This window comes from Lycium barbarum, chromosome 6 (assembly GCF_019175385.1).
Source record: "Lycium barbarum isolate Lr01 chromosome 6, ASM1917538v2, whole genome shotgun sequence".
Lineage (NCBI taxonomy): Eukaryota > Viridiplantae > Streptophyta > Magnoliopsida > Solanales > Solanaceae > Lycium > Lycium barbarum.
The window spans coordinates 1,286,617-1,358,705 of record NC_083342.1 but is presented as its reverse complement, the minus strand read 5'-3'; the positions used below and the strand labels follow the sequence as shown (position 1 = coordinate 1,358,705).

Sequence of the window (72,089 nt, the reverse complement as noted above, 5' to 3'; positions counted from 1 at the left end):
GACATTAGTGGAGGGATAATTATATTGCAGAAACCCACAGAAACATACTAAAAACAATGCCAAAGCAAGACTCAACTCTAAACTCAACGCTTGAAGCATTATCTTTAAAAACACCACCAACAACCATATGAAAGTACACCACATACTGCTTTGCAGAACACTGATAAAGACCACAAATTAATTCTCATGGTTATTTTGCCCGTAGCTGTCCAATTAAACAACATAATCAGTGTTAACTTACTACTTATTTCTTTCATACTAGTGATGATATTTAAGAAGAGATCTGTAAATTCAAAATTGAACATGATTAGTGAAGATTAATATCGACCCCAACTTGTTTGGTATCGAACATTGTTCTTGTAGGGAGAATAAAATAAATATGAAATCAAACCACTTGCATACACTTGCAATTCCACCTCTTCCAATTTATTCACCTTGCTGAAGTTGAAAATAACGTACATTATCATGGTACAGAAAAGAATTTTTTTCTTTAAACTTGTAAATGAGAAGGTTTAAATTGTACCCAAAAAGAGGACCAAGACTCCAAGAGGCGTGCATTACATGGTCATTTTCCAATATTTCCAGGACATATTATTCCTTGCAAAAATATAAAGATGAACAGGATACTTAGCTTACACAGACTTCCTTAACTTTTCCTTTTTGTTCAATCTATAGGCCAACATACAGGAAATGAGGAAAAGAAAGGAACAGAGAAAAAGGTTCTAAAAAAATATCATCAAGAGCTTTAGATTCCATAACTCACCATGTTTTCAGTAATAGCATTTCTGAGGTAAATTTTAGTAGATCAACAGAAGGTAAACTAATAATGGGTAGAAGGAGAAGATAACAACCTTCTTCAGCACTTGCTGCTCCAATGGAGAAAATGCAATAGCCTGAGAATTGGATCTAGTCTCCTCACAACTTACAAATGTATCACTAAGCTCCCCAGCTACATCACTAGTCAACTTGCTTCTGTGGTTCCCCCCTCTAAAAAAGTTGAAGGACCAAGAAATTAGAACTACCACACATATCATAAAAGATGCAAAAAATAAACAATTAAAGAAGGTACATGGCGGACAGAAAGGGCGGCGACGGAGGACAGGCAGTGGTGGGGATGAGGCGTCGGCGGCGGGGAGGGGTGTGGTGGGGATGGGGCGGCGGGGGAGGGGTGTTGTGGGGGTGGGAGTTTTGGGATAAAATTAGGTTTTGGTATATTTTGGGGTGAGAATTGCACGATTGATGTTGGGGGAGTACATTAAATTTTTCAAATTTACTTTTTTGACCGCGTGCGGTCGAAATAATTAAGTCATATTTGACCAAATTTTACTTAATTTTCGACCGCATGCAGTCGAAATATGCTCTTTTTTTTAATTAATTATTTTATTTATGTAATTAAATTTTTTAAAATGTTTTTTTCATTTATTATTTGTACAAAAATAAGTTTCAACCTCATGCGGTCGAAATTTTATTTTCCGTTTAAATATCGACCACGTGAGGTCGAAATCCAAAAAAAATAAAAAAATAAATTCTGAAAATTTCGACCTCATGTGGTCGATTTTTTTCCGATCAAAAAGTGAGGTCGAAATTATTTGGTCAAAAAACCCTATTTTTTAGTAGTGTATATTCAGAGGAAAATAGCGATGGTTGAATGATATTATAGTCCTAAAAGAAACAAAAGTGATATTAGGAGATAATTCTCATGAGTGATCATTTAGGGAATTAACCTGTTAATTCTCATCCCTAATACAAATAGTAAGGAAAATCATATGAAAAGAAAAGAAATTTTCCTAGTTAACTTAAGGTTAATTTGTCATTCGACTCCAAGGCCTTCCAGAAGAATCTGTCTTAAAAAAAAAAAATTACAACAATATGTGTATATAATGTACTTCCTCTTTGTTGACTCTCCCATTTCTTTTGCATGCAGATCATGCAAAGTAAATTTTACGAAACTCTGTTATTTCTATTTTGGTGCCTTTCTTATTCTACTTATAAACTTTCAAATTTATTTTGTTATTCTCCTCCCTTGAACTTGATATTTTTTAATTTATCATTTAGTGTTCGATATTCGTGTTTGAGAATTCCAATTAATTTAAATTCACTTAAAATCCTTTAAAGGAAAGCAACTGCCTACAAGCGGTTAATTTAAATCACTTAAAATCCTTTAAAGGAAAGCAACTCCCTACAAGCGAACTACATTAACATTAGTGGGTGCCCAAGTACCCATTATTTAGAGAAAAAACATCATTCAACCCTTGAATTAATTTTAAAAAAATTAATCGCTATGTTTTGAATTAATTTTTAAAAAATTACATTAAAACAAGGTTATGTCATATCTCTCGATTCTACTGAGAACTGATCTAAGCCCAATCACTTAGGCATGAGTTAGAATCTAAATAGAACTAAGCTATATATTTAGGAAACTACACCTATTTGCAATTGTTCTTATACAAAAATTGGAGTTAATTTCTTAAATAGTCACTCATGTTTTGAGAATTCCCTCCTAATATCACTTTTGTTTCTTTTAGGACTATAATATAATTCAGTTATCATTATTTTCCTCAGAATATACTAAACACCACAAAAGCCTTTTTCTCTCGTAGTTGTCATGGCCATGTCATATTAAACTTTTATTTTTTTGATAATAAATTTATTTAACTCATCAAACCAATTTAACTCAATCCAACACATGCCTTATGTATGATTTTAGACCCGATTAAAAATATCCGAAGAAGCTTAACTTTTTCCCAATTGAAAAAGATCCAAACAAGTTAATGGCTCATTAAACAACACCTTAATGTCTACTAAATCATACTGTTTAGCGAATTTAATATTCATTTTGATCATGCCATGAATCGTTTGAACATTTTGAAGTACAACAAAATCAACGAAAACTTATGAGCGTAGAATTTATTATCAGTATTCACATTGTTAAAGAGTGCCTGACGAATAATCAGAAATACATTTTCCAAATGTTGATTATTGCCACACATATAAGGATTGATTGGGCAATATCCAATGTTTATGTACTCTTGATATTTTGGATAAGATATCGTCACGAATGTGGATACTAATTCTCAATTTAACAAACTTATTTTTATTTATAACAGGACCCTTTAATAATCAAAACAATTTTAATATTCTAAATTCTAAAATGATGAAAGAAAAAGAAGCAAGATAGTGTCTAGTTTTGTCATCGCTCTTGACATCTTGATTACATAGACGAACTTTTGATGTACATGTTCAGTTCATAAATTGAGCCAATGAAGAATGAAGGAATCAATTAATTATTTCAAAAATTAAGGCTAGACTAGTATGATAAAGTTACAATGTTAAAGAATTGTTAAAGCCATGACATGGGTTGGATTGAGTTAAATGGGTGTAATGAGTTAAAAATATTTATTATTAAAAAAATAAAATTCTAATGTAACATGGCATGCTAACTAGGAGAGAGAAAGACTTTTGTGTTGTGTAGTATATTCAGAGAAAAATAGCGATAGTTGAATGATATTATAGTCCTAAAAGAAACAAAAGTAATATTAGGAGACAATTCTCATGAGTGATCATTTAGGGAATTAACTTGTTAATTCTCATCCCTAATACAAATAGTAAGGAAAATCATATGAAAAGAAAAGAAATTTTCCTAGTTAACTTAAGGTTAATTTGTCTAGCATTCGACTCCAAGGCCTTCCAGAAGAATCTGTCTTAAAAAAAAAAAATTACAACAATATGTGTATATAATGTACTTCCTCTTTGTTGACTCTCCCATTTCTTTTGCATGCAGATCATGCGAAGTAAATTTTACGAAACTCTGTTATTTCTATTTTGGTGCCTTTCTTATTCTACTTATAAACTTTCAAATTTATTTTGTTATTCTCCTCCCTTGAACTTGATATTTTTTAATTTATCATTTAGTGTTCGATATTCGTGTTTGAGAATTCCAATTAATTTAAATTCACTTAAAATCCTTTAAAGGAAAGCAACTCCCTCCAAGCGAACTACATTAACATTAGTGTGTGCCCAAGTACCCATTATTTAGAGAAAAGACATCATTCAACCCTTGAACTTGACACGAAAACTCACTTTAACAATTAAACTTAAGTTGTATTTATATACCCCTTTAATAACTTTTATTTCAATTATTTTCCACCTCTAATGCTGATGTGGCAAAAAAGAAAAAAGAAAAAGAAATTTAGGCAAGTAAATGACATAAAAAATTGGGTCCACTAATATATATATTATTATTATACAATAAATTAATAAAATAAAATAAAAATGGGCCTTTTCTCTTTTTTCTAACCCCCCGGTCCTCTTCCCCACCACTGCCACCTCCACCACCACCACCTCCACCACGGCTACCACCATGGAAGTATATTATTAACCAGTCAATTTCTTCATTGTTTAAAAACAATGAAGAAATTTTTTTCTTTACTGAAGGGCAGTTCGTGCAATTTCTTTAGTGAAGTTGTTATTCGACTGAGTTTTCTCAATCCAAGCTTACTTAGAAGTACATAAAAGACAATAATTCATTGAATGGAAATTATAAAAAATTTCGTGAACTGCTTTGACTTTAGAATTAAGTACATCGTTAGCTAAAAAGGAGAAAAAATGTGGAAGCTCAGTCTAAATGTCAATCAATCATGTTGCGTGATAAAAAATGAGTTTCTTATAAGAGCACGTACTATGGTGTGGAAGTACTCCCTGCAAATATTTTGCAACGTGACACAAGGCCATGTTAGAAGGGCTATAGTGGGGTTGTAGATATTATACTTGTTGCTCAAAGCAAAGACATTCTTCAACAACTGGGCAGTCGTGGTTTTGAGTGATAAGGATAAGGAGGAAAATGAAAATGACAAATATGGGATTTTTCAGTTGGGTTGATTTAAGGAGGCAGTGGCTTGGTGGTGGTGGAGGTCGTGGTGGGGAGCGGGGGGATTCAGTTGGGCTGATTTAGGTGTGGTGGGGGAAGAGGAGCGGGAGGTGGTGGTGGAGGTGGCAGTCGTGTGGCGCGGGGGGAGGGGGGAGGGGGGAGGGAGGAATAGTGGGGTGGGGGAAGAGGAGCGGGTGAAGAAGAAAGAGAAAAGGGAGAAGTGGAAGAAGTAAGAGAGAGAAAAAATGATCAAAGAAAAATAATTTTCTTTTGGGCGATGGCGGAGGCGGCGGCGGCAGCGGTGGCGGCAGCGGCGATAAGGAGAAAGAAGAAGAAAGAGAAAATGGTGAAGAAGAAAGAGAAAGAGAAAAAATAATAAAAGAAAAACAAAAAATGAAGTGTTGCTAATTTTTTACATGGCAATGACGTGGCAACGATGTGGTAATGACGTGACGCGAGTGTAATACACCTCACCTTGTGAGAGTGCTATTATTTTTTTAGGGTGAAAAATAATTGAAATGAAAGTTGTTAAGGGGGTATATAAATACAATTTAAGTTTAGTTGCTAAATTGAGTTTTCGTGTCAAGTTCAAGGGTTAAATGATATTTTTTCTCCATTATTTATGACCAAATACGTTGTATACCATATATGAATCCAGTAAAATCAGACATTTGGATTCATTAATGAGAAAATTACATCCTATGTCAATTAGGGTAGCAATGCTATCAGAATTGACCCAGCTTGCTAAATCTTTCAAAAAATGACCTACTCCCTCCTCCTCCCTGTGTGTCTCTCTCTCTCTCTTTGCACTCACTCCCACCTTCATCACTGTCACTGCTCCACCATGACCCCTCCCTCACTGCTTCGCTCCTCTTTTGTCTTCCCCATTTCCCCGGTCACGTTTCTTCTGTACTCTTTGTGTTTCAGGTCTAATTTCGGCGAAGTAAGCTATCTCCGGCCAAACAACGCCCAACGATCTGACCGGATTCACGGTGTAATGTTACAAATCTAACCGGATTCTCTTTTTAACGCCGTCACCGGTGACGTTTTGTTTTTATTTAAATGTTAATTGTATTGTTACAGATCTGACCAGATTCGCATTTTTCTGGCGACCTCCATGAACGCCGGCGAGTGCCCTTGTGTTTTTATATATTTATACATGTTTACTGGTTTTGCCCCATCTCCGATAAATATTTACGGTGGTGGTGGAGTAGCCTGCGGTGGAGCGCACGTGACGGCGATGGGTTCATCGGAGGTGGTTGAGGTTGGCGATGGAGAAATCGGGGGGGGGGGGGGGGGGGAGTGGTAGGTGTAGTGGGTGTATGATATTGTATAATAGTATATATGGGTGCATATGGTGGTATATGGGTGTATATGGTGTTTATGTATATAGGTTTATGGGTGTATATGGGTTATAATATTATATATGTGTGTATATGGGTTATAATATTGTTTATGGGTATGAATTATAATGTTGTATATGGGTGTATATGAGTATATATGGGTTAAAGCTTTACAATGTAAGTTTCGGGCTATTTTTTTTACAATATAAGTGACCGAATTGTATATTTATGAAATTTCTCCTTTATTAATCATCCAATTATCTCATGAACTATAGTAGATATCTTACATATTAAAGGTAATTGAACAGTCATGATTTTAAACTTTTGTGTCCGCTACTGCTCTCTATTTGAATTTTTTCGATAAACAATTCATTCCACCACAAGCCTAAATGGTGAACTCGATTTGTTAAAGAAAAATTAGAGATATGAGTAGGTTAACATGATTTGTTGGAAGAATATGAAGAGGACAACATATAGGACACAGCAATTCTTGTTTTGTCGAAATGGTAAATAAAACCATAAGACTAGAAAATTATTCATGCATAACCTTTTATGATAGTTTGAAGTTTATGATAGTTTGAGCACCATTTTTGAAGTAAAATTATCAACAAAAAAAAAAAAGCATGACATATTAAATGGAGAATACGTATTATATTTCCTCTTCGAAGAAAAAAAATCAAAGAATTCATTTTTACTTGTTTCATACAGCTTTTTTCTATTTGTTATACAAAACTACTCCCTCTGTTCACTTTTACTTGTCCACTTTGGACTTTTCACGCTGTTTAAGAAATAATAAATGAAGTGCATAATTTACCAATGTACCCATATTAATTAGTGCATATTTTTATTGGATTTGAAACATGATTTGAAGTGAGTAATTAATACTATGGCTAAAATAAGAAAAACTAAATTGTCTTATCTTGATATGCTAAAAGTGACAAGTAAAAGTGAAAATCTATTTTTAGAATACTAGACAAGTAAAAGTGAACGAGGGAGTATATAATAAAGGAAAAAACAAGCTGATCCGGTTGTTCCTTCACCAAATATGAGGTAATTCTAAATTTAAACTTCAGCTCTAATATTCATGCAAATGTCAGCACATTCATCTTGAAAGAATTAGAAGACCTAAAGAGTTTACATTTTGCCGTGTCATTAATTATAGTGTGTTCAATATTGTTCATTTTTATTTGTCAAAGAACTTATTTGATCGCTTGGGTTACTCGAGAGAAGACTTTTCCAGATTCCACTTTTTTCTTTTCTGGCTCTGATTTTGTATAACCTCAATTATGAACATTTTAAATTTGAAAAAAGAAAGATATATCTCATTTAAATTTCACACTGAGCTTTTCATGTCCTGCCCCAAAGTCCCAAACTGTAGGTTAAGAAGTTAAAATAGTAACTTCTTACACATTTAGAAGAAACGAAAAAATAAATCAAATTTATAAAACTATGGCCCTCAATCGAACTATATATAGCTCCATAAAAACAAGAAAAAATCACATCAAAAGATAAATTTGATTAGTTAAATGAGTTGTTTAACAAATGTTAAAAATTAGAGAACTGCATAAAACTGTCAAAATCTTAGACTGCCATAAAATAAAGAAGAGTGTACTATGACATGTTAGAATATTACTCCTAACATTTTCCCACAACTTTCTAAAGTAGGTTTTGTCAGTAATTACTACACTAAACTAAACAAAGTGGTCGAAGGATTAAATATTCTACTCTTTAATTATTCTATTATTTCTGGATTCATTTATTTAATTTCAACTATGAGACAAAAAATAAAAGAAGTCAACTATTAGCAGGCATAAGGTAGAATTTCATGAGTTTCGATGCATAGAGCACCGTAGTTTCTGAAGAATGGATACGCTGTTTTAAGACGAATCTCGTACTTTGCCTTGTCGACTAAAATAAGACTTATTTAATTCTTATAAAATCTTCATGCACGCCTTTTAATTTGTCTCGTATTAATTTTTTTTTTTTTTTTACTTATCTAACTTTAGTGAATTAACTTTAATTTTGAGCCGTGGGTTTATCGGAAACAACTTCTCTATTTCACAAAGGTAGAGGTAAAGTCAGCGTACATCATATTTTTCCCAAATCCCACTCGTGGGATTACGCTAAGCATGTTATTATTGTTGTAACGAATTAAGAAAGAATTAATGTTTTTTAAATTTTACCATAATCGTCAAGTAATTTTTCTCAAACTAATAGAAGTACTTATAATCATTTTAAGAAGCTCATTAATAAAGAGAATTTAATGAAATAAACACTTAGTTAATGTATATCTTAAATGGAGTATAAAATGCAAACTGAACAAGTAAAAGGAAACACAGAGTGTATTAACTCTGCATATTAAAAAGTTAATTTATAACAAAATATTTTATGTTTTAGGTTTCTAAAACATCACACGTTACATTATTAATGTGAAATTTACCTTTGTTGTTTCAATCAGTGCAGGCTTAATCAAGTCAGATAGCATTTAATTAATGAGAGATAGTTTAGATGAATTGGAGGGAGTAATTAATCAACTGATCGAAAGCATATTTTGCAAGTGCTAATGGACCTTGTCGTGCAGCTCAATCTCTTTTGGAAATTGGAAACTAAAAGATAGGATCAATTTTCAGAACATCAAACTCATTAATTAGCACAGATTTCAGTCACTGACATAAGTAATTTGGTTATTAATGTGGTGGCATCGGATCCCAGATCATTAATGCCCTAGTCTAAAATATTCGAACCTATCCTTTTTTATTGTATTGGGATCATGTCGTCGATTACTTCCTCCGATTCAAAATAATTGAGGTTTTAGATTTGGACATATGGATTAAGAAATTCACTTGCTCCTAAAAATTAAAAGTATTGACGAAAATACCCTTAATTAAGAGGGGATTTGAAACAATAACAAGCACTAAATTTGTTTATTGAATTAAGAATGTGTCAAGAGTAAATTTGAAAAAAAAAAAAAACCGTCTTGATAGACTAAAACCTCAATTACTTTAGATCAACTTTTAGAGGCTAAATCCTCAATTATTTTAGACTGAAGAGAGTAATTAAGAAGGGATATAGTGAGACCACAGATTAATCTGGCGCCTAAACAACTTAAGCAGGCGAATTTGACATAAATTTAAGGATTTTCCACTCGAATTTTTTACAGCTCCTAAAAAATATAGGTGAAATATCACCTATTTTTAGGACCATAAGGAGGTTTATATGAAATCAAGTTCGTCCTGATACATGCAAGTAATTGTACACTCTAACAAACACCTGAGAGTAGTCATGCAAGTAGATAGTCCATTTGTAGTCTACAAGTGTATACTAACCTTGAGAAAAAGATACATGGATAGTAGTATAAAAGATTATTTTTTATAGTAGTTCATATTTATCTCTTTTATACTCTGAATTTATCTTATTCTTTTGTGTCTGCCGATTTCCATTTGTTCAATTGCGACGTACCACCTTCAAGAAGGTACAATAGCAACGTCTCTTCTAGACATGGTGTGTATGATTTATTAACTATTGCACTCTTGGGAATTATGACTTTCCTTACCTGTCAAGCAACAAAATAAGAAGTCAACTTGGAGGACTCTTATGAAGCTTTTAAGTGCCGCGTTTGAGCTTTGTGAGTAGTCTGGTGCACGAAGCATCTCACATTCATTCAGGGTTTGTAGAAGGATTAAAGCGAAGGGATGTAATGTAGACAGTCTATCTTAACACAAGCAGCAGTGATTGACCTATAAGTCCCACGAAAACAACTTTCTCGTTGCCCCAAAGTTTCACTTCGAATTTAGGCTTTGTGATAATTAATAAAAGCTTTATAGGATTGAAATCGATGACTTGAGCTTCTAAACTTCATTCTTCAGTGGGTTCTCAGTACTTAACGTACTGGTTATCTTTGGAAAAGGCTAAATAGGCCTTCGCCTTTGCACCTTTATATATAATAAAATATAAGAAAAGTATATTGAATTAGTCAGATCTATAGCAACTCAGTGAATAGATTTTTAACATCATATACTCTTCACAGCAAACTTGATATAATAACCTACTATAACCAGTTAAATCGCAATGATAGTGCAAAAGTCTTTTACACCATCAATGTATATAATTTAATTCTTTGGTTCAAAATCAACCAATTTGCTCTTATCATGCCTACTGATTGGAGCCTGGTAATCAAAGATATAGGTGGAGAGTCTCCATTTAAATCAAATAAAGAAGCTAAAGCTTATGGAGTGATTAGATTTCATGTCATGTTACCAGCAATAGTAAGATATTTGCACAATCTGTAATTTTGAACTACTAATATCTACATAATACTCTGCAGAATAAAGTCACTAACTTGAGCTTCTCAAAGAATAGTGACGAAAATTGTCATATATAAATTCAAGAAACACCCCCGTATACCCACAATTACAATGGACTACCCCAAAACTTACCAAAAGAGAACACATGAATTTCTCCTTATACACCCATAATAGTCAAAAGATTTAATTCTAACCCTCCCCAATTCCTCTTGAAGCCAATTTACTGGCTATTCATCTTTTGTTTTTACCCCTGATTTCTTGCCAAAATCTTCTTTATTAATGTACATTTTACTAGAAATATACCCCCTTCCATTATCCATATAGCCCAAAGCTATCCCAAAACCCGAAAGATTGAAATAGGATAAAAGAACAAAAGAGCAGGAAGAAAAGGCGTGTCTTAGGATCACCTAGGCTGTTGTCGTGCTGGAAATGATTGCACTGGCCTTAGATGTGGTGGAGGTCGAGGAGCAGGACTACCGAGGTACATTGTCTGTGATCGGCTAACCATGTCAACCATGGACGGTGTCTGGTAAGCCTGAATCAAGCTCGTACTATCAGTTGAATCGCCACGAGCTGTTGCCCTCTGCCATGAGTGTGAACTTAGTCCTGACAAAACATAAGCTCTACCCGATGTTTCATAAACTCGACGATTTGCCATCCTCTCTTGCATTTCTGTCAGCTCAGCATCCAATGCAAGACATAGCCTGTCTCCAGCTTGAGCTGACACGGTTTCCGATAACTTTATCCGGCAACGCTCGAGAATGGACACTGCAGCCCCTAAATCACCGTTTTCAGCTGCAGCTCTTGCTTCTGCCATCGCTTCCGCTGATCGAAGCCGGTTACGCTGCTTGTCAACTTCCATTGACACAACAAGTTGTCCAATTGTGTCGGGCCTCTCAATTTTGACATCACGAACATCATCCAAGGTTACTAAATCTTTCGATAAAGGGTCTCTATATGTACACTTAAATTTTACGAGTGTCATATCGTTGCTTGACCTATTATCAGCAGGAATATCTATCATGACCAAGAAATCTCTTTCTTCATCTGCATATAAGTCTCCAACTTCAATATTACCACATCTGTTATCAGACGTTAAACTAGAATTATAACTTCCGGCTTTTATCGAACTGAGATGTAAAACAGGATGAACGCATTCAACTTCCACACGCAACTCCTGGACCACCACGCTTAGGAGGCCGCCAATGCACTGAGCAAAAGCATCTTGAATAACATTTTCAGCTTCTATGAAAGAAAAGGTTCCGCCTGAAGATTCTGAGATTGAGTGCATTGAGACTGCATCATGGTCAGCACCGAAACCAAACGCATGCACCGGAATATGGAGACCTGAAGCTGCATTAATACGCTGCATGCAAACAGGAAGTAATGACCGGTAATTAATCTGTGTAGCGGCCACGCTAGGACTGTTAACGGTATACGTGTCTTGTCCATCAGACAACAATATTATGCTGCTAACGGGATTTTTCCACTTCCGCTCAGTCATGATCTTGGCACTCTTCTTTAGGGCCTCAGCGATGTTTGTCCCACCATTGGAACTGAGTGAATTCACAGCTTGTAGTGCTTCTTGCTTACCAGTATCACTCATCCTACGAAGAGGAAAGAGACGACGAGCAGTTGAAGAGAAGGCAATGACAGAAAGCCTGTCAGCAGGGCCTAGGTTTTGAATCACGAACCCCATTGCTCTCTTTAGCAAAGCAAGCTTTGTACCAGCCATGCTGCCGCTAACATCAAGAACAGTCACAAGGTCAACCGGAGCTCGGGAACTCTGACCAGCGTGCGGGGCTTTGAGATGCACCAAAACAGCAAAGTTTTTGTGAGATGCTGATTTTGAAACCGCAGAGATTTCCGGCCATGTTTTCACTTCTATTGCCCCTACGGAATGATGATTACCAACATCGGTTGATGAGTTTTTCTGGCTGCGGAAGGATTGGTGATCGACAACTTCATCATCATCAAAAACACCTGGTTCCGCAGTATGGAAAAGTGTAGAAATGTTGCGATTGGTGTCCAATCGAGCAGGAGGGATCCGTCTTACAACTGTCATCCAGGCATCATCTTGAGACAAATGTACATGTCCGTTTCGAGACCTTGGGTGTGATATATTATCAGTAAGAGGACTCTGAAAGGGTATTTCTTTCCATTTTGCTCTGCAAACTGGGCAAATTTGGTTTCCGTGCTTTACATTCGAAGTGATACAGTTGAAATGGAATGAATGTGAGCATTCTGCTGTAAAAATTGCATGACCTTGGCCTGCTTTCATGCTCATCAAACATATTGCACAAGTACTCTGCAATGCAGAAAATAAGTTGAGTATTAAAACCCATGACTATTCTGAAAGAACAATCTAACATGAACATATCTTAAAATACTTCGAGCAAACGGATGTCTGAAAGCCCTTCCAATAGCAAACAATTGTTCAATACAATCATTAATACAATTCCAGTAGTACAAAAAAGTAGCTTTCACATTCAAGTTTAAAGAGTCCAAGTTTGGTTCATCAGATTTTGTCACTAATTTCTTTATACCAAGGGATTAAATTACAAAAAGTTAACATCTTTGGATTTATTGCTGACAGGTAAATTCAATTTATTTGCAATTCTCAGTAGTCCAACAGCTTTTAAATTCTAGATTATGTTTTGCACATATCGAACCCCAGGAACTGTTGGATCGCCATGAATTGGATAATTGAAATCTTTTTTTATTCTAGGTTCAAACCCCAGTGAAGGCAAAACTACTACTGTAGTTGATTTCTTCTTATATGTTCAAGCCTCAGTGGACAAAGTTAGTAGGTATCCATGGAACTAGTCGAGGTGAGTGCAAGCTGGCTCGGACTATACTATTCGAGAGAGTAGTGTTCAGCTCACCTGCCACCTCCCCACCAGTTACGTATACTGGGAAAAAAAAACTCATTTTTAATGACATCAAAGGAAAAATAGTTACTTGGTAGGCCTATCTGCAGAAGGCTACAGTTACATTGCCATCATACAGCTAAGATTAGTGTCATTGTAAAGTGTGGCCCCTGTTTGTCTGCATGTCAACTACATTATCAAGACTGCCGCATAAAAAGATGAAACTGATGATGCCTACACCAATTACTTTCACAACTAATGGCTATTTAAGAATATTATTACATGTGCAGACTGGTCTACCATTTCAATAAAGTCAATGTTTTGAATAGTCAAATATCAAAGCACAGTGGTGGCCATATATTAAACTTTTGAAAAGTAGGTGCAAACCACAGAAACAGCTAAATACAGTGTTAAAATAATCAAGATTCAAGAACCCCACGTATCAAAAGAAATAGAAATCATTGTTTCAGCCATTATTAAAATAAAAATCCATTCTTTTTTTGTTTTTTCAACTCTGAAATTGCTTTCTTGAAAGTACTTAATGGCAAGAAAGCTCTCAATCAATGGTGCCATGAAAAGGGGCGATAAGGAAATGACCAAATGAGTAAATGTCATGTGTGTAAAAATAGTGTATTTGCTGACCAAGCAAAGCACTTTACACCTCCAAGAAGAGTAAGTTAAAAAAGAAATTAGTCTCTTGTTTCCTTTTTACAATGAAACCAGTGGACCACTATATAGGGGTCCACCCTTTCACAGATACCTATCTAACTTTATCCCCACCCAACATGGAGAATCTCAAAAACTACATTAGAATACAAGAGCATCACCATCTTTACACTAACACAACTTTCTATATAGCAATAAGAACCACTTGAAAGGCAGGAAACAGGTCTTTCACATCTATGTCCCATTCCAGAATTTTTAGTTTACAGAGTTTTGGACCACAATGTTTTCTGCTTACTTAAGTTTTGAATAGATTATTTTTACGTACTAAATGAATTTTTAACACAAATATAAAGTTTAAACTAAAGTTAACGTATTCTGCTGAACACGTAACTACCACTGTAGCTCCATCTCATACCCATCTTATAACTTATTCTAAATTAATAGAAAAGCAAAAGAAAGCCAAAACAACTTAAATGATCTCAAAAAAGACAAATAAGAAACTTAAATGAGTTGAAAACCAGCTCCATTGAAGATTATTTCAGTTGAAAATTAGCTGGGGGAAGAGGAAAAAGATGGTATCTTTACTCTAGTTTCAATTGACACTTGGTCATTGTTATCAACTTTTACACTCAACCAAACATCAAGAAAATAATTCTAAAAGATATTCTAGTGATCTTGTAACTACTATTGTGACTCCACCCTTTGACCCCAGGCTCATAGATGGCTTATAACTTATCCTCAATTAGTGGAAAAAGCAAAAGAAAACCAAAACCACTTAAATGATCTCATTAAAACAAATAAGAAACTTAAAGAGTTGAAAATTAGCTGGGAAAGGAAAAAGATGCATCTTATCTCTAGTTTCAGTTTACACTTGGTTATTGTTATCAACTGTTAATCCTAAAATATATCATCAGAATACTTTTAACACTCAACCAAACATCAAGAAAATAATCTAAAAATATAATTTCCTAAGAAAAAAAAAATCTAGATAAAACATCTTTCTCCACATGAAAGCATTCAATTTTCACTATTCACAATATACTAATGGAGATTCTTGTAAGATGAATGAACCAGATACTAGCCCCAGCCCAAAAACAAAAACAAAGACAAAAACAGTGAAAAACATCAAATATAAACAAGAAATTACTAACCCAGTTTATTTTTCTATAAGTATAATCCAAATAAACAAAAACCAACAATAAAAATTGAATCTTTTTTAAATTTTTTTTTTGTTAAACTTGGCAGATTTGGAGCTAAAAATCCAAATAAAAACAGTTAAAAACATCAAATATAAACAAGAAACTATTAACCCAGTTTAGTTTTCATTAAGAGTAATCCAAATAAATAAAAAATATATAAAAACTTTGGAAAATAATTTCTTAAGAAAAAATATTTCCTACATAGTAAAACATCTTTCTCCCCATGAAAGCACTAAATTTTCGCTATTCAGAATATACCAAAAAAATAGTGAAAAACATCAAATATAAACAGGAAATCATTAACCCACTTTAATTTTCACTAACACTAATCCAAAACACAAAAATTACCAATAAAGTTTAAATCTTTTTTTCTAACCTTAGAAGATTTGGAGGTATGCTATTTAGGCAATCTCAAACCAAAAGAAGATGGAGTAGTTGTAGTAGGCATGTCCACGTGGCAGTGAAAATTCCCACGTGCACTCGTGAGAAATAAAAGAATGACATATTTTTATATTTATTACTGTCCATTTTACCCTCAGAGATAAATAAAAGAATGACATATTTCTATATTTATTACTGTCCATTTTACCCTCAGAGATAATTTATAGTACCTGCAGAAATATCCGTTTCAACGATCATATTTCTTTCTTAAACTCTGTGTATAGTCAAATCGGTACCGAGCGAGCAATAGAGACTCTGGTTAGATGAACCAGATAAACAAAAACAAAAACAAAAAAACAGTTGAAGAACATCACTAACACCATTTATTTTTCCATAAGAGTAATCCAAACAACCAAAAAAAAATAAAAAATGAATCATTTCTTTTTTTTAACTAACCTTAGAAGATTTGTAGCTATGTAGTTTAGGCAATCTCAAACCAGATGAAGATGGAGTTGGTGTAGTAGGCATATCCACGTGGCAGTCGGAGTGCCTACGTGGACTCGTCGGAGACAACGAAACAACATCGGAAAACCTTTCTCCGGCCACCGTGGCCGGCGAATCTTCAAGTGTTTTTGGTACATATAAACACATATTTAAACCCAATGCTAACTTTGCTTTTCTCCATTTACTTCCCATATTTTTTTATTTTTTGAAGAAGAAAAAGAATATAACCCAAGATTGTAATGAGAAGAATTAATCAAGATTCATATAGACATATTAGAGAAAAGAAATGATGGAGAATAGAGTGATTTTTGGTTCTTGTTTTTTGGTGTTCTTGATTGCAGTGTTATTATCTTTTACAATTTGGACAAAATAGATTTTTATATGTAACATTTGTTACGTATACGTATTATGGTGGTGGACCCCACTTAAACCACGCCCCCACACCCCACACCCCCACACCCCACGCCTACTCTTCATTTTTACACATGCTTGATGCATTCTCTATTTTGACCTTTATTTTTGTTGTAATTTTAAATAAAGAAAAAGTCCAAATTTACAACTTTGTGAAATGCTTCCGTCAAACATTGGAATTAAATTATGTTTTTATCATTATAAGATTGATTTAATCTAAGTATATCCTTCATAGCATGATATCTTTACAAAAATTCACATATTTAATCCCAATGCAACAACAAACAAATTCAATGTAATTTCATAAGTGTGTCTGAAAAGATAGTGTGTACGCAGGTCTTATACCCAATGCAAGCTTTGCTTTTCTACATTTACTCCCAAAAAAAAAAAAAAAAAAACAAGATTGTTGTAAGAACAATTAATCTAGCTGTTTACCCCGAATTTGGTAAATCAATTGAATTTGTACGTGGGTATAGGATATGTGTTTAAATCTCGATATATTTGATGGATACAAGATTCGTATGGTTAAGATGTGAAGAAAACGATGATGCTTGGAGGACCACTGTGGATTTATACATCTACTAACATATAAGTATTATTTGTTTGAACAAGTAATAGAGATGAACACAATGATTCCGGACCAAAATCTAATATTGAGAGAGAGATTTGTGTATATCTTCTAGTACAAAAATGTTGTTGATCCGAGGGAGCCAGTCCTTACAAAGGAGGGGGTGTGCTCTATTTATAGTGTGACTTCCATGGGTCTCATATGATGTGAGCTAATAAAATAATAGCAATAAGGACAACTCTGCACGGATTTGGTGGGATTAGACTGACGGCGCCGTCTGACACACGCATGGTGGGTAGTTGACCAGGACAGGACGTTACTGGCGCTTGACCCGCGTGCAACGGCCACCCGGACCAACGGCTACTCGGACCAACGGCCACTCGGACCAACAGCACACGGACCAACGGCTACTCGGACCAACAGCCGCGAATGCTCGGGTCACCGGGCTTGGTCGTTCCAATGACGAAGAAGGCAGATCAGTCGGCCCCCTTACTCCACCGGTTTGCCTCGCATCCGGTTTTTACCGTATACACTAGCTAGACATATTAGAAAAAAAATTGAAGTTTGTGAATTAGAAATGGGGTCTTTTGTGTTTGGTTTTATGGTTCTTGTTGGTGTTCTTGATTGTAACGTTATCTTTTGAACACGGTATCCAATAGCTTTTAACAATTTGGACAAAACAGTTTTTATATGTAAATATTTGTTACGTATATGTATTATGGTGGCCCCTCTTTAACACCCCACCCCCTTTGATTTTTACACATGCTTGAAGTATTCTCAAATCTAAATTTTGACCTTTTTTTAGATTTTAATTTATAAATCAAGAAAAGGTCCAAATTTACAACTTTGGGAAATGCTCCAAATGTATCATCCGTTAAAAATTGGAATTAAATATATGTTTATCATTATAAGATTGATTCAAATATGTCATTGACAAATTTTTCTGACACATAAGTTTCTTTTTAAGAGAGAAATAGTCAAATTTGCTCTTGAATTATGTAAGATGATCCAAATTTGTCTTCGAGCAACCGAATAAATGATTCCAGATTAGGATGGGTTCGGGAGCAATATGCCTGAAATCTTGCTTATATTATCGGGTAAAGATGAAAAAAAATCTTAATGATATATCCTGCTATAACATATAAATAGATTTTATGATATAATTACACTAATGGTGTATATCACTTAAGGTCAATATAGTAAGATGATGCATTATTGCTATAGTAAGATGATGCATTATTGCTATTGGTTGAAACACTATCTTAATGATTCTATTTTACCTCTATCTCCTCAAAAATTCTATTTTTGGCTGTGAGTGCACTTATCCATGATGAATGGGTTAGTGAATAGTGAGAATATTGTTGAGGACAAAAGAAGGGTAAAATTGGATTTTAGAGTATGATGAGACCTTGGGATTGGTGGTTTTGGGAGTGGGTCAAAGTTTTGTTTTGACCTTTGCCTTTGTTGAGATGTTTTTCGACTTTGTAGTAATTGTCATGGGTTTGATAAACTCCACTACTTTATGTCTTCAATATTTTATAGTAGTTGCCCTTAGTCTTAGGGTATAATTTCGGAATTTTGGCATTACACTACAGTTCATCAAACTTCATAATAAAAATAATAGTTTAATCTTTATTATAAATCTTTCCAAATAGTTTAATCTTTATTATAAATCTTTCCTTTACAATTGTAATGTTAGGATAAGTTTGTACGTACCTCGATTAATTTACGGGGTATAAATTACCTCCCAACTAGTTTACGGGGTACATGGTACCTCACACCAACACCAAAAATCGAATAATTTTGTCTACCAAGGCTTGAATAAATGAGAAAAAAATCACCTAAATTTTTGCTTTTAGACTTGAGACCTCATGATTATCAATTCAATTCATTGATCACTAGGTCACACCTTTGAACGCTCTTATAACTTTTAATCAGTACGCAGTGGATAATCATTATATAACAAAACAACATAGCCAATGAAATCCCGCAAGTGGAGTTTAGGGATGGTAAATTGTATGCAGACCCTGCCCCTACCTTGTTGAGGTAGAGAGGTTATTTCCGAAAGATTCTTGACTCAAGTATCACATATCAAAGTAGTTAGAAAAAGATAATACAAAATTAAAGAGGGCATAGCCAATAATATGAAAAGCATTGAAGACACGAATAACAACTGCCAAATAATGCTATAATCGAAGCACAAAAACTAAATGTAATAGCATGAATTGAAAGACAAGAAACTTCTAGAATAATGCTACTACTACAGTTATGAAAGGAAGAATAGCTAGACTGCTCCAAACTAACAATTTATATTAATTATAAATATAATTAATATCATTGAGTATACACTGACAACAACTACGACCTGGGACGGATTAAAACTACCAAGATCTCAAAGACTTCTAAACAGTCATTTATATCAAAGGTCGTTGGTTATAGATCAGAATCAAAGTTGGTTTTAAATGCTTGGCTACAATTCAAAATCAAAAATTGCATTTTAGTTGCACATCAAATCGAAGTGTATAGGAAGATTAATAATAATGGCAACCATAATTATAAAGTGAGATCCAATTATTCATTTTTATCTTTATTTTGGCAAATCCCATAACCCACCAATGATATTTGTTTTTTTAGCATTGTCAAATATGTGAGTAAGCAAATACGGCTATCCATTAAGTAAATGAAAATGATGGTTTTTCGCAGTTTAATGTCGATTTTGATTTGACGTTATAATGGTAGAAAGATACAATATCGTGTAATGACAAGAGACTTCTTTTTTATAATATCAACTTATAGCCTGTTTAGCCAAGCTTCTAAAAATAACTTATTTTCAAAAATATTTTTTTTAAAAGTACTTTTCAAAAAATTACTTTTGACTAAAAGCAGTTTGACATTGGCCAATTAATTTAAAAAGTACTTTTGAGCAGCAATTAGTGTTTGGCCAAGTTTTTAAAAAGTGCTTCTATGTGTATTTTTCTCAAAAGTGCTTTTGGGCAAAAGCTATTTTTTTTAGCTTCTGAAAACTGCTTCTGCTACTCTCCAAAAGCACTTATTTTCTCCCAAAAATTTGGCCAAACACCTCACTTTTTTAAAAATAAGCATTTATTGAAAAGATAAATACTTTTGAGGAAAAAATAAGTTTGGCTAAACAGGCTATTAGACGAATTCTTATTTGAGAAATTACGTACCTTGATAAAACTTCTTAAATTTGTTTAAGAAAGTTTCAATCTTTTCAACTTTTGCAATATTACAAAGAAAGACAAAACAAAAAGAAATCTATAAAGGGGATTAAAACACTAGAATGGTAGCTTTGGTTTCATCTTCAATATTTGGTGCACCAATTAAAGATGTAAAAGGTAAAAGTTAACCAAGAAGTTTATACATGTTGGTTGAGACTTTATTAATTAAGAGATTGCAAAAAGGAGATTGAACAACCTCGAACTCAACTAATTATAATAGGGAAAACTCTATTTGAAGCAATAGATATTGGTTTGATTCAACCCACATATATAAATTAGGTGAGATTTCACATTATTTGGTTTTTAAAACTTTCCGACCCTAGCTATATTACGAGATATTGTGATTTTTTTCCCATCTTGATATTAGATCAGGCCCCCCTCCATTTTTGTGGCCAAATGCAATATAAGCAATAAGATAAATTTGCTATAGCCCTGGGTATGAATTTTTTTTGATAGGGAGAACTTAACCCCCAAATGGACTCTATGCGGCGCGACTCCGATTATAGTCGGGCTCCAACACGGATGAGAAACCAAAGAAATAAGATACATTTTCAACCATAGCTTATATCGGAATAGTCACTGCTACTCATGCATTCAAAGGCTAAACTTGTATTTAAGTCGTATATTTTTGAACCATTGACTTATATTATGTTGCGTATAGGATAAGCAATCATCAGGCGTTTATACCAAACCAACTCAATTACTATGCTTATGTGATTTAATGTTTGAAAATATGCACTAATATAATTAATGTTTAATGCATATGCGGCCCCCTAAACTTGTCTCTTTTTTTCCATTTTGGCACCTCAACTAAGTATTGTTCCTTTGAACCCTTGAGATCGTCCTCAAGTGTGATCAAAACTCGTAAATCTAATTTTTATTTGAAGCAGAAACTAAATTGAGGAAATGAAGTTGGAGCAATATTTTAGACATGTGGTAAGTTATTCTTTAGGTCATGGAAGTGTCGGTTTCTGCTCTTCCATTGTTGCTTAATTAAAACCTACTCTTTTTTTCCCTCTCAATTGCTGCTAATTTTAGCTAAAATATGGTTAATTAAATTAGAATATATATTATCATGTTGTTATATTAAAGATGGAATGCTGTGTAAGTTGGATTGTGTTTGATAGACACACTTGAGGGCGAGTTTAGGAGTTCAATGGAAACAACACTTAGTTGAGGTGCTAAAATGAAAAGAAAAAAAAAAGACAAGCTTATGGGACCGCATATGCATTAAGCCTATAATTAATCATGGGTAAATAATAGAAGTCATGTGTGTATAAAAACATGTTATCCATCTATTCATTTATGTAAACACCCGATACGGATAAGCTCTTACTTGTAATTACACCAAAGCTAGATTTTGATTTGGCCCTTACAATTTTTGTTAAACTCCAAACTACTATTCAAATAGCAAGTTATTTAAGCTAAAAACGAAAGGTTAATAAATAAAAAATTAAGAGAGAGAGAGAGAGATATACAGACAGAGCTATACATCCACCATCTTTAATTTTTTGTCTTTGTATCTTTTTTGTTTCATTTTATCCCCTTATCTAAGGTCAATTTTTATCCCAAAAGAAAGACATAGTTTTCGTTGAAAATGACAATATATATTATTAGTACTAAGTTGAATGATGTCTTTTTCAGTTTGGAAATTGCAATCTTTGGAATGAATGGAAGGCATAATTCTACTTTATTTTTTATTTTTCCACTCAATGTCCGATATTAGTTTTGAAGCTTCTACTAATTTAAATTTGCATTGTATAACGCTTATTAAAGAAAAATTGCTCTTTATCATTTTTTCTATCTACACAATTCGAACCCAAAATCCCCTATTATTAAGGGAAGAAAAATCTTATGCATTCCATCACAATCCTCAACATGGGGAGGAATTAGACATAGTTACTTCCACTATCTTATGGCTAAGGGCTAAGGCAAAAAGAGCATCACTAAATTCATGTTTGTTTAATGATTTAGAACCATTGAGAAATTGACTAATTTTTATTTAGCTAAAGGGATTATCTTAAAGTCACTTTCAGAAATACTTCAACCAATATATATAATGTCTTTCTCAATAATAATATGTGCTAAGTTTCTAGTTTGACCTCTAATGGTGCATGACAGCTGGTAATACATCATTTGATGGAAACTATAATGAGTAAATTCACTTTGATCCCTCAATTTTATGTGGTTCCTAATCAAATAACTCATATATATACAACTCGGACCCTGTACAGTATCATTTATTACATGTGGATTAAACATAAATTTTATTATAAAAATTATAATTAACCTATTATATTAGGTCAGATGACACGTGTAAAAATACTAATCGTTACAGTATTACTGTATAAAATTAGAATTCGGGAATATATATATATATATATTGCCACGCGAAACATGCGAAAGAAATTAAAACTCTACTAAAACTGAGATGAATTGTCAAGAAGAGTTAATTCCTTGGGTGGTCACCTAAATTTAGAGAGTTTCCTACAAAAGTCACTTTTGTTTCATTTAGGACAATAAAGTCATTCAAGTATCACTATTTTCCTCAAAAAATACTAAACACCTCAAAAGCCTCCTTCTCTCCTAGTTGACATGCCACGTCATTAGGGCCCCATATTTTTTAATAATAGACTTATTTAACTTATCAAACTCATTTAATCAAATTCATATTTTATATCTAATCAAATATGACTCGGTTAAAAAGTTGCAAAGGAACAATGTAATCTAAATGAATTAGAATTAAAAGAGAGATTTTTTTTTAAAAATCTATAGATAAGTATTAAAATATTAAAAAAAATTGTTTAGAGCTTTAGTTTAATATATTGCTAGGTGTTAACATGATTAACATGACAAGTTGGAATATCTATATCATAATATGAAATAAATTAAGAATATATTATATTTCATATAAGAGTAATAATATAATATTTCAAAATAAAAAATAAGAGTTATAATATAATATTTTAAAATAAGTATTATAGTAATGAAAATCTATATCTTTTGCATGAGAAATAAAAATACATCGATGGTATGAAAATGAAAAGGCCAAAAATTGCACACTACATATATAAAAATAGATAGCTAAAAATAAAGAGAGAAATTTACACTAAATTTATTTTTTAAATATTCGATTTAATTAGATTTTTTTAATGTTAAACGAATATGAATGTAATTTTTGTGTTATCTGTGTAATTATATTTTAATGTGGAAAGAATATGTTGTTTAATGGGGAAAAAAATATGTTATTTAAAAAAAAATTGAATTTGAATAGAAATATTAAATTAATTACTTGAACTTTAATTTAAATTGAAAGATAATATATTTGAATTGAGATTAAAAAGAATTTACATTTGCAAAAATGGCTTAATAAAAAGTATGGTTTGATTATTTTGCCACTTCTTAACCATGTGAGATTTAATTGGGTATAAAATATGAATTTGATTAAATGAGTTTAATGAGTTAAATATGTCAATTATTAAAATACAAAAATGAGGCTTTAGTGACATGACATGCCAATTAGAAGAGAATGGGGCATTTGAGGTGTTTAAGTACTTTTTGAGGAATATAGTGATATTTGAGTGACCTTATTATTTTAAATGAAACAAAAGTGACTTTTATAGGAAATTTCCTAAACTTGGATGACATCGAAGGAATTAACTCTTGTCAAGAACATAAAGGAGATAGGACGGGCAGTAGGTCAGATCTAGTATGGATCTTTATCGAATAAGGTGTTTTAAGACTCAAAAAAACTGAAAGTTTCAAAATCAACAAGTAAAACTTCATAATATTGTCTTGAAGTTTCACTTATAAATTTTAAAATTATCTTCAAGTTTCAATTGTAAATTTTAAAACAACGTGGTAATGACTATTTCTCAAACTCTTTAACAATTGCCAAACTACTCCTAGTCAAGTACCATTCAAATTGTGAAACAAAAGGGACAAAAAGAATTAGCTAAGTCACAAGCTAGCTAAGAGATGGGAATATCAAGGCAAAAATATGCAATAAGTAAAAAAGGGAACAGCAGAATGCTTGAAACAAGAAACTTGTGAGGCTATTAAATGCCAAAACAATTCTTGTTTAATTTGTAGGGGTCACAGCAATAGGGTAGAGGTCAATATCTCATAAGTGAGGCCACAGGTTTTCTGCTTTTAATTAGAACTTTCACCAACTTGTATCTATGAGCCCGTTTGGATTGACTTATAAGTTGCTTATAAGTTGTTTTCAGTTTTTTTGAGTGTTTGACTGGCCAGCTTAAAGCCATTTTGTGCTTAAAATAAGCTCAAAAAAATAATTGGGTCCATTTGACTTAGCTTATCTAAAACAGCTTATAAGCTGAAAACAACTTATAAGCCAAAAAATAAATAAGTTGAAGTAGTCTAATTTATTTTGACTTTGTGGGGGACTACTATAGTTCATAAATCAAGGACAACTTTTTGCTTGCAATAAATACAATGTTAATTCATATACCAAGTGGGTCTTTATGTTTTATAGTAGTAGTAGATTCTTGATCAATGTCTCATACCTATGTCGGCGTCACTCACACATTGTAGCCCATAATATTATATCGTACGGGAAAAAACTTACCCGTACTTAACGTTTACATCAGACCAATACATCTTTACCACGGTTAAGTGATAAATGAGGTAAAAAATATAGTATTATCTACCATAGTTAGGTGATGAAGTATGCAAAAGATACATGTCATATTATTACCTATCGTATCCTAGTGGATCACCAAATGTGGTAGTGGTGTGGTAGGTATCCTTTTGCCCTTAACCAGAGTTAATGAAGCCGTTTTTAGCAGAGAGCGGTTTTACCTTCTAGTTGCTTATCAGAAAGTTCCAAAATCAGTTATATTATGCTAGTTGAAAATGAGATTTGATTATTTTAATTAAGAATTTAAGTTATACAGATTAACAAAGTAAAGTTATTTTGTATTCTCAGTACATTTAACAGATTATAACCATTTTATGTTCCTTGCTACAAGTTAGCATAACGTGATAGTATACAAATTATTTATATAAGTCTACTAAAAGTAGTTAGAGACATCAATTAATTAGAACTTGTTTGCCAACAAAAGCAAACTATAATTAAACTATGCTTTAATGTTTTGATTTTGTCCCATAAAGCCTTGCATAAAAGTGGAGGCTTTATCCCACTAACGCATTTGAATACGTCATTTTTTATTAAGTAATTTAAAAGTCTCTCGATTAAGTATTAAATTTAGTAGCATATCTCAAAACAAATACTCCAATTTATGAAAGAACCAATTCTCTTTTGTCACCATAACAACCACAAATATGGAAAAAAAACATATTGTCTTTGTAAATTATAGTAGTGGAACCTTCAAAACGTTAACATTGATTTATTCCTCTTTTATTCAATTTTTTTTTTTACTATGATTGATTCAAATTAGAATCTTCTTATACCTCAAATTTGACAAAATTAATTGTCGTATACTTGTCAACATGGTGACAATTTGTTTTACAAACTATGGAAAAACTCATATTTCACATAGTTTATTTGGGGATGATACAGTTTATTGAGATAGTTTATTTGGGGATGATACAATTTATTGAGATTATCCTCTCGCTATGCTTTCTTACTTTATCGCTACGACTATTTGGGAATTGATACACTCTGAGATTAATTCTGCCAGGTAGGAAACTATGCACCTTCGATTTTAATTCAATATAACAATAATAATGATCTCATAAATATTTATATTTTTCAGTATTGTGACTTAAAAAAAAATTTAAAAAAAAACTCAAATTTTGAGAAATAAAAACATAAGTTTCAAGTTAGGTAGGGACTCTACACCAAACTTTTTCAAAAGTGAACTTGAAGATGTTACTATTCAAAAGACAAGAGTGACAGCCTTTTTTGTGACCTAAAAATTGAACTTTCCTTATAAGTTTTCAAGTTCCAATGCAACCATACCTATAGTAGTTATTATGGTAGAAAAGAAATTGGCATCTTTAATATTCAACCAAAGAATTCAACTATGAATCTATGAGGAAGAGGAAAAGAGTAATACACACAGGCTGTCATACATTTGCACTATAAGTGGGCAAAATTATTGGTGAATGTTGAACCATGACGTTGGATGTATATAAAGATTGGCTCCATTCCCATTATTGAATGAAAAAAAAAATGGATAATTTTCAAATTCTGTTAAGTTTCGCTGAGATTATATATTAAGGTTGAGTTTAAATGAAGAAATATGATAAGTGAGAATTTATACTGCCGATTCTAACTTGTGTGAAATTGAAGCTAGCGTGGTTATTGTTTGAGATTATATATACTAATAATGTTGATGATCAGAGCTGAATTTGAGCTGCTAACGAAATGTATGTCAGGGAAAAAGGAAGGGGGGTGATCCACTTGCTGACCAAGAGTTATAGTGTGTCGTCGAATGATTAACCTGTTATAACAAGTAAAAATGATGTAAGTGTACAATTTTTTTTTACTGTCAGTATATATAAATTAAATTCAATAATTTATAAAGCACTAAAGAAGCAAGTCAAGTACGACACGGACTTAAGAATAACAACAAAACAATTACAAATGAATCTCCTTAAACGTAAGGATAACCTGCATGCACATTCAGTATACTAAAGTTTGAGCATTTGACCAATATAATTACATCATGGTTACCTCATTATACAAGTCAAAAGAAAATTAAAATTTGGAGCAAAAAGTGAATGAGGTGGTACCCCATAAATATTTATTCTTGAAAGAGCTCATTTGGAAGTAGACAGAAATTGCTGATTGTGGATCACAACTGCCACCACTAAAATTATATGACTTCACTGTGACAATATTTGTTCTTTTTTCTTTTTTTTATTCAATGTTTGGTGGTTTTTTTTATCAATTCACCACTTCAAAATTGAATTTTTTATTTTCTAATTTAAGTAATATAATAATTAAAAAAATGTAAGTAGACGAGGGGCTGATGTAGCCAAGTCAATGATGATGAAAGAAAAGCAGGTACAAGGTCGGTTTGTATTTTTAGTAGGCGGTTCGAAGATATTTCATTGAATTTTTTAAAAAAATATTTGAAGTAAAAGATGAAAAATATATTGTTAGATATTAAATTCTATATAATAATCATATCTTATATTTGTAAACGTTCAAGAATTAAGGCTCCATTTGGGGAATTTCCAGTGTGCCGAGATTAAGAAAGCTTAATAAATTTATGTTCAACAAGTGGAATAGTCGTACAAAATTTAGTAGACTCAGTTGAAAACTTGGGATTCTAATAAGATATATTCTTTTTTCTTACACTCCTTCCGTCCCAATTTATGTTATGTAGTTTGACTTGCCACAGAATTTAAAAAATAAAGAAATTTATAAAAAATGATCATATATTGTCTGATAAGAATTTTTTTTAATGTAATAATCATATCTTAGATTTGTAAACGTTCAAGAATTAAGGCTCCACTTGGGGAGTTACCAGTATATACCGAATTTGAGAACCGTTAATAATAAATTTATATTCAACAAGTGGAATCGTCGTACAAAATTTAGTAGACTCAGTTGAAAACTTGGAATTCTAATACTAAGAATCTAAGATATAGGAATATTCTTTTTTCTTATTTTTTTTTTTAAAAGAAGTACAACTCGTAGGATCATGCAAGGAAAATACGGTGGTCAAAAGTTCTTTTTCTTTGTCCGACAAAAAACCTTACAAGTAGGGAAACTTCTTAAACTCAAATTCTAGTTAAAATCGTTGAAAAGTACTTGTACAAGAACTACAAGGTTACAAAGGTTGATCTAATATCACCATAGACTCAGCATTTGTACTACTACTATAAAATAAGAAAGTGATATCAAGTCTTGGTGGACAAAGTTAATACATGTACATGTGCGAGATAGTAGATATCCCGTGAATTAGTCAGAGACACAAGCAAACTGATTCGGACACTACGATTATCTCGCTCTTGCATATATGAAAGAAGGGAGAACAATATTTCTCTGTATTGCATGATCACATTAGTGACATATTTTTTATGCATAAACGTTTATTCAAATAGTGATCGTTACCCTTCTACCACGAAGGAATTAACGATTTATAATAAAACCAAGCAGCCTGTTACTAACAATAAACATGGTGAAATAAACTTAGATTAGCAATGTACTATTTTAGGTTGTCAACGCATCACATCTTAGTTATTAAGGAGCATCAAAGGGTTTGTAAAGATTTTGGATCCACCAATCCATTCCTTTTGACTCTAATACTCAGATTCTTTCGCATTGTACCTTCATGTACATTAGACAAAAAAAAAATGCATACATAGGAGTACATATTTAAGCTTATAAATAAACAAATAAATAAATACAAGTGTTTCACTCTAACAGTTTAAATAAGATGGACCTCACTTCAACAATAATCATCGTCAAAACATTATGACGTCTTTTCGAGGTTTATAATTGGGGAGGGGGGTGGGGGGTGGGGGGGGGGGGGAATTCAGTCATCTTTTAATATTTGTAATTGAGAAATAACCATTGTCTTAGAGTTTTTCAATTTCTATAAGGGAAACTTCAGGATAATAACCTGGAGTTTCATTTGTAAAATCTGAAATTCTAATACAATTGCTATTAAAAAACGAGACAAAAAAATGACTAGTAAATGCTACTTACTACTGCTTTCTAATGCTCATCAACCATTAAAAAGTTTCAACAAATTAGAATTGATATTGTGGTTCATAACTTAAAGTGCACATTAGTTGATCAAAAAGTCTACTCCATTCAAGAATTGTTTGTTTAGGGGCAAAATACGTAGTTTCTAATAAGTAATAGGACATTTTTAGCAAAAAGGAATACCAACTCAAGTTACTAGAACCTTAAGGAGTTGGCATCTTTTCACTTATAAACTTGAAAAATACCTAGAGCAAATGAAAGCTCATGCGTCAAACTTCAAGATAGTACAATGTATATAACAGTTTGGTCAAATTGAACTCTTTTTTGAATTTGCGGCAAATTGCAATTTGTTTTTTTAATGATATCTTGAAAAATATGTTTTCACATGTAGAGATAATTTTGGTCAAATCGTTGTTAAAGCCGGCACTTATATATGCTGACATTTTAGAATAATATCCAAAGTAATGTCAGTCCAAACAACATATTCAAATCATTCTGCTTCAAGCAGTTGACCTTATTTTTTAATTTAAATTTCGTTATTTTCAATATCTATATGTTTAGATTAAACACAACGTCTTGCCACGATGAAAGTCATTTTCTACAAAAATTGTTTTCCATATAAATATTCTCCTATAACATGCTCTCAAGTGTTTAATTGGTGAATGAAAACTAATTCCTTAATAATATTAACAAATCGTATAATATTTTGATGAAAATTTGTCTATAAAAGATTCATAATATGTCCAAGTGTTGGTTGTGGAGCAAATGATATATGAAATTAAAAGCCAAGATAATTGTAGGAAAAATGACTTCAGTCCTTTCTTTCCCTTTTGATGAATAGTATTTCCTGATAACCATACACCATAAAATAAATGTCTCATGGAAAACATTAACTTTCAAAAACTGACTTCTGTCATACCAGCTCAAAAATTGACCTATACAGTTAGTGGAATTTGAGGAAAGAATATCACTGAGGCGGGATCATATTATTTCCTCAAGTATTTAACACAAAAAAGTGAGAGAGAGAAGAAAATGAGCTATTCGCTGTACTGAAACTAAGATGACTAGATTACTTCATTGAAAAAATTATAGAGAACTGTTTTCATGGTCGTAAACGTCTTCGTCTGTTAGTTTCTGCACAAGTGACACTGGAACCAAGCAAAAATCTCTTCTTTGTACATCAATTTCTTCCACCCTGCTATTCTGTTTACTTCATTCATAAATAATTCGCAAGGGCAATGACTTATGAATTATATCAGAAGATTAAACCAATTTTACCTGTGAGCGAAAAAGGGAACTATTGTTGCTTCCCGTGTTACACAAGTCCTGCAGACACGTGAGTAAATCATGGAATGCACTCCGAAAAAACAAGAAACAAGAAAAACGCCTTTTTTACTTCAATGCAGCGAAACTGGTTCGAACCTGAATCTGATCTTTAAGAGCCTTGATAGAGTTATAAGTCTCACGGAGGACTGAAGCTGTGCCAACCTGCAATAGAATAACCTCTTTTTGAGCATTGGCTATACAATGTAATTAGAGAAAATGGTGAAGCTGGTCAGTCACGAAAAACTTTAAGTATGCGCTTCACACAACTAAGGATAGTTGCGTGAGGCACCATTGTCTCACAAAAAAGTAGACCCATGTCTTACACTTTTGGGCCCACATTTTTGTGAGACAAAAAGTTGCCTCATACAACTAGTGTCAGTTGTCTGACGCACAATAAAATATACTGCCAGTCATCAAAAATATATAAACGTTGAATGTTGCTTCGGCAATTAATTACATTGCCATGAGGAGAAACTAGCTTTTGCAGAGCTGCAATCTTGTCCCTTATGCTTTTCTTTTTCCTCACAGGCACCTGCAACACAAGCAAGAACAACACCCTTCAGGAACTACTTACTTAATTTGAGCTGGCTGCTGATAATGCCTCTTATCATCACGAATAATACAAGAAAAAGAAGGAACTGTATTAGTGAACTGTAGATTTTCTTTTGATAGACACGACTCAAAAGTGTACATTATTAAAAAATAAATTTACATGAGACCGCCAAAGTGGGGATACTTCCTCCATTTGATTGCCCAAAAATATACTTCCGTGCAAGCTACTTGCGAAAAAAGATATCCTAGTTTGTCTTAGTTTCCTCTTACCTGCGAGATGTTCTTTCTCCTTAGGTGAACATAAATCTCTGATTCACAAACAATGGACGAAACAGTCCGAAAATGTGAGCAAAAGGGCATATCCAATCATGAATCTAGATGAGAAGTATCTAAGAGTTAGTTCTGTAACCAATAATTGACTGGCACTATCAATCCACTAAAACAATATTTAAAAGGCAGCGTATCACTAGTCCCAATGTTCTGTATGGTGTAACTGAATAATGCAAGGCTTGAAAAATATACTCAAAAATGTAAGAAACAACTGATACCTCGGAAGCAATACAAATTGCTGCATCCGGAGTTAGGGGTATAGTTAATGATACCTTCTCTCGTCTTTTGATACTTTAGCACCAAAACATACAGGTCCCAAAGGATAACTTTTTCTGGTTCAAGTTCAGCAAACTACTTGAATAAGTAGGGAATGAAGGCAATTTTTGAGTTAATTGATCAATTTTTCTTCTCAAGTGGTATTTGTCTGAATGACCCCTATTATTTGCCAATAAATGAAGGAGCCGAAAGATATGGCCAAGGTTTTGTGTGTCCCACAATGGATGAACTGAAACTAGTTTACTTAAAGAGGAGGTTCCAACATTTAAAATAATATTAGAAGAATATAGAAGGTCTTGGATATAAGATATAGTTAATGTTATGTCAAGAGCGTAGGACAAATGACAAACGTCAACTTTCGATTGCAGTCCCTAGGTGCCTTTATTTGGTGGTAGTGTAATTAGGAGAAGTGGATAGCTATTAACGCAAGAAGAGAATGGTAAAGAAAGTTGACAATAAAAGATGAATAATTACAATATGGTTCTATTTTATTAATGTTAAGAAAGCCGATAATGGAAACTCGACCTCATATCTATTGGACTTGATATTGATATTGGTCTCACCAAAAGACACAAGCAAGTTGAAATTTCATCAATATATACTTACAAAAGAAAAAGAAGTGGCCAAGTTCATTTATAAACATCCTTGTTAGTTTTGATGATATTTTTCACACGAGCTTCTTTGTCCTACTGTCACTCTTTGCCACATAAAAGAGTACTATAAGATGGGTGTTGAGAAGTAAAATTTTGGGGAAAATGACTGAAATCCAGAATGAGTTGAAAAATAGGTAAAGGTGACGGTCAATCTTCTATTGGATCCATTATGGATGACTCTCCTATGTAGATCAATCTTACAGCTCTTGGTGAGAAAGATTGAAGGTGGAAGATGGCAAAATGCACAATGTGCTATACAATATCTTTTTGATGACAAAAAAAGTTGGGTTGATCAGCCAAAGAGGATAGCCTTAACCGGATGTGTCTGATAACAGGTAAAGCCTGAAGGCTGTTCCCGTCCCTGTCGGGGGGGTGCCAACCATCCCTCCTTTCTACTCCTTTTTTTTATAAAGAGAAAAAAGGAAAGTGATTGATACTCTGATCGGTTATTGCATTCATGTACGTTGATTATGATTTTCATTCTATAAATGCTGAAAAGATTTTGTATGTGCATTAATTATGATTTCTCTTCCAATAAATGCTGGAAACTATACAAAATCTTTCCAGCATTTATAGAAAGAAAAATCATAATTAGCGTACATGAATGCAATGATGATGTTGTGATACTATAGAAAACCAAATGGGTAGGAACTAAGGCTAATGTTGTATGGGGTGGAATGTGTGGGCATACTAGGAGAGATAGGATTAGAAATGAAGATATTTGAGACAAGGTGGGAGAGGCCCCGGTGAATGATAAGATGCGGGAAGCGAGGCTGAGATGGTTCGGACATGTGCAGCAGAGAGCCACAGATGCCCGGTGCGGAGGTGTGAGACATTGGCTATGGACAGTTTCAAGAAAGGCAGAGGTGGGCCGAAGAAATATTGGGGAGAGGTGATCAGACAGGACATGCTGAAGGTCCAGCTTACCGAGAACGTGACCTTAGATAGGAGGCTATAGAGGACACGGATTCGTTCATACTAGTAGTTGTATTGTTACTTTTATGGTTTCTTGTCCTTCGATTTCGATTTCTGCTACTTTCTGTTGTTTCTTGTATCTCGATTATCATGTTGATTTGTAAAAGCTACTGCCTTTTTTCATACTGTCTATCATGCTTCTATTGTATTTTGCCATGACATTTTAAACTGCTTTGAGTTGCTTGTTCTTGTCCGGAGGGTCTACCGGAAACAACCTCTCTACCTCCCAAGGTAGAGGTAAGGTCTGCGTACACTTTACCCTCCCTAGACCCCACTTTGTGGGATTACACTGCGTATGTTGTTGTGACGTACATGAATGCAATAATTGATTAGAGTATTATCAATCACTTCTTTTTCTCTCTTAAAATCTGCTTCAAGAAGGTGGGGAGGCCAAAAAATGTCATCCATATTATGCAAGAAGGCTCACATTGTTTGCTTATTATTCTCTTGCATTTTAAAATCCGCCTAACTCACCATTATGCATCTTTTAGACCCTTCACCTTCGAAGTGAATTCGAACACTGACACAAGGATTTTCATTCCTTTTCCCTAACCAGTAGGGCGGAACTACCTTAATACTTCATAAAGTACGTTTCCTTTATCAGGGTGCTTATAACGTTAAATCTTGCTTAAAATGGCTATATATAAAAGGGATTGATACTATTACTCGAGTTGGTCCGCTTATATTGGAGGTTAAAACTGCCACCGGAGCTTAGTTTGTTTGCTTGGAAGTGCTTAAACTAATACTCTGCCTACCTTATTTGGGTTATCTAAAAGGGGAATTAATATGACATTGCCATTTATGTGACTATCTTTTCTGGAACGTTAATACATCCTCTACCAAGTTGCATGCAGCAATACTCTAGCTTAGGATTTGATTTTTTTACTAGAAAATGGATAAAACATGCCCCTTACATGGAAAACATCAAACTTAGTCATCACAAGTTATATATTGTACCAGGATCTTGTGTTTTCAGGAGGAACACAAACCAGACCACTTGGCTTTTTTCTGTCTATTTAGGAGAATTTACTTACTCTTAGGACTAGAAACTCATAGAATCTGGGGAACCCAGAGTAAAAAAAATGGTAGAAGCAGAGGCAGCAGGATGATGATACTAATGAGCAAGGCAAAGTTACGGAAGCAAAGAAAAGCTTTAGAACCGCAATGGCAGAGGAAACTAAAGCATTAGCATAGTGGGCAACAAAGCCAAAGACCCAAATTCTGATTCAGCTAAAATCCTACTCTGGAACTGGAAGATAGTTGGTCAATAGTAAAATACCATTAATTTTTTTTTCTACCTTCGAAGTGGTCTTGAAAGAAGGTTCAGTTAGTTCACATGCTCGCAAGACTAGATTTTTTAGGTGACCGGTCTGGGTAAGATTGGCATGTATGAAGAACATAAATTGTAAGTACTTAATACGCATAACAGATGGTTACTGGTGATAATGATTCAGCATACTTCCTACGTTAAGGGTCTTTCTATTTTTAGCCAACTAGACTTCTTGGTTGAGCATGAGGCTCCCATAATGGAGGCCTCAGGTTCGAAACCCCATGCCTACGAAAGTAGAGGATTTGCCTTCTGGGTCAAGCTCGTTGCACGGGGCTTGCATAGTGTGGGTTATCTCTCCTGTGTGGTTTGCGGACTATTACACAGGAGCGGGATTTACCCTGTGCGCACTCGAAGGGTAGCAGCTGCGGATTCCCTTGTCATTAAAAAAAATAGTTGTACTTTGGGTTTAGGCCCATGTTCATAAGACCTTGTAAATACTAATTGTCGTGTAATTTTTCTAAGTTCATATGAATGAAGATGGGAAAACCCTTGTGAGGTTGTAGGGTATCTAGTTCTACTCGTAGACTCATAGTTCTTCAAATTAAGGTATATTTAGTGGTAATTTCTTTCTTGTTTAGCTTTAATGATTTAAGTTGTTTATTGGAATTCAAGACTCCAAAAAAGAAGCTCAAGCTATTGCTACAAATTAATAGGATGAAAAGCCAAATTCTCTAAAGTGAAAAATCAGCTCCAGAAAGGTTCAGGATCACGAGATAGTACACTTGCACATTTCAAAACTTAATTCTCCAAGGGTAGATGAAATCATGCTTTGGTAGTGTCAAGGTACAACAAATTAAGCATGCCTAGACACAATCATAGCGAGAAAATGATCAAAATGGTCCTTAATGTATGAAGGTTGAATTGTTTTGGTCCTTGATATATTCACTTGATTGAAATAGTCCTTGATGTTTCGAGAAAATGATCAAAATGGTCTTTAATGTATGAGGGTTGGATTGTTTTGGTCCTTGATATATTCACTTGATTGAAATAGTCCTTGATGTATGCAAAATGTGGATGGTTTTGGTCCTAAATCCTAAATATAATGCCGTAACATTATTCAAATGTTATAAACAATCTGTTTTACCAAGGATTATCTCTGATCATTCCCCTATATCATTGAAATGTGGAGAATGGGATTTCTCAAAATCATATTTTAAATTTGAGAATTGGTGGATGGAGGTTGCAGGTTTCAAGGAAAGGGTGGAGGAATGGTGGACATCTTGAGAAGAATCAGGTAGACCAGATTATATTCTGGCCTGTAAACTGAGGTTCCTGAAATCAAAACTGAAGGAGTGGAGTGCTTTAAATGGGGGGAATTTGAAGGTCAAGAAAGCAGATATCCTATACAAAATCAACTCTATAGATTCCATACAGGAGCAAAGAACCTTAACAGAAGATGAACTACTTTTGAAAGCAAGTTTACAAATGGAGTATCATGAAGTGGCAAAAAATGAGGAAATCTCATGGAGACAAAGATCTCGAATTCTATGGCTGAAGCAAGGGGATAAGAACACTAAGTTCTTTCAGAGGATGGCTAATTGCCATAAGAGGTACAACCACATTGACAGTTTAGAAGTGGAGGGAGATACCATCACTGATCCACAAATAATTAAGGGGGAAATTGTGGATTTCTATCGGAGACTTTACACTGAGACAGAATACTGGAGACCTAGCTTCAATCTACGAGGAGAGTTCAGAGTTACTGAAGAGGAAAATGTTTGGCTACAGAGAGACTTTGAAGAACAAGAGGTGCTCGACTGTCTGAAATCATGTGCAGCTGACAAGGCTCCAGGTCCAGATGGCTTTTCTATGGGATTTTTCCATTGCTGCTGGGAGATTGTGAAAGAGGATCTGATGAACACTGTTAGGAATTTCCATAGAAGTGAATTCTTTGAAAAGAGCTTTAATGCAACTTATATTGCATTAATCCCCAAGAAGAATGGTGCCAAGAGACTAAAAGACTTCAGACCCATTAGCCTGATTGGGAGTGTGTATAAAATCATCTCTAAGTTGCTCACAGAGAGGCTTAAGAGAGTGATCAACAAGTTGGTAAATGGACACCAAATGGCTTTCATAAGAGGTAGACAAATTATGGATGCAGCTTTGTTAGCAAATGAATGTGTTGATTCTAAACTTAAAGGACAGAAAGCAGGCATATTATGCAAACTTGATATTGAGAAGGCATATGACCATGTTAATTGGAACTATCTACTTAAAGTTCTAAAAGACATGGGTTTTGGGGTGAAGTGGATTAAATGGATTTCTTTCTGCATAAAGACAGTAAAATTTTCAGTTTTGGTGAATGGTTCACCAGAAGGCTTTTTTGCCTCAGAAAGAGGTTTGAGGCAGGGTGACCCTCTTTCACCTTCCCTCTTTCTCATTGCCATGGAGGGTGTAAATCAGATGTTTCAAGTAGCAAAGGAAAGGAGTTTTGTGAAGGGGTTCAGAGCTGCAGTTGGGGGGAACAATGGCACTGAGATCACACATTTACTATATGCAGATGATTCACTGGTTTTTTGTGATGCAGATATCAACCAGGTGGAATATTTGAGGTCTATTTTGGTGATTTTTGAAGCAGTATCAGGGCTACATGTTAACTGGAATAAGAGTATGTTGTTTCCAGTCAATAAAGTGGAAAATATTCAACTGCTAGCAGAAATTCTAGGGTGTGAGGTGGGAGCCTTACCCACCATTTACCTAGGACTCTCCTTGGGTGCAAAAAGTAAAGCTCTGGAAATTTGGAATGGTGTTTTGGAAAGGTGTGAAAAGAGGCTTGCTAGTTGGAAGGGGCAGTATTTATCATTGGGCGGCAGAGTCATTTTAGTCAACAGTGTACTGGATGCCCTCTCCACATATGTCATGTCTCTGTTTCCTATCCCATCTAATGTTCTGAAAAGAATAGACTCATTGAGGAGAAAATTCATTTGGCAAGGCAACAAAGAAAGGAAAGCAATCCATTTGGTTAAATGGGACTGCCTCATCACCAGTAAGAAGGATGGAGGACTTGGCATTAGGGATCTCAAAATCCATAATCAAAGCTTACTTATGAAGTGGTTGTGGAGATATAACATGGAGGTCAATGCATTATGGAGGAGGTTTGTGCATGATAAATATGGCCAAGAAGAAGAGTGGTGCTCTAAGTCAGTTAATAGTCCCTTTGGAGTGGGTGTTTGGAAAGCTATTAGATCATTGTGGCCATCTCTGGCCGAAAATATCAGTATAAAAGTGGGCAATGGAAGGAAAATTCTCTTGTGGCATGACAACTGGCTTGGGCATGGATCCTTAAAAGATTTGTTTCCTAGTTCTATAATATTGTTACTCTACCGGAGGTAAAACTTGAATCAGCTAAAGGAGTACATGGATGGAATATTACTTTCAGAAGATTACTACATGACTGGGAATTGGAAAGAGCTGTGGAATTATTCAAGACCTTGGAACAATTTCAAGGTTTTAAAGAATCTGAGGATTCTTTGTACTGGAAACATGGCAATAATGGTGTTTTTACTGTCAAATTAGCATACAATTATCAGCTCAGGCAATATACACAATCTGATCAGTGGCCATGGAAATCCATTTGGAAGACTAAGGCACCGTATAAGGTTTCATGTTTCTCTTGGCTGGTAGCAAGAGAAGCATGTCTCACCCAGGAAAACTTAAGGAGAAGGGGTTTTCATCTATGTACTAGATGTGTTCTGTGTGATGCAGCCAGAGAAAGTAACTCACATTTATTTATACATTGTCCTTTCACTATACAATTGTGGCAATTTTTCCTGAACATGGTAGGACTAAGTTGGACTATGCCGGCGAACAGCTGTGAGTTATTGAAGTGCTGGAACTATAATGGGGGAGCAGTAAGACAAAAGAGTTGGTGGAAACTTGTCCCAGCAGTTATTTGGTGGATAATTTGGAAGGAGAGGAACAATAGAGTTTTTGAAGACAAATGTAATTCTGTGCAGAAAATTAAGATGAATTGTGTCATTTTGTTTCACTTTTGGTATAAAGAAAACTATGTAGAAGAGGCTGAATCACTAGTTGATATGATAGGTTCCTTGTGAAGCAGTAGTCTGCAGCATGGTGGGGTTTTTTTTTTTTTTTTTTTTTTAATTTTGTATGGCTGCACTGTCATGGTGCAGGTTTAATATATATATATATATATATAAATATACATGTTACCAGTCTCAAAAAAAAACATTATTCAAATGTTTGACACAAAAAATTCATCAAATGTAAGTGAAAAATAAATAACATGCAATGTGAAAGCAAATAACTTAAAATTGAAAATATAACCTAAATTCAAAATCCAAAAGAAAAAATTCAACATAATACTCATATGTCAAATTCTAACATTACATAAGTAAGTTTCTAACGTAACTTAAGTAAATAATTCAAAAGAAAGGAAAAATATAAGTTTATAACCCCATTCACAATGAAATTCTACTTTAATAACGTCACCCGTTATATGTCAAGTTTGTTAATAACTCATTCTTTTCAATATTAAGAGGTGTAGTTTCAAATATTAGAATAATAACACGGTTATGCTAAATGAATAAAATAAAAAAATACGAGCAATTACATGGAATCACAAGAAGTAAAGGTTGGGAATGAAAAGAAAGAAAATGACAAAATAAATAATATAAAAAGAATAATACATTTTAAAAATAAAAATAAAATAAAAAGTAAAAATAAAAAAAATTAAAATTTTTTCACTTACATTTGATGTATTTTTGTGTCAAACATTTGAATAATGTTACGGCATTATATTTAGGATTTAGGACCAAAACCATCCACATTTTGCATACATCAAGGACTATTTCAATCAAGTAAATATATCAAGGACCAAAACAATCCAACCCTCATACATTAAGGACCATTTTGATCATTTTCTCCAATCATAGCATCAGAAACATGGTATAATGCGAGAAATAAACATTCATGTGAAATCTAAACCATAATGCAAGAAATAAACATTCATGTGAAACCTAAACCAAGGAACGGATAATATTCCGATAATAAATTCAGACAGATAGATAGTTGGAGCCTATACAGCTGTCTTACTCATGAACCCTAAAAAATATAGAGCAGGGAGGAGAAGGGAGTTGCGTACCCAGATATTTTCCCAAAGCTTCCCCTCCAAAGGTTAAATTTGGTTAGACCTCTGTTACTGCCCTCTGAAAGCTTTCTTTTCCATTCTGCTTTTTCCATATTTCTAAAAAGGAAGTTTCTACACTTACCGATACAAAAGCTGACCCACAAATACACAAGAAATCCACTTTCACTATCAATACTTCAGTCATCATCGGACAGACAAACAACGCCACTTACATTAGTAGCTGTCTCTGAAGAGATAGAACCTCCCTGTACACTGCCCATTGAATGAAAATCAGATAGATCTAATGAACCAAAGTTGCAGCCAATATCTGGTGAAGGTGGCATAAAACTAGGCCTGTGTGAATGAGATCGATTCTCCATTGCTTGAAGCAATTCCCGTGCTGAGAGAGATGGATTCTGTATAGCAGAGCCTGCTCCACGTCCATGGTCCAATGACATATTCCCAGAATTAGAAAGATTTACAGGTACTTGTTGCACTATGGGTAGTTGTACTTGATTTTGTAATGTTGATTGTAGAGATGCAAGCTGCGGAAGTGAAGGTGATGATGCAGTTACATAAACGGGTCGTGGATGACCTGGCATGCCATTTGGAAGGATTGATGAACTGCTAACAGGGATCGATGTGGGTCCCTTGAAACGTTGAAGATGAGGGGCTGGAGCACGAACTTCACCACCTAATCGATGATTACCCCTGGAAGGGGTAATTGCGCTAATGAAAGGCGGCCTGGTTACAGTTCCCGCAGAAAATGTTGTTGAACGAATAACAGCAGCAGGTTGGCTAGATAAAGATGAAACAGCAACAGATGCAGATCTTGATGTAGTCTCCCCTGAATGTACTGAACGATTAGTAACGGGTGACGTTGAGACAGATGTCTGCTGGGCCCCCCCAGGCTGGCGAGCGGAGGACGAAGCACCAATTGTGGAAGATCTTAAACTCTGCTGCTGCCGTACCTGATGTAGATGTTGCATATAACCAGGAGGCGCAACTGGAACAAAACAAAATTTCATTGCTTAAAGAAAAGATAGATACTAAAATCAAGTTTATCATGTCATGCTGATTGCTGAAAATTATACATGTGATGCACAATCCTTATAACCAAGTACACTGGTATACTATAAGCAAATTAGCAATCTCAGGCATAAAACAACACAACTTTAAGAAGATAGCAAAGTTTTGGGTTGTAGTTTGAGATAGATGAGGCCTCTGCAAGATATAGAATTCGGTTCAAGACATTAAGCCTGACAGGTAGAGATCATGGTTCAGTCTAGGGGTGGCAAACTTAGCCCATGAAGACCTGACCCCCCCCCCCCCCCCCCCCCACACACACACACACACACTCCCACACCAACCAAAACAACCCACCCATTTATTAGGTCAGCCTAGTTTAGCCCAACCCATTTCAGTCCATCAAAAAAAATTGGACTGATATGTAGGCCAAATTGACCCATGAGGAATCTTGTCAAAATATTTTCAAAAAGACATTTTTTATTTGATATGTTATATATAGCCATATATAAAAAAAATAGTTTTATTAGGTACTAAAAAAATTATAAAAGAACCAAAGAAATTAAAACTTAGTAAGAATTGGACGGGTTGGGTTAAGACCCACTTTTTCCCCATTTCAACCCAAGTAACTTTTGTGCGGGTTATTAACTCATCCCATTTTGACCCGCCCAAATTCAGCCCAACACGCCCATTTGACACCCTTAGTTCAGTCCAAGAATGGGACTTAATCAAAAGATTTAGCTGCTGGATATGTTGAAAAATATGTGTTACCTTTAGGGGCCACTAGAAATGTTGAAGTCAACAACACAGTTGCCCCATGTCATAATTAATGTGGGTAAACAGGAAATATCAACTAATGTTTAGGAACACATAACCAAAAATACTTAAATACCTTGTTGTAAACCTGAAAACCCAGGAAAGTTGGCATCCATGCATGTAAATCTGAAGGAATCAGCCAGAGCTTTATTCATGAGAATCTTGTGCTGATTCATATCAAGCTCCTTCTTCTTCAAAACATATGCTGCCTCAGCCTCCAGAAGCTTTACTTCATATTTCTGACGAATTGGTGCTATAACCTCCTCTATCTCCTTCTTGCACTCGGATTTCAAATGCAATTTCTGTTCAAAGAGAGGAAAACAAGTTAACAAAATGATGCGTGGAGTCCTGAGTGTACATATAATCATGAAGGATATTGGACACGAACCATATCCTCAAGGCCCTTTGTCACTCGTTCTTTTTCTTTATGTATTCTTTCCCATTCTATATGAAGAGGGTCAGCTTGGAAAGGAAAGGCTAAATTTCGAGTGGCAATCTGATGGGCAGGACGCACTGGCATGTTGCTAGATCCCTGAATAAAGGCAAAATTAGCTTGACTGGGAAGTTCAGCAGAACCCTGAACCACTGGAAACACAGTTTGAGTTTTCCGAGAACATGCACGCGGATCCGGAATGGATTGAGGATGCACTCTACTGACTTCTGGTAAGATAGATTGATTGTTGGTAACCCTTATGTCTGCCAAAACAGATGCACAAGGCTCCAGATTTTCCCCAGCTGGAGAAACAGCTTGATGTAAAGGTTCTGCTGGGGAAGATCCAGAGATTGGAATAGAGTTTCTTTCATCATGGGTTTGAGGTCCACACTCCCTGTGAGTATGGTGAGTGGCAATAGGAACACCATCACCTACTGTGAGCTGTTTCTCAAAACTGCCAGCTAAAATTGCTTCAGTTTGTGTTCCAATCTGGTTTTCACTAAGTGGCATATTGTTATCGCGTGTTCCATGATCTCCTGAAGACCGGGAACATTCATCTAAGTTTACCTGATCCAGTGGAAGTGAAAAACTATCAATACTAAATCAGTCTGGGTATATCCATAACTCAATAACAACAACATACCAAGTGTGATCCCACAAGTGGGGTCTGGGGAGGGTGGGGAGGGTGGAGTGTATGCAGACCTTACCCCTATCTTTGTGAGGTAGAGAGGTAGTTTCCGATAGACCTCGGCTGAAGAAAAGCGTTTTTGAAAACAAGTTTGACAAAAACAAGGGTATAAAATAAAGTTGTGATGAAAACATCGAAGAAAAGAAAAGTATTGAAAGATCCTTCATCAAAAAAAAAAAAAAGTATTGACAGATATAGTAAAGATAACCAAAGAAAAAGAAACAACAGTAGTAATAAATTGAAGAATACGATGACGATAGAATACTATTAATAATACTGATAAGAACAAGAGGGAGCAATTAAGGTGCTCTAAACTAGAACCCTCTCTCCCACAGAAAAGAGAGAAATCGCTCGACTGCCTACTAACCTTCTATCCTAATACTCGACCTACATGCTCTTCTATTTAGGGTCATGTCCTCGATGAACTGGAGATGTGCTTGCACAACAGGTACACGATTGTTGGCAGATATAAGTGAAAGGCGCCTGAGATAACACTAACTTACTTAACTGTTATGGAATATCCTCTATTTCAGACATTTTAACTTGCCCAGAGAAACCCTTAAACTACTTGTGTCCAGATTTAGAACCTAAACAGACACCAGAATGAGCCAACACATGCATCATATAAACGTGCAAAACAAAAGCAAACATACTGGAGTTTGCGCCAAAGAACTAGCATCATCTGAAGAAGGGACTGCTGCTACACCAGGCAAGTCTGGTGGCAATTCCTTTGGAGTTCTTTGATTTCCGTCAATGGAGTTAACTTCGTCTCTCTGGTTTCCAACAGAACTATTTTCCAGCATATTATTTTCTGTAACCAATTCTTTAATAGTGTTATTTACTTCAGAAGTTTTATCAGGTCCAACAGCTTCATTAGGGGCAACTTCAGATATTTCCAAACAGTCTCTACTTCTCTTGGCCAATGCAACTTCACCAGTATGTTCTTTGGGAGGCAGAGGAACCTTGCATGCAATTTCCTCTTCACTGCCACCTGAATTACCTGCTTCATAGGACTGCTTAACCGCAGAAACTGCTGCTCTCCCCATGGATGTGATCTCAGCTTGCTCTTCTGAAACTGAAGCTGCTAAAACATTAGTAGTTTGAACAGGAAGAACATGGCACACGTCTGGAGAAGATGCAGGTGCATCAGATGCTTCCATGTCACCCTGCAACCCTGATACAGCATTTCCTGGACCATGTAACTCAACATAAAGTCCGCACACAGGGATAACAGTCTTAGGAATACTGTCAGAGACATTTAAATTTTCCGCATTCCTCATGGCAGAGTATTTAGCCTCAAGCTCTTTCAGTTGCTGGTCCTTTAGGCATGTGTGCTCTTCAATTTTCTTTGCAAACGAAGTTTCTAATGCTTTTTGTCTATCATTTGTTGCTGCAGTCTCACCATGTATAGCATGGAGAACAGCTATCTCCAGTCTGCGCTCCTCCTCTAGCACTTCTTTTTTCTTCTCCCAGATTTTATGGAACTCCTCAATTTTCTCCTGTTCCTCTTGTTCCAGCATGGATATTCGTTTGCCATGTCCACGCTGAACCTCCTTAATGACCTTATCCCTTTGACTATCCCTAAGTTTTTTTGTAGGAGTCACACTGCCTTCTCCACCTAACTCTTTATCTTGTAACCTGTCTATGATATCAGTTTTCACAGCTTGTGATATGCTTCCCTTATATGGTTCTTCTCCAACAGATTTGACTGGCGATATAGAATATCTTGAAGAGCTCGAAGCATTACCATTTTGATCCAATTTCCGCAAAAACTTCTTCTTTAAGGAGCGCATCTTCAGATATACATTGTTTGCCTCTTCTTTAGTGCATCTGAACTGTAACTGCTGTTTTACGAGCAAGAATATATCATCTTTGTCAATCTTTTCCTTTAAGATTGAAGCTGCGGTCCAAGACTGAAAAATTACAGTAAATTAACATCAATGAGAACAGAACTATAGTAAAATTCACTAAATGAACATGTAAATTTAAGGCTACTTAGAGATATCTTAGGCTGCAAAGAGAGTCATGAACTGAGACAAATTCTTTTCCTCAAGCTCTCATGGACATGAACTACTTTACCATTAAAAAAAATTGAGCATGTTAAAACTTGTGACTTTCACAAGTGAACGGTAATTTCTCTCTTTTCTTTTTCGTGAGAAAAGTTATGCCAGTATAAAAGCCCATTGTCGTGCAAAATAATACTTACTTTGTCCCAATTTAGGTGGCGGTGTTTGGCTAGGCACAGAGTTTAAGAAAGAAAGATTTTTTTAAACTTGTCGTCTAAAATAAGCCATAGATATTTGTGTGGCTATAAATCATCTCACTAGCAGTGAAATGAGAAGTTTAAAGTTACATTGTTTCTAAATAAGGAAGTATGACATTCTTTACGTGACAAACTAAAAAAGAAAGTATTGAAATTAATCAATACCTACAGTTACTTGCATATACAACAACTACTCCTCAGTCCTAAACAAATTCGGTCGGGTATATGAATCCTCAATGACTATGTTTCCCATTTAAACTCATCTCAGGTCAAAAAGCAACAATTTTACTACAACTAAGTCCCAAACAAGTTGGGTCGGCAAACAAATTGACAAATAGATCAGTTTGAATGTTTTCTTTCAAGTTAGAAATTCTGTTGTAGCTAGATGAATAATAAAAAATAGGCGAAATATGTTAGTGTACTAATGGATAACATCATAACATTTCAGGTATTGTTTGAATACATTTGAACTTTTAGAAGTAAGGTATAGAACAGGATGATACAAATCTTACCAAACATTTCGTACGTTCCAAAATAGCAAGTGTGAAGAGCAACCATTTATCAACATGAAGTGAAAATTTATTATAAATGACTGACAAATTGATCAGTTTGAATGTTTCCCATCAAGTTATAAACTTTTGGTTGAGCTAGAGATATAAAAAAGGAAAAGCAGATAAATTAGTGATAGAGCCGAAACTTGACGTCTTTGTTTAAAGTATTTCTTGAACTTATATTTTTTAAAGTAGTGACTAGTGAATTCTACAAATATTATTACTTGGAAATCATAAAAATTCTCTTCAAATGTTCCAAAATGAATATTGTGTCAAAAATATTGGGACAGGAAAAGTTACAAATTATCAACACAAAGCAAAAAGTTATACATACAATTAAACATTTTAATCACTTTTATGGTTTCCATATATTAGATATTTTAGTTTAAGCAGATGAATGGACACACCATCATTAATTTAAAATGAGGTATATTAATATAACGAAACAAGCTAGAAAGAGAAAAGGCAGTTAAAGATCATCTGATCGTGACTTCAGAAACCCTTCAAGTAACAATTCTGCAGCCGAAAATTTAACAGTTGTCTCAACTTACATTTGTTACATATTTTCCAGTGTAATGTGGTCATAACTCAAACACAAGGATGCATGAATGTTGATAACAAATAAAAAAAATTGAATACACATTAAGGGCCGATATGATATTCAACATTGAAAGGATAAAATTATGATTTACATTACTAGTACTCCCTCCGGTCCAATATTCTGTGACGGATTGGGCCCAAAGCTTAAGAAAAAAAAGAAAGATATTTGAAACTTGTGCTTAAAAACAAACCATAGACATTTGTGTAGGTAAAAATCATCCCATTAAGCGTAAAATGCTAAGTTGCTCGGACTCTCCAAAAATGTTGCTGCGGCCGTGTCGGATCCTCCAAAATGCACTACTTTTGGAGAAAACACGCACCCATGGGCATTTTTAAAGAGTCCGAGAAACATAGGTAAAATGAGAAGTTTAAAGTTAAAATGTTGCTAAATATAAAAAGTGTCATTCTTTTCAGCACAGACTAAAAAGTAAAGTGTTTCACATAATATAGAAAGGGAGTGTTACTGAAACATAAAAAGCACAGGCAAAGAGAAATTGGAAGTGGATGAGAAAAAGATACTAACCAGAGATATTTGGAAAGCCTGTAAAATAGTTTCAGGTTCCCTATTAACATGATGATTCTCCATAATATATTCCAGAAACTTTTCCGCTGTATGTTTGATAACTTCCTGCATTTAGATTTTAGAGCCATATAAACACAAAGTAAAAGACTGGGAGGTCATAACTAGGGTTGCCAATCCCTTGGTTATGAAAAAGGAGTACTTAGAAGTTCGAAGTTAAGTATGGCAAACTTGCCAGAATAGCTTTTATCATTTTCCTTTACAAACTACACCAACATAACAAGTTTTTCTGATGAGGTTTCATACCACCCCCTCCTCCCACCCAATTCTATAGATTTAAAAAAAAAAAAACAAAGAATGGGAAAGAGAAATGTGACAAACTATAGACGACATGAGGTTCCTCATGGCAGATTAGGAAGGGCAAGATAAGTTTCTTAAGAATGAGTTGTAAGCCAACACAAAAGGCTTTTCAGAAGCATAATCAAGGAACCTAAAGATCATAGGAGGGGTAAAGGGCAGAAATACAACATTAAAGGATCACCAAACTATTGTATAAGATTCATTTTCAGGTTAGGATGGTGCTGGCGCATTTTTAGACAGGACAGCCAAATAGAAATAACTTTCATTAAATAATAGAAGAATATTTGAGCTAATGGCAAACTAAGGGATGATAACCTTCATTCATGAAAAATATATACTGATTTAGGTAAGATAACCTCATCGACAGTTATTGAAGGAAGTTTTCAAACTGCAGCGCACTCAATTTTTTGGTCAACACACTATTACTCACTTAACCGGAAGCTGAAATAATTTAGTCTTTTTTATGTGAAATAATTTTTTCAGCTGCTAAGTCACACTATGAAAGTGTGGGAAAGGGTGGTGGAAATGAGGGTGAGGAGAGGTGTGTCTATTTCAGAGAACCAGTTTGGATTCATGCCGGGACGCTCGGAAGCCATTCATATTGTAAGGAGATTGGTGGAGTAGTATAGGGAGCGGAAGAGGGACTTGCACATGGTATTCATTGACCTAGAAAAGGCCTACGACAAAGTGCCACGAGAGGTCCTATGGAGATGCTTGGAGGCTAAAGGTGTACCTGTGGTGTACATTAGAGCGATAAAGGACATGTATGATGGAGCTAAGACCAGGGTAAGGACGGCAGGAAGAGACTCGGAGCACTTTCCTGTATGATGGGGTTGCATCAGGGATCAGCTCTTAGCTCGTTTCTATTCGCCCTAGTGATGCATGAATTGACGCGACAAAGACAAGGTGAGGTGCCTTGGTGTATGTTGTTCGCGGATGCATAGTCCTGATTGACGAGACTCGCAACAGAGTTAACGATAAGCTGGAGGGCTGGAGACAGACGTTGGAGTCTAAAGGATTTAGATTGAGTAGGACCAAGACAGAATACTTGGAGTGCAAGTTCAGTGGCCTACCGCGTGAGGCTGACGAGGAAGTGAGGCTTGGTACCCAGGCCATTCAAAAGAAAGGAAGTTTCAAGTATCTTGAGTCTATTATACAGGGAGATGGGGATATCGACGACGATGTTTCACATCGTATTGGTGCAGGGTGGATGAAATGGAGGCTCGCCTCCGGAGTGCTGTGTGATAAGAAAGTGCCACCAAAACTTAAAGGCAAGTTCTACAAAGTGGTGGTTAGACCGACCTCACTGTACGGGACGGAGTGTTGGCCAGTCAAGAAATGTCACGTTCAGAAGATGAAAGTCGCAGAAATGTGAATGCTGCGGTGGATGTGTGGGCACACTAGGAGGGATAGAATTAGGAATGAAGATATCTGAAACAACGTGGGAGTGGCATCGGTGGAAGACAAGATGCGGGAAGTGAGGCTGAGATGGTTTGGGCATGTAAAGAGGAGAGACACAAATGCCCCCGTGCGGAGGTGTGAGAGGTTGGCTATGGACGGTTTCAGGAGAGGCAAAGGGAGGCCGAAGAAGTATGGGGAGAGGTGATTAGACAGGATATGGCACAGTTTCAGCTCACCGAGGACATGACCTTAGATAGGAGGTTATGGAGGACTCAGATTAGGATAGAAGGCTAGGTGGCTAATCCTTTCACCATAGTAGTTGTAGTTTTACTCATTTGTTTATTGCCATTTGATTTTTGCATTGGATTGCTGCTTATATTTGTTGGGTTGTTGTACTTTGGTTATCTTAGTTATCTATAGTAGTTAATGCTCCTTTCTTTCCGAACTGTTCTACCATGACTTTCTCGCTTTTGTTATTCCTTGCTTTCTTATTGTTTTCGATATGTTTGGTCCTATCTAACCTTTTACCTTGTTTTTCCTCTCTTGTTCTCCTCTCTTGAGCCGAGGATCTTTCGGAAACAGCCGTCCTACCTTTCAAGGTGGGGGTTAGGTCTGGGTACACTCTACCATCCCCAGACCCCACATGGTGGGATTATACTGGGCTTGTGTTGTTATGTGAAATAATTTCAAGAAGTGGATGATACAGAGCTTTAAGGAAAGAGTTACAACAGCAAACACGATCTTTCCAGTACGTTTCTCCTAAATGTTCTATTACTCAGACAATTTGGTTAAACCACTAACAAGGCTCTAGTAAACACCCAAGGTAAGTTAACCAGGACCTGAACACCCTCGCTACATTTCCCAGAGTACACGCATTTTACACCACTTTTTACACATGATATTAGCATGATAAAAATGAAAAACAAAAAATTATAAGACATGTAATGTAAAAGTCAATACCGAAACTTTTATCACTCCAAAAAGTTTTGCTATCTCAGCTTTCAGATGGATATGGAGGCTTTTCTGCTCACTGCACAGCATTCTTCTTTCTTCAGGCTCAACCAGGTCTGCTTCATTCAACTGACTAGATTTAGATCTAGAACCATGCTCCCCATCAATATCATCATCTTTACAAGCATCTGAACCTAACAAAGACATATTAGCAGAGGTGCTGCATCTAGGAACAGCTAAATATACGGTGCAACAAACATATAATAATAGGAGGATAGCCTATTGGAGATGGTTGACTCTAGAGATACATCCCTTTGACCAACGTTTCTTTAAAAAAGGAAAAGTGAAGCACACAATTTACTGAATACAATCGTTCTGAACTTTTCACATTTTGCATAAACAATGATAATCATAAATGCATTGAGTTTTCATATTAGTCAAATTGCAAGCTTCGGCATTCAATATTAATCTAACTCTCCAATGAAGCTCCATTAAAGTATAATTTCAGCAGGGCCATCGAAAGATAAATTACAGTCACAATTAATTTTAAGCCATCAGCTAACCAACGATAAAGAGAATTAATTCGCAGCACGATTTAATATTTGATTACTTTAGTTATTTGTACTAAGAGAGGAGGAGAGAAGCAAAGAGAAAACAAGAATTAATAGCAGAAGAAAAGAACTTGCATGCAAAGGAAAAAAGAGTCAGTTATTTCACCAAAAAGAAGAAAGAAGTAAATAAAAAGGTATAAATATTACTAGTATTTAGTAGAATATTTCTAATATTGGAGCGTGCTAACGGGTCAACTAGCCCATCTTACTTCAAGTTTGAGAATATGTGGTTGCAACATGAATTTACTGGGAAAGACCTGCCAGACGAAAATATGGAAGAAACAATGTGATGATTCATACACAGTACCATTTCTCTCTTTATCAAAAAGAGAATACCGTTTTCTCCATATATAACATTGCATACAACTAGTTTACAGGAAGATGTAATATTTTAGAAGTAGAAACAAGCTAAGAAGAACAATTTCAACAGTTTGACATGGTTATGGGATAGTTTATGCTACTATAGTACAGCAACTGATTACTGAAGAAGTGGATCACGTGCTATGTCTCTTACTACAATAAAAAAAGGAGAAGGAAAACAGAAATAAGAAAATGAAAACTTCAAGAGAACAATTGGCATACCTGATGCAGTACCTCCTTTCTTTTGTTTTTTGAATGATAACCTGAAAGTTCTGCCATCCATTCTTTTCCTTTTTAAATCACCAGGTGCAGTGATATTCTTCTTGCTAGTGCTAACACTTTCAGATTCCATTGTCAGCTTCTTCATAATCTTCTCTCGTTTCTCCTCCTTTGTACTAGAAGAATTGAATTCGCTGCCTAAGGACCTTGATGAAGTAGAGCACCTTTCAGACCTTCTTAAAGGGCTCGGAGTATTCTGCTGTTGAAGTCCCCCAGATTTCCTCTTGGCAGGAGACATGGAGGATGGCGTTCGCTTCTCAAGGCGCTCAGACTTCCTTTTACTTGCAGAGCTTATATCAATTTGTTTCGATGAGGTTTCCCTAACTGAGGATCTTGTGGATCTATCTGTCTTTCCCAAGTCACGACTTGATGATCCTTTACTAACCAGTTTGTTCTTTGAGTTATTACTGCCGTTATCCTTATTTTTGCTCCCAGATCCAGCATCCTTAGCCATCTTCAGCTGTGATAAATAAACCTCGAATTGCCTCAGACGATTCTAACTATTCCAAGTACTCAAGAATGCAATAATCAGATGCCAAAAAACAAAAGAAAAAAAAGAAGAAAAAAAAAAAAGGACAATGTTCCCTGACAAGTGACAACAATAGAAGCTTAAAATAGAAGGGTGCCAGATTAAAGTGCCTGTTTTAACAGAATCCAGTATATGGAAATTATCCTGGAAACCATTTCGTTGACTTGGAAGCAGTTTACCAGTTTACCCTCCCACCAACCCCGACCCAAAATTCAGCTACATGTCCTAGCCAGGGGCGGAGCCAGTGTATTCGAACCCCCTCGGCGAAAAATTACAGTGTATTTTTAAAGTTAAAATTATTTTATTATGTATATATAATAGATGTTGAACCCCCTGACTTCTTTGTATATTTACCTTTTAGAATTTTTGAACCCATGAAAATCCTGGCTCCGCCACTGGTCCTAGCCCTCAAAACAATTACAGCTAGTTATTTCCTACATGCAAATTGGTGTTGCAACAAATACTATCTTGACCCAAATTTCAAAAGAATCCCTCACGTATCAATATTCAACATCAAGGCTTGCTTATCCCTAAAGCCTAATTGCCTGCATGTAATCTCTGAAAGGATTTACTAAAAAATAACAACAGAACACATAATAAGTTTAGGGTACAGCATCTCTCTTTTTCTTTTTCTTTTTCTTTTTTCTTGTCTCTCTTTTTCTTTTTCTTTTTTTTTTTAAAAAACTAACATAGCTCACTGTTGAAAATGTTTAAGAAATTTTTCAAGTACGAACTTACTATCAAAAATCAATGCTTGTATATCAGTTTTGAAAAGAACTGGAACAAAACCAAAAAAAAAAAAAAAGGACCTTTCAGAGTGCATAATTTAAGTTCAAATTCAACAATCCAATTCATTCAAATGCTAATAAAATCAACCAAAATAGTGCAAAACATGCCACATTCAAATCCAAAAAAACTCAAGTAACAACCTAGAATATTGTGAAAAGAAAACATTTTACACAACACATGCGGTCAGTAACACCAACATTGCTGTTAAACTTAGTAAACATCACATGAACAAAAAAAAATTGTCCAACAACCTAAGATTTACAGTAATATACAAAAAAAAAAAAACTTACTTTAAAACCCCCAAATCACTGTAATGTACTAAGAACTTGTTCACTGCTATGAAATAGCAGAAATGTTTTCCCTAATGAAAGTAGGGAAAAGAAAACAAGTCCCACAAGCGGGTATTCCCCATTAATTGTCTCCTCCCCACCCTCGAACGCACCTCATTTTCAACCCCACCCCCACGCCCACCAGCTCCACTCCACCACCCACCACATTTCCCACCCCCACACCCGCCCCACCTCACCCCCAACCAGGGGCGGATCTACTAAGGCCTGTGGGGATGCCACGCCACCCGCAAGCTTCGGCGAAAATGCCGTGTATGTATGTATACATACATATCAAATTGTATAAATTGATACACTGCCACCCAGTCTAACAAAGGGCTTGATAGTGCCAGTGGCAACAGGCAATTGTTGCCTCCCTGGTGACCAGGGTTCGAGCCTTGGTAACAGTATTTAATTATTTTTTTGGCTTGTTGCAGTAAATAGACTCACACGTACATAGTAAATTCTACAAATTGACTCCACAAATTTAGGAGCCCTTTTATATCAATTGCCTCTTTCCTTTTGTTTTTTTCTTTTTTCATTTCCTTAATTCCTCTTGACTTGCTTTTAAGGTAATAATACATATAGCTAAATCAGTTGCTTTTACATTTAAAAAAATTGGAAAGACCTAATTTGTGCGCTAAGTTGTTGTAATTATTATGTATTTTCGTTCTATCATTTTGTCTAATATAAATGGAAAAGGCTAATAACCCGACCCGAAGCCCAACGTAATCGATCAAAAATTTACTCTATTTGGATTCAAAAAACAAAAATGGCACCCGGAGCCTCCAAATCCTGGATCCGCCTCTGCCCCCAACCCCCAACCCCCAATCCCCACTACCCACCCCGATAGTATTTGTCTAGATTATATAAAAAGTATAATATTTTTTGCTTACGCAACGAACACAAGAAAATAAGTAAGAAACCCACTTATTTTACGGAAAACATTTTACTTCATACCAAACACCCCCTAAGAGTGCATAATTTCAGTTCAAATTCAAGAATCCAGTTCCACTCAAACAAAAAAAAGAAATATTACACAGATTACAACACATGACAAATGCTAATAAAATCAACCAAAATATTGCAAAAAAAAAAAAAAAAACACAAGTAATTAACAACTAAATGTATGAAAATATAACATTTTACACAATGCATGTGGTCAGCAACAGCAACATTTACTATAAAACTTAAAAAAACATCACATGAACAATAAAAAAAATTGTCCAAGAATCTAAGATTTACAGTAATAAACAAAAAAAAGAAACTTACTTTAAAACCCCCAAATCAGTGTAATGTATTAAGAACTTGATTACTGCTATTATTAAATTTCACAAAAGTTTTTCCCAAATTGATCTGATGAAACCCTAAAAATAGAAATTTTTTGAAACCCAAAAAGCGTTTCACTTTTGAAGGTACCGACTGTTGATGACTTGGGGAGTAGTTATTCCATGTTATGTGGTACAGTGATATGATATGGACACGCTACTCAAAAAAAAAAAGATTTAACTCCAATTTTTCCTTTTTATTAGTATTTGATTTAAAAGGTTGGAGGGGGTTTAATTTGGGATACATTTATTTAATTTAGTTGGTCGGGTAGGGTTAAAAGAGGGAACAAGTTAAAATGGGTAATTTTAAGTGAAATCGGGTAACAAATGTTGATTTGGGAAAAACATTGATTTAAAATCTCGAGTTGGAGGTATCGCTGGGAAAAAAAACTAAATTGATTGGGTTTTCTCGAAATTAACGAGTGGATTTTAAATCATAGATCTATGTTTTGAACAGATTAAAATGGGTAATTTTAAGTGAAATCAGGTAATCGAGATTGATTTGGAAGAAACGTGAATTAAGATCTCGAGTTAGAGGTATTGCTGGGGAAAAACCTAGGTTGATTCATTTTCTTGAAATCAACGAGTGGATTTGAAATTACAGATCATTTTGTAAACCGATTAAAATGGGTAATTTTAAGTGAAATCGGGTAATCAAGGCTGATTTGGGAAAAACATGAATCAAAATCTCAAATTAGAGACATCGCTAGGAAAAATAGCTAAATTGGTTCGGTTTTCTCGAAATCATCGAGTGGACTTGAAATCATAGATCTATTTTGTGATATACACGACTCAGATAAGATTTATATATCTTACCTCCCAGTGTTGTTCTGATTGGATTTCTCCGAGTTTTTACTACTAAGTATCACTTCTGCTAGCTAACCATACAATCGATTCTCGAAACCAAACGAGACTGAAAAGAATGAGAACTAACACAACCTTCAAATTAGGTATTTCTTAAGTTTAATAATGATGGGTATATATAGCCGGACAGTATAACTATGGACAAAAATGACCAATAAATGAAAATAGAGGGGCAATTTTAACCCTTTTCTCTATTTTATTTAGGTCGTGTTTGGATATAATTTAAAATTATTAATTTGAAATCGAGTTTGAAGTTGTTGTCGGGCGTTTCACTTTTGAGGTCCTTAAGTTGGACTTTGGTGTAGTTATTCCATTTTATACGGTACGTACAACATATGATATGAACAAGGTACTCAATTAAATCAAATTTTAGTCCAATTTCTTTTTTATTATTATTCGATTTAGATCTATTTGAGAGGATTTTCTCATATTCAACACTTTTTAAAAGCTATAAAATAATATATAATAATCCCATTAAAATGTGGTCTGGGCCCAACCAACCTTTTAGCCAAAAAAATTGAACCTTCTGATGCATGCCACATGTACAATAAATATGTAATGGTCGGGATTCACTTTTGTTAATTACTGAGTACTTTTTTATTATTTTATTTAGATTTTCTTTGGACATAATTTTAAATTAGGTTGATTTGAAATTGAAATTTTGTTTGGACATGTAATTTGAATCTCAAAAGTTGTGATTTTTTTCTCATAAACACGAAAACCCCAAAATTTATGAAAACTATCAAAATTTCCTCAATTACAATTTAACCAAATAAGCAAAATAGTTCATAACGATAAATATAGTTGGTAAATATAAATATGATTAGTTCGTTCAATTCACTTTTCATGTCTCTGGGAAAGCACCGATGAGTGGAAGTGTGATAATATTTCTATTGCAGTACAAAGTGTCAACATAAAAATATACAACTGTACTATGACTAATTGTTTAAATATATTCCTCGTTATACTTTCGGTCCAAATATGCCTCTTTCGTTATACTATTGGTTCAAATATACCTTTCCTCTCTTAAAGTTGTCCAATATAGACATTCAATCCTATGTGGCACTGACATTTGATGAGGTGCTGCCACGTGGCATGCCACCTTAGCACCTCGGCCCCATTCTACCTCTCCCCTCTATTTGTTCTTCCACTACTAAAATTTATGTCTCCTACACCGCTATTGCCATCATTCACCATATAGTTAGAGCTCCGAAAGAAATTGTCCTAATTCTCTCTCTATTCATCTAGCTTATTCTTGAAATATCAGCTCAAAAACCTGGTCGCAATAGACACTTCACATTGTCCGAATTCCAAAACAGAAATGATCAAACATTTTCTGGCAGGATTCTAAAACCGCATTACAGAAAAATGAAAAAATAGGATGTTGTAATCTCATATTTAGTCCACAATAGCAAATATTAAGTTTCACTTTAAATAATTCACCAAACAAACAACAAACTTCTTCTATTTCCAGTTCCGTATGAATATAGACAAATGAATTTGTTGTCATTAAACCAACACCTTATAATAAAGAGTCCGCAAAATCACCCAATGTCCACCCTCCTCGGGGTTTAAAAAAATAATACGACTTATCTGAAGTATAAGATAAATGTATAGAGAGAGAGTTGTTTTCAACAAATTATGATATGCGGAAAATAAACAACCGCAAACAAAATATGAAGAAAGAAGAATATTTTATTGATAAACAACGTGTGTACAATTATGTTTATCCATTTATTCTTCTCTTCTAATTTTCTCCATGGTTCGAGGGCTGTTTGTAGCATATTGCTCGAACGTAGGATGACCTTCTTATGATGTATTTGATCTCCAAGAACGTCGGGCGGTTTGATAAAGGCAGTATTTGATGCCTTGATCTCTTTGTGAATACCCTAGAGATTTATGGATTTTCGAGATTTTGATCTCTTGTGAATACCCATGAGGTTATAGAATATTTGAGATATTTTTTCAAGGGAATATGTGTCTCTTTTTATAGGTGTGAGCAGGGTTTAGGAGAGTAGTCTCCAAGAAGCCCGAATAGATATTGGACTCATCTTGTAGAGTCCCGCAAGATTTCAATGTCTACAAGAGCATTGGAAGGACTTTTTTTATTCCAGAGTTCTAATTACATGGCGGTAATGGTGCAATGGTAGTGGAGGGGAAGGAATTTTTTGCGGTGGAAGAACAAATAGAGGAGAGGGGTAAAATGGGTTAGGGGTGCATGCCACATGTCATCCACGTCATCAAAGGTCAGTGCCACGTGGGATTGAATGCCCAACTTGGACAACTTAAACGGAGGAAGGGTATATTTGAACTAGTTGTATAACGGAATAGCATATTTAGACCAAACATATAACTATGGATATATTTAAACCATTTCTCATAGTACAGGGGTATATTTGGCCCTTTTCCCCAAAAAATATGGTATGTAGAGTAGAAAGTAAAGTAGGTTGTAATAATTACTTTTGCAATAAATGATGGGTCTTTTTTTGCAAAAAAATATAAACCTTATGAGACAAATTTTACATTTTAAAAATGGAAAAGGGCCAAATATACCCTTTGTACTATCAGAAAAGAGCTAAATATACCTCTTATTATAATTTGGCACAAATATACCTCTCATTATAACGAATGACACGTGTCATTGACTAATAATTTATTTTTGAAAAAGGATAAATTGAATTGCTTGGGTACTGCGCACCTCTCCTGGAACTCGAACTATATTGATTAATTATTTATTTACTGAGAGTTAATTTGTAAGGATTTAAACAAAAATCACATCCAGTTTTTTTTTTTTTTTTTAAATTAAGTATTTCCATATTAATTAGAAAACGGAATCTTTTGCATTTGAAAGGACTAAAAAGTATTGACGAAAATATTAGCTATACTTCAATTAGTTTATTTAATTACTACAGAATATCTTTTTCTGTGAAAAAATATAGAGTATTAATGGAAAATTTCTCCTTACACTAGCTACACGTAACAATGCTTTAATATATCGTCCTTCTCAATTACAGCATCTGAAATAAGTTCAACAAACGCACCAGAGAAAAAAATTATCAACTTTATGGTTAAGCCGATGTTCCTCTTAGCCATGGCGGAATCTGTGAAGAAGATGAAGAAGGGAGCAAAACTTTCATTTTAATTGGATACTGAGTATGGGTCTTTTAATTAAATATCAGGTTATGAGTTGAATTTTAATTAATTAGAGGATAGTTTAAAATAGACCAATAAGATGATGACACGTGTTCCTCCGTTAAAATGAGGGGTTATCTTTGGAAAGTATAACTGCATGGGGTATATTTGAACCCAAAGTATAACGAGGGATATATGTGGTTCTTTTTCGAGATATTTGCACTATTATAAAAATCAGATGCTCTTATCACCAAGGCTCGCATGAAAGAAAAGTCAAAAGAGCAAGAATTATGAAGGAAGAACATCCGCGCACAAAGAGATATTTCACAAGAGCTGAAAAGCGAAAATCAAAAGGGTTAAAAGACAAGCATAATGCATGAATTAGAGAATAAGAAAATCTCCACGTCTTTTAAACCCCTTTAGCCAAACTTCCCTCACTATAATTCCCTCCTAGAAAGGAAAAAGAAAAAATAATCTGTACAAGTCTTTAAAGTTTTTAGCCTCATTACCCCACAATAATTTTCATTTGAAAAAGCAAAAATTATGCACAAGTCCATAATCTTTTTACCATATTTACTTCCTACTAAAAAACTATTTGAATAAGAATAAATCAGCTCTTTTGGTATGTACAGACAAACCTCTTCAAATGTATTATACACCTCTAGAAGACTGAGATGAAACATAAAAAGGAACAACTATGATACGTTACTCCAGTTTCTAAGAAAAAGACTAATCCCAAATGAGAAAAGATGGTGTGTATGTTTTACTTTCATTTTTCTGGTAACATACAAACTGAATTTGATGGTAGTGCTTGTGTTTTTAAGGAGGCTATTCCTCTAAATAAGCTCCTGGATGAAAAATTTGAAACTGATTTAAAAAATTGTTAGGGTCAAAGTATGGAAACGACATCGATCTTCTTTAGGCTGATTTTCGTGCCGTTGAAGCAGCAGATCAAATCAATTGGCTTAATTATAAATTGATTGAGCAAAAGAGAAAGGTGCATAGGATATGCGTAAAATATTACATTTTCATTTATTTTTTCTTTTTCAAAAAATCCTGATTTACCATATATTTCAGCTCAAGCATATTGTGCACCATCACTTTAACGACCCAAGTTAAATGTTTTTTCAACTCAAGAGTGTCACAATCTTTTATGTCAGGGATCCGTACAAGATCTTGTCCGACCTCAATATTGCAATCATAAGCGGGCTCCGCAATTAAGGGGCTATTTATTTCATTTTAAAGCAGTCCAGAGGGATAATAGGACCCCGATATAGAATAAGTGTAGTTGGTAATCCAGTAATAGGTTGGGGGAACTTTTTGGCCATTTTCTCTTATTTATAATAATGTAGACTTGGCATTTAAATTCATATAGTACTATTATTATTTACTCTTATCGCAAGAACTGATTCAATTAATAAAATGTTAGTCGTGTTTGTAATACATTACCTTGGATTTTGCTGTAAACAAGTTAATTTAATAAGGGAAAAGGGGCAAATATACCCCTCAACTATAGGATATGGAGCAAATATACCCTCCGTTAAAAAAAAAGAGCATTTATGCCCTCGCCGTTAATGAAAAGGGGCATATATACCCCTCAACTATAGGATATGGAGCAAATATACCCCTCGTTACAAAATTGGTGTATATATACCCCTGCCGTTATAAAATGGTGCAAATATACCCCTGTCGTTTTAAAATGGTGCAAATATACCTTTTTCACCGACGATTTTTTTAAAAAAAATATTTAGGTTATTTTTTAATTAAAAAATATCACGTGACTTTAAAAAAAGTCTACCCATTTTTTTGTGTAGACATACTTTTCTAAGGCCACATAGTAATTTTTTTTTTTGATAGGTGGGGTCTGTTCGTTTAAAAAAAAATATCTCCGTGACTTTAAAAAAATAAGTCTACCCATTTTTAAAAAAAAATAAGTCTACCCTTTTCACTGACGGATTTAAAAAAAAATATTTAGGTTATTTTTTAATTAAAAAATATCACGTGACTTTAAAAAAAAGTCTACCCATTTGTTTGTGTAGACATACTTTTCTAAGGCCACATAGTAATTTTTTTTATAGGTGGGGTCTGTTCGTTAAAAAAAATATCTCCGTGACTTTAAAAAAAATAAGTCTACCCATTTTAAAAAAAAAATAAGTCTACCCTTTTCACTGACGGATTTTAAAAAAAAAAATATTTAGGTTATTTTTTAATTAAAAAATATCACGTGACTTTAAAAAAAAGTCTACCCGTTTTTTTGCGTAGACATACTTTTCTAAGACCACATAGTAATTTTTTTTTATAGGTGGGATCTGTTCATTTAAAAATAATATCTCCGTGACTTTAAAAAAAAAATCAACCCTTTTCACTAACGGATTTAAAAAAAAATATTTAGGTTATTTTTTAATTAAAAAATATCACATGACTTTAAAAAAAATCTACCCATTTTTTTGCGTAGACATACTTTTCTAAGGCCATATAGTAATTTATTTTTGATGGGTAAGGTCTGGTTCTTTTAAAAAAATGAGTAGACTTATTTTTTTTAAAGTCACGGAGATATTTTTTTAAACGAACAGACCCACCTATCAAAAGAAAAAATTACTATGTGACCTTAGAAAAATATGTCTACACAAAAAAATGGGTAAACTTTTTTTTAAAGTCACGTGATATTTTTTAATTAAAAAATAACCTAAATTTAAAAAAAAAAAAATCGTCGGTGAAAAAGGTATATTTGCACCATTTTAAAACGACAGGGGTATATTTGCACCATTTTAAAACGACAGGGGTATATTTGCACCAATTTTGTAACGAGGGGTATATTTGCTCCATATCCTATAGTTGAGGGGTATATATGCCCCTTTTCATTAACGGCGAGGGCATAAATCCTCCTTTTTTTTAACGGAGGGTATATTTGCTCCATATCCTATAGTTGAGGGGTATATTTGCCCCTTTGCCCATTTAATAATATGAAATTTTAAGTAGTTTTAATTCAAAGTTTTAAAATATTTATAATGTTATAAGCTATTGAGTCTTCGTTTATTTATTTTTTTAATAAAGATTTTTGACTTTTTTCATTTTTTTGTTTTGCAACTTCAATATTATCTAAAGCGAAAATAAAACCAACCCCATATATTCTCCATTTGGGGCCTAGACCAAAATTCTAGAGGCCTAAAACATAGACTTTACTAGGCTCTCACTCGAGCCACTCCTGAAATGAAGGGATCCCCATATTTGTTGTAACAAATTCATAATGTAGCATCCATTCATCATTCTCCTGGGCTCTATCAATTATGCTTCGTACTCTGCCAATTCCTGGTCGCTGTTTACACTAGGTATAGTAATCTCCTTTTCATGGCAATTCATGCAGAATCAAGTATTGCATACAGTCAGTAAGCTCCTTTATTTCATTATAAGTGAATTTGACCGCGCTTCGCGCGACAATAGAAATCCTAACTAATTGTGTATTAATATTCAGTTATTAAAAAGAAATAATCTTCAAATTCAACTATATAACAATATTTTTTAAGTTCTATTCGATTTTATCATTATATATTTCGCTCTGCTTTTTATATTTCATGATTTTTTTGCATTTTAGTGATGCTTGACCCATTTTGTAGTGAAACTACATACTTTTTCCTCTTGTGCTTCCTATTTTAATTTTTTCCTTTCTTACTTGCCTACCTATTCTTTATTTTCCAAAATGTGAAATCTCCCTTTTGTTTCTTACTATTCTCTAAATTCCAGATAATTTAAGTAGGTAACTAAAGAAATTCAAAGGCATAATCAAGATAGGTAAGAAAAAAGATTCAGACGTGGTATTGAATTTTTTTCCCCTTTAATGAATCAGTTCCGAATGATAAACATTAAAAACGTGCCAGAGAAATCTTTGATAGCTCCCAAAACTCAATAACTACACACAAATATAAGAATTGACTTTATCTTTTTTTTTTTTTAAATAATAATTCCGGAGTGTTAGAAAGGCTCCCACCTTATTTGAATAATACTCCTAATCAATTGTCCAGAAAATCCCTTATTGACTCATTATTGAAGCAAAACTCTTAGAGTTGCAAGATACTTTCTTCTCGTCATGGTTCATGCTATAAGCAATAAGGAAAAGGCATAAAAGCTGAAAGGAAAAGGACACTTATTGGATGATCACGATTCGTTTGCTTCACAAGCATTTAAAACTCAGAAATTAAATTCAAATATAATTTATAAAGTAATCCAAAAAAAAGTTGATGACGTTATCGAATATTCATGTTCAATTTCGCAGGAAAACATGAAAAAATCTTATTTTTTTAATTTGCCCGACATATATAAATGTATATCACTTAGATACTACTTTTTGTGTGAAAATATAATACTCCCTCCGTCTCATAATAAGTGGTGTGTTTAGCTTATGCACACCACTTAAGAAATTGGTCACTCCTAGAAAATTAGAAGTGTTTTTACTAAGATACCCCTAATCAAATTTTACTTGTTTCCTGGAAACTACTTAATGATTCTTGATTATGTAAATAAGGATAATTTTAAAAGAATAAGATCAATTTGTTCTTGAAATTCTAGAATACCACTTATTTTGAATCAAAATGAAAAGTCTAAAACACCATTTATTTAGAAACAGAGGAAGTATATAATATTATTTTAAAGCACACGATAGCTAAAAAGTTAAAGATTCAAACGAAACGTATACTTACACAACTGAAAAGCCAGAAGAAATGGGGATATGAAAGGCATTTGCAAGCCAAAAAGCTGCATTGGGGCAGAAATATAAAGAAGAAGAAAAAACATTAAAACAAAGAGAACGAATAGAGGCACAAAGTTGCGAGCAAGACTATGTGCCAAAGATATATATATATATATATATATATATATATATGGTGATATCAATATGCATTTATATGTACTAATGATTATGTTTAATTAGAGAATAGAAACAATTTTTAGTCTCTTCAAATTCCACCGTTTTTATTATCCTAAAAGATTATTGGTCTTAAATGCTAATGTGGACAATTATAAATTTATTGATAGAGTGATATCAATTTTCAGCAAATATTTTGAGAAAAATATTTTAAAAAAGTCGAAAAATTGAGAAAAAAGATAAATGTCAATGGATGTCATAGAGAGGTGTCACATCAGCTTATCTATGCCTAACTTTATATTTATGAACTCTGTAAATTTAAGTTGGACAAATAGGGAGTTAAAAAGAGTTTTTGAATTTAGAGTGAATATAATTACTTTAGAAGAAATATATCCAATGTTTAAATAGCATAGAAAGAATTACCAAAATTTGACAAATATTGGGTAAGACTCGAGAGTGTAATGTTTTCATTAAAAAATGTAATTTTTACTTGACATAGCTTACTATGTTACATATATATGGAACATAACTATACTTTTTAATAATTAAGTTTAGCAGCTATAATATTATATTTTTACAACTTATAACTACCTACTTTTCTACCAATTAACTTACCACTCCCCACACCCCTATTTTTTAGCTGCACACTTTCTCTCTCCTCCCTTTTCCTAAATATACACGCTTTTAACTCCCCTCTCCTCTAATTTTGTGCTTTTCAAATCAGTTTCTGATTTCTTTCACTTCTTTTTTTACTCTGTATTAACTGCTCATTAATTTCAACCTTTCACCCCCAAAATACAACTCTATTTCCTAAAATATGTAAGATTCTCTGTTATTTTTGCGTTTTAAACGACGAATATATATTTGAATTCATCTGTTGAAATATCGAATTCAAGTTGAGTTCATAATTGAGGTAACAACGTTTTCACTGCAACTTTTTTATTTTTCTGAAATTTTAAAAAATATATGAAAAATATATCTGAAATATAGTCAACAGAAACCAGAATAAGTAATATTGAACATATTAATCAAAATATAATTAAAAAATATAGCCAAAATATAGTCATAATTGAGTTCATAATTGAGGTAGCAACGTTTTCACTGCAACTTTTTTTTTTCTGAAATTTTTCTAAATATAGTGAAAATATATCTTAAATATAGTCAACAGAAACCAGAATAAGTAATATTGAACATAATAATCAAAATACAATTAAAAATATAGCCAAAATATATATGAAAAAAAACTAAAAATTTCAGAAAAAAAAAAGTTGCAATTACTCGGTGAAACGTGTAATTCAGTTGATGAACAAATCAAGCTTTGCATGATTTATGGAACATTAAAAAGAGATTTTTTTTTAGTTATATTTTGGGAAAAAATATGAAGAGAGTTTTTGAATTCAAATTTTATGTGAATGATTAGATGTTGAATGAAATATGTGATTAGATATGGAAGAGAATGAGATTTGCGTGATTTATGGAACATTAAAAACAAATTTTTGTTTAGTTTTGAAAAAGATTTTTTCCCCTTAAATAGAGACATTATTTGCAAACAGTTCCGTGTATTTAGTCTATATTTTGGCTATATTTATGCGACGCGTCCAGGACCTAAATATAGGAAAAACCAATTACGAATTGTAAATAATGAATTTGTAGTTATAACTTGTTAGAAGCAGCTAAAAGGTAGCTATTTGTGAAAATTTTACTTAAAAAATTGTTGGCCCTATTAAAGAAATGGATCCTTGGCAATTGGGGTGTCAAATATGACCCAAAAGATGATGACTCGCCCAACCCGCCCAAAATTTTATGGGTTGAACTCAAGACTTTTTTTTTGCGTGGATTGCCCTTCATTTGGGGTGGTCTTTAATTTTTGCCCTTCAATTAGTGGTCTTTAAGTATTGCCCTTCGCCTAACACCCTGAGGTTGTGGATCCGAACCCCAGCTCAATTTAAAAAAAAAAATCGCAAGACAAAATTTCGCTAGGCAGAAATTCTGCTTGAAGGGCAAATTTTAAGGACCACCATTTTGAGGGGTAAAATTAAAGACCACCTCCAGCGAAGGGCAATCCTGCAAATTGCCCGACTCAAGATAATTTCATATTGGGTTGATTTTAGCCCAACCTAATATAATTCATTTTAAAGTGATCTCCAACTTAGCCCAATACTAGCTCAATTCTAGCCCGTTCTTAAGATTTACTTAAATTTGAGTTTATTGCTTGAGATTTACTTTATTCTTGTATGTATACACTTTGTATCATGAATCTTATAAGTTTGTGGCGTGTTTGATATGAAGGGAGATATTTTTCACGATTTTGTTTTTCCTCGAAAATATTTTCCATGAAAAATCCTCGAAAATATTTTCCACGAAAAATATTTTTCTAGAAAATAGACCCTTAAAAAAACTGGGTCAAGTTGGGCGGGTCATGCCCAAGCCCATTTTTAGCCCATTTCAACTCAATCTATTTCGGCCCAAGTAACTTTTGGGCCAATGTTAGCCCAACTCATTTATTACCTTAGTCCATTTTGACTAGGTCAATTTCAGCCCAACCCGCCTATTGGACACCCCTACCTGGCAATATGCATGAGATTTAGGTTTTTGTCCTTTTATCTCCTCCCTTTGAGACATTAATTACACATTAATAAGAATTTAATTACCCTCCCACCGTCCCACGTAACAGCAACACACTTTAATATTAAAAATATATATATATATTCTCCCACGTAGCAGCAATAAAACACTATCTTTATTCTGCCATCTTTACTGATATAAAACTAATTCTGTTTGGAGTATTTAATAAAGATTATTAGGCTTTTTATTAATAAACTAAACTAATAGAATGAAGGAGGAAAAAAAATAAAAAAAAAGACAAAAAATATAAATAGGAATGAAGGCCATAGAGAGGTGTCACCTCACCTTATTTATGCCTAGCTTTATATTATATATTGATATATATATATATACACTTCATAAATCTATCTTGTGGTTGTAATATTGCACTAAAATCTCCATTTAGTAGCAGATTTCACCATTGATGTAGCCAGATTCTGTATGTTTCCGTAGTGTTGTATCCATAGATAATGTTAGTAAAATATTCTATTGAATTTGTCTGTACACCTAAGAAGTATGGTGGATTAAATGTGAAGAATTGTAGGAAGTGGAATTTGGCTTATGTGGGAAAATTAATATGGTTGTTGGTGACCAACAGCGAGATGTTATGGGTAAAATGGATCTATGAAATTCATATGAAAGCAGATGAAGACTTCTGGGTGCATTCTCCACCTAGTGAGTGTAACCTAAGCCAGTTAACCGGTTCGAACCGGACCGGACCGGTAACCGGTTAACAAACCGGCCCAGTTTCCGATTAAAAAACCGGAACCAGCCACCGGTTCCGGTTTACCGGTTAAAAAATCGAAACCGGACCGGTCCGATTCTAACATGTCCAAAACTTTTTTTGTTTGTTTTTTGTATAGTATATATATATTATAATATTTATTAGTATATTGTATGTATATTTACATATGCTATATAAGTTTATAAGTAAAATTTATATATTTACTGACTAACAGCAATACAGCATATACATATATATATATATATATATATATATATATATATATATATATATATATATATATATATATATATATATATATATATATATATATATTAAGTTATATGCTTAAGTTAGACTACATATACCTAAAATATACTAAGAATATACGTATATATATATATATATCAATATACTTAGGTTATATAACTTATATATATGTTTAAGTTATACGTATACTATAGATATGTTTAAGTTATACGTAACATATATATATATATGTTTAAGTTATATGTATACTTATAACGTATATATTATAGCTTAAGTTATTTATAGCTTAATTTTTTTCTAAGTTTATAAATTCGTATTTTATAAATTAAGTATATTTATAGTATAATTATATTCTTAGTATGTTTTAGTTATTTTTCAAGTATATAACTTTCTAGTTTTTAATTTAAGTAGATGTATATTATAAGTATATTCTTAGTATATCTTAGGTATATTCCTAACTTAATATAAGTAAAAATATGAACACAAGTAAATAGAAGAAAGCTCAATGAGCCATATATTTTATTCATTCTTTGATAATATTTATTTGCAAGTTGTAGTTTTTTTAACTTGCAAATAGTACATGAGTTGCAAAGAAATAGTAGAATAATAGAATCGCTAATTGTTAATCATTTGGTTAATTTCCCCCATATCATATTCGGTCATGAAGATATATTCAAAGTCTTTCATTTGGTCCGCTCCACTTGCTATCAAATCTTCAATCTCTTCCTCTTCGCCTTCCACCGCTTCTAAGTTTTGGTTGCGTCGCTCCGATCTAATCCAATCGCGAATGCACACTAGTACTTGCAAGCTAAATCCGGATAATGAGTATCTATGGTCTCCAATTTGTTGTCTTCATTGGCTAAATTCACTCTCCGAAGCCACGGTTGATATTTAAACCGAGGATATCTCGAGCCATTCTTGAAAGTATCGGATAACTTGCCTTGTATTTCTTCCACCATGCTAAGACGTCCAAATCATCTAGTTCCTTGATATCCACATTTGGCTGCATCAAATAAAAGTGATATTCATCAAAGTTTGTATTATGAGAAGGAGTTGGATGTGAATGTAAAACTTTTAAATGCGACAAACCCGACAAACCCTTTTTGCTACTTTGAGAAGTAGTAGGGCGTGGAGCAACGGGTGTAGCATTTTCTTCCAAATTAGAATAATGACTAAAAACTTTTCCAAACTCGGCATCAATAGCTAAAAATGTATAAATTTGACCAAATTGACTCTAGTATAAGACATTTTTAAACAAGGATTTAAAAGACAACCCAATATAAATAAAGTTGGGATGGGAAAAAAATACTTCTTAAATTTTGTTGTCATATTAAAAATAGCCGCTTGATAACCGGATTTATTTTTATACTCTTGTAAAACTCTAGCTATTTCCGCTAAGTAGGTTAAAATTTCGGTTACCGTGGGATAAAATTGTTTAGAAAAAGCAAGAGTTGCATTATAAAAAATTTCTAAGAGTTCAACACATTTCTTAACATCTTCCCAATCCGTAAAATTTAACCAATCATCATTATTAATATTATATTTGTTGTGAACTTGTTGCATGGGAATTCTATACTCATATGCTTGTTGTAGCATAATGTAAGTGTAGTTTCACTTAGTCTCAATTTCTACTTGAATTTTCCTAGGTCTAAGGTTATTTTCCACACAACAACAACAACAACAACAACCCAGTGAAATCCCACAACGTGGGGAATTCTTAAAATCTCTAAGTCTTCCCCTATTAGCATTACAAAAAAGAAACGCAACCGCATCTCTAACTTTTTGACTAGAATCTTCAAAACACACACGACTATCTTTAACAATTAAGTTTAAAATGTGCCAACTATATCTCACATGAAAAATATTTTTTAGCGGAGGGTTTAATTGACATTGAATCCGCTAAATTTTTTCCATCGTGACGACCTTTCCCTTCATCATATAAAAAAGCTATAATTCTTTTTTGCATACCCAATTATCATCAATCCAATGACATGTAATAGCAAAAAAATCTAACTTGTTAAGATTAAGACTCAAATCAGCGGTAAGAGAAACATTACAATTTAAAGAATTAAATACATGCCGTAAATAAAGTCTATATTTTTTATACAAATCTATAACATCAGCTCTACAAGTAATTCTAGGAATACCCTCAAATAGCGGATTATAATAACGTTGAATGTAAGTAACAAACCCAAACCTGAAGGAAAGGAAAATGATAAACAATCATAAGCTACCATTTTAGCTATTTCTACACGCTCTTTTTTCTTGTCATACTTAAAATTTTTACCGGTTTGTGCGTCTATCGTCATTTGAATACCCCCTACATTTGAACCCGTTTGCTCTCCCCAAACATCCATATGTTTCTTTCTCATATGATCAGTTAGTGTACCCGTTCCACCATCCTTACTAATTCCTTGTCTAAAAGCAAATACTTGTCCACATATGTTACATTTAGCTGTTTGTCTTTCCTTATCCTTATTCATATGCTTCCAAATTTTAGCGGTTGGCTTACGAGTTCTAGGCGGTTTGTCTTGTGTATGTGATTGTGTAAGACCTGTATCTCCTATGGGATTTTCGGGGGCTTGTGTTTCATCATCATCATCATCATCATCATCATCATCATCAATTTCATTAAAAGTGTCGGTATAATAATGTTGCATTGCCTCATGATCTAAAAGTGGATTATTTCCACCAACATCAATACCTAAATTAGGTGTTTCTTTTACAAATGTTTCCTCATTAAACTCACCCCTAACAATACCGCTACTACCGGCACCACGTCTAAATCTCTTTGCCATTATTAAATAGAATTAATTTAAATCACACTTAAATAAATCACAAGAAAATAAATTGCAACAAATTAAATTGTGAAAAATAAAGATAGAGTTGGAATGAAGGTACCAAATTGCCGGACTAATTTCCAACAAAGTGAAGGCGGCTAGAATTGCAAATTCACTAAAGCTACTTCGGATTGTTGCAAAATCACCAACTCCACTAACAATATTATAATTGCACAATTAATAATTGAAATTATAATAAGACTTTATAATATTTAATTAGGAGAAATTTAAAGTGGCTAATTGTTGCAAAGTAACTATAATTAAGAGATTGAGAGAAAGAAAAGAGTGAATTGGTGTGGATTAAAATGAAAATGGAGAGGGGTTTATATAGGGGTGGGGGATGGGTTAAAGTGTTAAAAAAAAGTTTGAGGGGTTGGGGGGGGGGGGGGGGGGCAAAATGAGAGTTTAGAACCGTTTGGCAATGGCCATTTTTGCAAATGGACTGTTGGCCAACGGTCCAACACACAGCCCAACAACTACATTTTAACAACAACAACAACAATAACAATATACCCAGTTGGATCCCACAATGTGGGATCTGGGGAGGGTAAAGTGTACGCAGACCTTACCCCCGCCTTGGAAGGTAGGGAGTTTTTTTTTTTTTTTTTTTTTAATTCGCTCGGTTTAACCGATCCGGTTCCGATTTAGCCGGTTTAACCGGTTCCGGTTTCAAAAGAATTGAAACCGGACCGGTATATATTAAACGGTTGATCGGAACCGGTAAACCGATTCCACCGGTTCCGGTTTGAACCGATTAATCCGAACCTGTTGACGGACTTAGTGTAACCGGTATTGGAAGAATTTAAATAAGATAAAATTGGGAATGCAACATTGGTACAATGCTGACAGATATGTGTTGACTGCATCAGGGAAGTACTCTGTGGCAAATAGCTATCTAGCATTAATTGATTCAGGTTGTTTTTGAAGCTCATGAACTGGTGTGGAGTAGACTATTATTACCTAAGCATAGATTCATTCTATGGTTAGCCACACAAAGGAAGTTGTTAACGAAGGAGAGGATGGTGGGTATGGGTATAGCATGCGAAACTGCTGACTGTGCACTATGTGACAAAGAGGAGATGGAAGACCTGAGTCACCTGTTTGTTGAGTGTGACTGGGCAAGAAAAGTATGGAAAGAACTTACAGTATGAAGAGAACTTACTCAATGGATGGGGATACAAGCATCTCAATTGGAGTCTAGACTGGTGTTGGAATATATAAAGAAGAAACATTGGTGCAAAATGAAAAAGGAAGTGGTTGCTACAGTACATGGAGCTCTAGTGTATTTTACTTGGCAAGCTAGAAACCGGAAAATTTTCAAAGATATTAATGTGGATACAAGTTTTGTAGTACAACAAATAGAATTTATAGTGAAGAAAAGGATAGGTATGTTTATTAGATCAAAACAAGCTAGAAAGTGTACAGGATTTCTTGAGGATATTTGTGATTAGACTCTCTGAGGCTTGCTTCTCCTAGCAACTTTCCTGGAAAGGGGTTGGGAGTTTCAAGTGCTCTTTAGTTTGTATTTTAGTTTATTACTAAAAATAAAATAAAAAAAATTGTCTTCCGCAGGCCAGGCAATGGATGTGCTAAGCTGATTTTCTTTTCCCTTTTTCTTTTAACAAAAACCTTCCTCTATTAACACATTCATCAATTAGAGCCTTTTTGGATGAGCTTATGCCTATAAGCTGCAAACAGCTTATAAGTTAAAAAAAATAAGTTGGGTAGTCTAACTTATTTTTTTTAGCTTATAAGCTGTTTTCAGCTTATAAGCTGCTTTAGATAAGCTAAGTCAAATGGGCCCAATTATTTTTTTGAGCTTATTTTAAGCACAAAATGACTTTAAGCTGGCCAGCCAAACACTCAAAAAAACTGAAAACAGCTTATAAGCAACTTATAAGCCAATCCAAACAACCTCTTAATCCGTAAATGGCTGTTACTTTTTTTTTTTAAAATAAAATAAAATTAACATGATGGAATTTTTTCAACTATATAGGATCCGTTTGGTCATGAGAATTATTCACTTTTTTCTCAGGATTTTTTCTTTCTTTTTTACTTTATTTGGAAATCAACTGTTGGCCGGCGAAATTCCAAATACAAATTGAAATTGTATTTACAAAACACCTAAAATCCTGTTTTCACCTTTTTCACTTTCAGTACATTCAGACTACCAAATATTTTTTGCAAAAATTATTACCAAACACAACTCCATCTTCAAAATTCCAAATAAAGAAAAAAATTATTTAGTTTCTATGGTCAAACGCATACATAGTATATACTCCCTCTGTCCCACATTACTTATCCACATTACTCTCTCCCTCTCTCTCTATATATATATAAGGTCCCATCAAAACTATTGATTTCATTTGAACCCGTAATCCACTCGCTATTTATTCTGAACATCTAGTACATGGTTCGGTGATTTTATTGTAAAGCTTCAAGGTGTTTGTTATGGCGAGGATGATATAACAGGATCTTGTACATGGTTCACTATTTATCTTGTATTTGAGTATCCATCCAATGGGACTTTAAGGGACTGTTTGTCTAATTCCTCTATTTCTTCTCTAAAGTGGCATAAAAGGACTCAAATTGCTTTTGACATTGCCACAGGGCTACACTACTTGCACTTTTGCACAATTCCACCTTATACACACATGAACATCAACAACAAAAACGTCTTCTTGACCCCGAATTGGAGGGCAAAATTGGCCCTTTTTGGAGCTAAAGCAAGCATTGGAGCAACCAGGGAAGTTGGAAGTATCGGGAGTCTAGGAGGGTGGATTGCCCCTGAACATCTAGTACATGGCTCGGTGTCTGAAAAAGTGGACATTTTTGCATTCGGAGTAGTACTACTTGAGCTCATATCGGGGAAAGAAGACGTTGATGGGAATTTCTTGAGGGATTCAATTAATTTTTTGGGAGGGGGAGCTAATGAGGGAGGATGTTTTGAACAATTGAAGAATTTTATTGATCCATGCCTTATGGAAGATTACCCTTTAGCAGAGGCATTGTGTTTAGCTGTTTTAGCTAAAGCTTGTATTGAAGATGATCCTCTTCATAGGCCATCGACGGATGATATAATTAAAGTCCTTGCAAGAATGGTATGAGTTCATAAACACATTTTTCCATCTGGTGTCCGGTATTAGTATTAAGGGCCGACTAAATTTGGGTTCGCGACTGGAAACACATTCCATTCATATTGTACTTGCAAGGCAATTTATGTCACATTGTAGCTACACTATTCACTAGATCTATAGATTCTTGCTTTCAGTTTGTATTTGTTTTATCTTTCAATATTTGTTGGATTCTTCAATTCCTTCTGTTGAGTACTACAGGTCCAAAACTATTCTTGACAAACTTTTTACACCTTTAGGTTAAGGTAACTTGTGGCAACACTTTAATTACTAACTAAATAATCCTAATAATTTAACAACAA

The 72,089-nt window shown here is 34.1% G+C and overlaps 3 protein-coding genes, 1 long non-coding RNA gene and 1 other non-coding gene across 17 annotated transcripts in view; 1 reads left to right on the top strand and 4 right to left on the bottom strand.

The window, feature by feature from the left end:
- Nucleotides 1-1,169, bottom strand: part of LOC132600396 (uncharacterized) — a 3,151-nt gene extending 1,982 nt beyond the window's left edge. Inside the window, exons 1-2 of the long non-coding RNA XR_009567198.1 lie at nucleotides 1,070-1,169; nucleotides 852-987 (exon numbers count right to left, since the gene is read on the bottom strand). This is a non-coding gene — a long non-coding RNA (uncharacterized LOC132600396). The remainder of the gene's footprint in view (nucleotides 1-851; nucleotides 988-1,069) is intronic.
- A 9,327-nt stretch (nucleotides 1,170-10,496) lies between these two features.
- On the bottom strand, nucleotides 10,497-16,490 carry LOC132600395 (E3 ubiquitin-protein ligase WAV3-like). The gene is made up of 2 exons (XM_060313527.1): nucleotides 16,087-16,490; nucleotides 10,497-12,822 (listed from the first exon to the last, which is right to left on the bottom strand). The coding sequence occupies exons 1-2, from the start codon at nucleotides 16,324-16,326 to the stop codon at nucleotides 10,918-10,920; spliced, it is 2,145 nt and encodes a 714-aa protein (XP_060169510.1). The 5' UTR covers nucleotides 16,327-16,490; the 3' UTR covers nucleotides 10,497-10,917.
- Nucleotides 16,491-29,893: 13,403 nt separating this feature from the next.
- On the bottom strand, nucleotides 29,894-54,307 carry LOC132600393 (uncharacterized). Of its 13 annotated transcripts, none has more exons than XM_060313522.1 (13): nucleotides 54,178-54,307; nucleotides 50,333-50,849; nucleotides 49,149-49,333; nucleotides 46,431-46,535; nucleotides 43,147-44,406; nucleotides 41,761-42,372; nucleotides 41,449-41,674; nucleotides 39,764-40,536; nucleotides 31,148-31,213; nucleotides 30,783-30,857; nucleotides 30,422-30,487; nucleotides 30,278-30,325; nucleotides 29,894-30,202 (listed from the first exon to the last, which is right to left on the bottom strand). In XM_060313522.1, exons 2-13 carry the CDS (start codon nucleotides 50,841-50,843, stop codon nucleotides 30,086-30,088), a joined length of 4,044 nt encoding a protein of 1,347 aa, XP_060169505.1. In that variant the 5' UTR covers nucleotides 50,844-50,849; nucleotides 54,178-54,307; the 3' UTR covers nucleotides 29,894-30,085. The 13 variants fall into 13 exon arrangements, 7 of the variants coding, with proteins under 7 accessions (XP_060169505.1, XP_060169508.1, XP_060169509.1 ...); XM_060313525.1 differs by lacking the exon at nucleotides 54,178-54,307 and adding an exon at nucleotides 53,306-53,495 and having other exon boundaries at nucleotides 29,894-30,197; XM_060313526.1 differs by lacking the exon at nucleotides 54,178-54,307 and adding an exon at nucleotides 53,306-53,495 and having other exon boundaries at nucleotides 29,894-30,194.
- On the bottom strand, nucleotides 32,412-32,534 carry LOC132601021 (U6atac minor spliceosomal RNA). The gene has a single exon (XR_009567473.1). It is a non-coding gene; the product is annotated as a U6atac minor spliceosomal RNA (small nuclear RNA).
- A 15,374-nt stretch (nucleotides 54,308-69,681) lies between the features above and the next one.
- LOC132600290 (protein LYK5-like) lies at nucleotides 69,682-71,760 on the top strand. The gene is made up of 2 exons (XM_060313357.1): nucleotides 69,682-69,798; nucleotides 71,089-71,760. The coding sequence occupies exons 1-2, from the start codon at nucleotides 69,682-69,684 to the stop codon at nucleotides 71,758-71,760; spliced, it is 789 nt and encodes a 262-aa protein (XP_060169340.1).
- The last annotated feature ends 329 nt before the right edge of the window (nucleotides 71,761-72,089 follow it).

Excerpts from the sequence above, each read along its gene's own strand:
- LOC132600395 (XM_060313527.1), bottom strand. The coding sequence starts at position 16,326 with ATGGGAAGTAAATGGAGAAAAGCAAAGTTAGCATTGGGTTTAAATATG. Across the intron at positions 12,823-16,086 it reads ATAGCTACAAATCTTCTAAG|AGTACTTGTGCAATATGTTT; the intron begins GTTAGTTAAAAA and ends TCTGCATTGCAG.
- LOC132600393 (XM_060313522.1), bottom strand. The coding sequence starts at position 50,843 with ATGGCTAAGGATGCTGGATCTGGGAGCAAAAATAAGGATAACGGCAGT. Across the intron at positions 42,373-43,146 it reads GTTCTTTGGCGCAAACTCCA|GTAAACTTAGATGAATGTTC; the intron begins GTATGTTTGCTT and ends CCACTGGATCAG. Across the intron at positions 41,675-41,760 it reads CAAAGGGCCTTGAGGATATG|AAATTGCATTTGAAATCCGA; the intron begins GTTCGTGTCCAA and ends CTCTTTGAACAG.
- LOC132600290 (XM_060313357.1), top strand. The coding sequence starts at position 69,682 with ATGGGTATAGCATGCGAAACTGCTGACTGTGCACTATGTGACAAAGAG. Across the intron at positions 69,799-71,088 it reads AAGTATGGAAAGAACTTACA|CTTCAAGGTGTTTGTTATGG; the intron begins GTATGAAGAGAA and ends TTTATTGTAAAG.